We start from the raw sequence: 72,089 nt of genomic DNA, 5'->3' as shown, positions 1-72,089 counted from the left end.
TCAAAGCGTGGAAGTAGGCATAATTTTTATTTTTATTGAGACGAGTGCACGCAAAGGTGTTGTATGAGGGCATTTACTTTTATGTACATGATATTTGGGCGTCTTTCTCCATCCATTTGCGACCACATGGACACACACACAAGCACCGCACAACGTCACTTTCCTTTCACATTTACTTTCGCAGTTCGGCTCAAGTCAGCTCCATTCGGGCGCAGTTGCAAGTCACACTTCGTCGTCGTATCTGACCAAGAGCTCTGTTTTCCTCTTTCCCTTCGCGATGACCGCTTTATGATTGGTGAAGTGCACAGCCAGAGGTTGATCGATGGGGTCCTGTTTGAAGTTCGCAAAGACCAAGTCGACGCCGTTTCTTCGCATTATCTTTGGTTTATTCACGTCTCAGGACACGCGTCTTAAATGGTAATGCTTTAGCATGAACTCCATTATAGAGAGCTGTTGAACTATATCGATACTAAAATTGCCTACGGGAATGAATGGCTTGCTTTTATAGCACTCCGACTCATACCATTGTAGACGTAACTCGCTCGGTATGCAACAATGACGATGATGCCATCATATAAGTTCACAGCCGCGTGATCGCCATTTACGGAAATTGTACTGCGATGGCCGATTGATTATTCTTCATATTGCGAGATTCCCTGAAGCACATTATTGTCACATTAGAGAGAACTTTATTATGTGTGATGTCTTTTGCAAGTTTCTGAAGGGATTAGGTGTATGTGTTGGAAATACCCAGGTGAGTTCTGCATCTTCTTAATTAGCGTTATTCAGTTCTTGTAGACACTGTTGAGTGATGATTGGAAGCCGATGTTGCTGCAGTCTTTGGAATTCGTAATCCATGCCTCGAATAATGTTCTCGCCAGCAGTTTGACGGCATCTCTGAAAAAAAGTAAACCGTATGTGTAAGTTGTTTCAGTCACTAATGTTGGTTAGAGCGACAGCGCGATGCGGCACCACTTAGCGTCCTTCCTTTGTAGGTTTTTGTAGGCAGAATATACCAAGGTCCATATTGTGGAGCGCATTTCAATTTGTTCAATGAACTTATCATTGAATGTTGGCAGAACGTCCGCCATTGCGGAGCAACTAATCAATCTAAGGCTCGCCGCAGCAGGCAACAAAAATTCGAGCCGGTAGCAGACCGGTAGTGACGTTACACAACTTTTGCTGCTATGTCGCTCCTACCACTTTACTTTCGGGCGACAAGCGTTTTATTTGTCAAACCAGAACCGAGCAATGCGCAGAAAGTTTGCGACAGGTGGCTGCTGCGACTGCCAGACCTTGTCGCTGCCGCCCGTCGCGTCACTCGAAAACAATGCTTCATGTCGTTACGCTGGCGACAGGCGAAGTTTTTCCATGTTAGAATCGCGAGTTTGCGACAAAGGTTAGCCACAGAAAGTCGCGGCGAAAACCCGATCTTGTCACTGTCGTCCGTCGCGTCGCTATCAGAAATCGCTCTACAGGAGTCTGCGCTTGCGCTGCAAAGCTCCTTCTCGGTATCGTCCAGACAGAAGAGTTGCTGGTGCCTTGGTCGATCACTTCGTATTGGTAGATCGGGGAACCTATAGAATATAAGGTCGGTTCACTGACTGACACGCCGGCATCAGTGCCATTTGCTTTGTGGAAGCTGCAAGAGTCTTCAAAATTTTCTTGAACACCTCGTGGGTCAGGAACGTTTAGGTGCACTGTCTCGAACATCACCTTGCACAAAATTCGTTATCTCCGCAGACACAGTTCGCTCAGACTTCCATTCTCTCGCCACATGTCTACGCGTAACAATACATCAATCATAGCGGTCAGAAATTAACAGAAATCGTTGCAAGTGCAAAGCCACTTTTCCATCGTCGCACCAGACTGTGGTTCAGTGCTAGTACATGCACTGTAATAAAAAAGAGGTGATCTAAATAAAATAAGCGAAATCCAAAATAGGTTTCCTGAACTACGATTTCCCACATAAGAAGTGGGGAATGGCGAAATAGTGTATGTGAGGCTCATTTAAACGCTTTCAGGAAACAGCGCGAAGAGGAACAAATTAATTATCTTCTGGAGCACAGTTCGCTCAAAGGTTTTGTTTCTCTCTCCCCATGTCTACGTTTAAGAATACATAAATCATAAAGGCCAGAAATTAGCATAAATCGTTGCAATTGCAAAGTCACCTTTCCATCGTCGCATCCTGCGCTTCGTATGCTGGTACATGGACTATAATAATAAAGGGGTGATGTTAAATAAAATAAACAAAATTTAAAATAAGTTTCCTGAGCTACGATTTCTGACTTCATAAATGAAGAATGGCGAAATAGCGTATGTCAGGCTCATTTAAACGCTTTCAGGAAACAACACGAAGAGGAACAAATTCATTGTCTCCTCGAACACAGTTCGCTCAAAGGCTTTTTTCCTCTCGCCACATCTCTACGTGTAACAATACATCAATCATAAAGGTAAGAAATTAACATAACTCGTTGGAAGTGCAAATCCACTTTTCCATCGTCGCACTATTCTGCGCTTCATATGCTGGTACATGCACTGTAATAATAAAGAGGTAACGTTAAATAAAATAAACAAAATTCAAAATAACTTCCCTGAGCTACGATTTCCGACCTCATAAATGAAGAATGGCGAAATAGCGTATGTCAGGCTCATATAAACGCTTTCAGAAAACAGCACTAAGAGGAACATAATTATTATCTTCTCGAACACAGTTCGCTCAAAGGCTTTTTTTCTCTCGCCACATGTCCACGTGTAACAAAACATCAGTCATAAAGGTCAGAAATTAACATCACTCGTTGCAAGTGCAAATCCACCTTTCCGTCATCGCACTATCCCGCGCTTGATATGCTGGTGCATGTACAATAATAATAAAGAGGTGATGTTAAATAAAATAAACAAAATTCAAAATACGTTCCCTGAACTACGATTTCTGACATCAGAAATGGAAAATGCCGAAATAGGGTTTTTCAGGCTGATCTAAACGCTTTCAGGAAAGCACGAAGAGAAAAGGGGGTAATCGCAAAAATGGGCGTCAGACAAGCTTTTGTTAGCGGGTGCTGTTAAACATGCAAAAAACTTTCGAATGTTCAATTTTTTTCTAACACGCTCTTTCACTACCGCGTGTAGTAAAGCTGAAGTTTCAATTTTCATCAAATGGTTTAGGTACTGTAAGAGTACCGGTTTCTGCATGTGGACCTATTAGGTATCTTCTGTTCATATTGCCACAGTATATACTTGCAGGTAGCTAGAGGCTCTTAAAAATGGAGGGATGGGGTAATAACCAAACCGATGGAACGACCAATCGTCCGTCGGTGTTCAAACGTTTTGCGTTTACGACTGGGCGGCTGCACCTAAGGGAACAAAAAAGTATGACAGCCAGCTGAAAAAATAAAACAGACAAACGAATAAAGTGAGGGAAATGTTACACCGAAAATGTCCTTGAGGACGTGCAGCGTTGAGAAGTGTGATATGATAAAGAAATATCATTAAGATAATGTTAACGGTAGGGCTTTTCGCTTTGAAGCTGTAGTAGGTTGTGTGAAAAAGAAATTCTTTTTAAGGCAGCACATCCAGCACTTTGGGGCTTGTGTAGTGTGTAAAAAGATAACAGAAACGATTCTACGCGCCTTAGTGGAATGTGGTGATGTCTAGTGATAACAACTGTTAAGGGTATGTTCACCTCGGAGAGCGCAAGAGTAAATTGCAGAAACTAGCAGCCATGAATGTAAAAGCGACTGCAATGGTGTTGGAGGAAAATGAGACGGTACATTATTGGAAGGAAAGAACAGCTAGCTCCTTTTATGAAGAAAACTGAATTTGGACCTGTTGGCTATAGCAGAGCTCAAATTAAAAGAGGGGAACAGCACAGGTACGTTAGGGTAGTATAAAACAGATACGAGAGCGCGGAGTGAGCGCCTATACAATTCCACAGGAAGGCAAAACACAGGTAATGCTCAGTGGAGCAGGCATTATGCGCACGCCGAGTAAGCTTGGATGATTCCAGCGTCTCTCCTTTGATTTTGTGATGCAACGCGTGCTTACTATTTTTTCCTATCAGCCTCTCTGCACTCCCATTGAAACAACAACAACAAAAAACGAACGTCGCGACGTGACTTTACATGCGCTGCCCGGGGTGTGCATTTTTCAATATTATTTACCGATGCAGTTTGGCACATTCCAACGTTGAAGAAAACGTCCTGCAACAGATTTCCATTCACATTCTGTGCGGGGGAATTTGACGTATTCATCTTCCAGGCTGTTCCAAATTTACAGTGATGTCTCGGGTATTATTTGTCTAACAGTCGATCGCCCAACATAAAAAGCATACGACAGGCTGCGCTAGCCGTCACCGCTAGCAGGGAATCTGCAAAAAAACGTATCTGTATCTGTGAAATGCAGCAAATGAAGTAGGCGCAAACAATATTAACTCAAGTATAAGTCAAGCATATTATGCTTCCTTTGATTGCTTCACATGACTTCAGGTTGACGGCAGAACGGCTCTGAATCCTAATAAATATATTTTGGCGAGTTTTTACGTCATTCAACACTGTGATTTAAGAAATTGGCTGACGTAGATAATTTTATAAATTTTGTTGTTGTTGGTCATTTCCTTTTAAATAAGGCTAGAAGTGTTGTGAAATAGGGCCACTGTAAAATGACGTTTTTAAAAATCTTCTTTCTCAACTTCATATTTTGGCATAAGGTGCCGCGAACATCGAATACAACCTTTGCTGATACCGTGACAACTTTTGCTATGAAGCAACCACAATGTCGCGCGTACTGACCGTCATTTCCAGATAAGCGAAATGGGACGAAACACGCATGGGCTAATACAAGCATCCATCCTCCAGAAAACGACCCGGGCCGACTCGCATGGCAGCAGCAAAAGGGCAGTCTCGAACGCGCGTTTTTTATATCGACGTAGGTTTCCGTTCTCGCGGCTGGGCCGCACCGCCACTATCCGTCGTCTGCCGTTATTTTGTTTCAGTTTCGGTTCGTGTCCACGTGCGCACACGAACATTTCAGGTTACCTGAGCGTGATTTCCAGCCGCGTAGCCGCCGAGATGCTCTCCCCCCAGTTTGTGTTTCGTTTCTGTACTGCGCGCCCGACCAACGACAACATCCTCATGTAGCTGCAACAGGTATCAATTTCAGTATTCCATATCTAGGTTCTCCTTGCAAACCCGAAGCACAATACTTACTCAAAAAAGTATTCCGGGTAAGATCGTCTTAGCACTGGGATTAGAGTTACCCAGTGGCCGTACTTTCGATGGCGGCACATCTTTCGCATCCACACGCTCCTCGACCGAGCCTTCCTTTTACGCAGATACTCGCGCTTTCCCAACAGGAACAGCAACAGAAGCGTTCTCAGAAAAACAAAAGACGTAGCATGGTTGTTATGGCTTGCCATCGCACCTCGAGCCTGTAGCAGACAACCCGCGATCAGACGCGCAATTTGCATTGGTTTGCAGCCACCAGAGCTGAGTACGCCTGAAGGCGGCATGTCGTAACGAATGAAAAATTAAGAAGATAATTCAGCATTCAACAAAATAAGTATTTTTTATTTTAGCAATCAATTCACCTTGAATCATACATATCAAGGCGTTTTTATTACTTTGCACGTTCACCACGCGCATTTCTAGGCACAACTGATCACTACGCAAACGGTCGACCCTGTACTCTGACGGAAAGCTCCCGTGTAGATTGGTTGGTTGGCTGGTTCCTTAAGTCATTGCGCGTACCCACGCGGGGAATTGGCCAGCCAAGAATTTGAAGGATACGTACCAACAAGTGGAGCTGGACGAAGAATCGCAGAAGCTTTGCACGATCAACACGCCGCAAGGTCTTTTTGCAAGCTTGCACTGACGCACACGACTTGAATGGTGAAGCTATTGTACGAGAGCATTGCCAGACGCCTAGTTAAGGTTCCGTATCACGGTTTATTTGCATACTTGCGGTGCTAGGAATCGCGTTCTATGCCTCGAAGAGGGCGTCGTCTTCGCGGCGAGTGGTGGGTGGAATGTCATCCTCAGCAATGTAGACTTCCACTAGCTTTGCGTCATTGATTCGAGGCAGCGGTGGCGGGATCTGCAAGTCCTCTCAGGGACGATTGGCCCACTCGTAGCCATGTCTCCAATTATCCATGATGGCTTTTAGAAAACGCGGTGACAGCGGTCACCTCTCCCAAGCAGGGTGTGTTTTAGACGCTGCCGCGTTCGAAGGCTATTCTGCGATGCCGAGCGCATGCGCACGACGGCACGAAAACGAACGAACGGTGAGCGTACGCTATGACGTTGTGGCTACGGGAAACTACCTCGCAGGTTCTTTTTTCAGGTATTCTGTGGTGGCTGGGGCCGGTCAGAGTGCCAATAATTAGACAAGGGCGCTTGACAACGGCACAAAAGCATATATTCTTGAACCAAATACACGCACAGGACAGGCAATGAAAATTCAAAGGTAAACAACCTGTACATAACATAACATACAGAAATACCAACTCATAATAAGCTCTATAATAATAATAATAATAATTGTTCCTTAAAAATTATTTTTTCAATCGGGTGCAATGTGTAAAAGTAGGTGATTCTTTAAGTAAAAACAGGGCAGTGAATTTTAGTATTCCACAGGGTTCTGTGCTAGGGCTTTTTTTGTTTCATATTTATGTTAACGACCTTGCCAATATACTACTAAAATCCAAACTTTACATGTACGCTGACGATACGGTCTTAGCCTTTCCGAGTAACTCGTATGATGAAGCTGCAAGAACTTTTTAGACTGATATATGCCATTTGTTCGATTGGTTTGTTTCTAATCGTATTTTCATTATTAAATCAAAAGTCCCCTACTTTCCTTTCATAACCCACATAAGCGGCTCACACTATCTAGGTCTATTTATCTACACGATAGCGGCTGCCGTCAGTGCTTCTGCCCAACTGTGCCACGATCAATTACTGTTAAGTACTTAGGTTTAACATTCGATGAGACACTAGCTTGGGACACGCACATTCAAGAAGTGGCGAAACGCTTGCGGGTAGTGTGCAGTTACCTTTATTCCCTACAATTTACATCAGATAGTTTAATAATAAAAATGGCGTACAAATCATTGGGAGAATCAATAGTACGATTCAATTCCTAAGTCCGTCAATAAGAATCAATTCCTAAGTCCGTCATCTTCACAGACTCTTTGAGCATTGTACGTGCATTGTCTTCACACAGACCCAAGAAAAACCACATTGTCAATCTTGTCTTTCATAATGTCTATATATTTCATAATGTCTATATATGCAAATAATTTTCAAGTAATCCTGTGCTGGGTTCCAGGCCATGCTGGAATCGCGGGGAATGAGACCGCTGATGAAATGGCCGCCACTGCTGCACTTGCAAGCACAGTGGACATAACAACAATACCCTACACTGACCTCAAGCCACACATCCGACAACACCTTCGCAAAACATGGCAAGCCGACTGGAATACACAGACAGACAACAAGTTACACATAGTAAAGCCACACTTAGGACAATACACTAGTGACTCACACAACAGATTCATCGAAGTTGCCCTAGTTAGATTACGGATAGGCCACACACACGCGACACACTCCCATCTGCTCACCGGATCTCCAAGACCCCTGTGTAGCAGGTGTGGGGAGGGCCTATCCGTACTTCACATCCTCATTACATGCAAAGCACTCCAGACAACAAGACGCAAGCACTTCCCTCAACTCTACAGACAACACATTCCACTACACCCAGCACTCTTTCTAGCGGATGATCCCGTGATTCCTGTGCAACGCACTTTTAAGTTCCTCAGTGACATCAAGTTTTTACATCTCATTTCCTATCACGCGTAGTTTTTTAAAGCTTTATTTCATGCCACGCACCATCACAACCTGGCCCTTTACACCAGCCATCCTCACTGTCTTTTATTGATTTTACTTTTGTTCTTGCTTACTGATTTCAGTGTCTAAGTTCTCACCTCTCATATTTAACCACTGTTTTGGCGCTCTTTGCCCTAGTTGGCCTTGCGCCATTAACATCCAACCATCATCATCATCTATGGTCATGCCTCACAATACCGGCTAAACATATTAAACCGTACATTAAAACGAATATCTCGCAGCATTTCATATGGAACACTCCTTCAAGGAGCGGACAAAGATTTAACAATGCATCAACTAGAAATGCTGTCTGCTGACAAACAGTTTGCCTTCGATGCACTTTGCAAACATTATTTTTTAAATACCTTTAAAGTGGACAACAAAAAACAAAGACCTTCGCGCCGTATTGAACCGTATGTAATTCCTCGCTTTATACCAATTACGGGAAAAGAACACCATCCTACTATGTACCTTTTATTTTTGATAAACTTGAAGTAGATGCTGCCCTTCATAGTTTTAAAAAAATCAAATTGTTCCTGCGCTTATGGCTAACCAAAATTCCTTGATTATGTAGCTATACACCCGCACTCTTGGCATGCTCTAGCTCGTATTGTATAAGTTTCATAATAAGTTGTGTATTTAAGTTTGCATTGTATATGTTCTTCCGTTACAGTGTGTTAGTTGAAATTTCTTTTGTTTTGTCTGTGTTGTCGAGCAGTAATTGTTGTCCGGCCAGAGGAAATTCCCTCCTTTTATTTACCTTTGTATATTTTGTAGGGCATAGGCATGTGTCCCGTGCATGAAGTTGGGCTTCCCAGCCCGCTCACAAGCATCATTGCTTAAGTGGGCTGGCAAGGCCGGATAAGGGCAATCCTTCATGGTCATGTTCCCGCGCTTGCGTCACCGTAGTCATCGTTACCTGCGCGTCACCTCACAGACGTGTCTTTCTCGTTCCGAGCAAGTGTTGCCATGATTACGGTGAACGCTGGAGCTTTTTTTGTTGTTGCTGAAGGCACTGCGCAGCATGCGCTCGGGAGCGCTCGGCATTTTCTCGCTCCTCAAGTTTTTTGCCAGTTCTTTTTTTTTGCGACTGCACACACACCGTCGCTCTTGCATTGGGCGTGTCCGATGATTGTGTCCAACACCATGAAAACATGAATAATTGCTGTATTTTACATTAGAAGGAATTTAAATATTGGCTGCTACAATGGCGTTCGCGGATCCTTGTTGTCTTCTTTCAAGCCGACCAGGGTTCTCCAGGCGACCTTTTGTTGTCTTCGTCTAAATGCTTTTTTCGATGCAGCAAATGTAACAGGGCGCATGCTGGCCCTGTACGAGGAGGTGGTGGCCACCGTGTAAGCAGGCCCTCCGCCAGCTGCCCCCCCCCCCCTGTCTTGGAGGCCGAGGTGCACATGGAGATCCCGGGCTTGCGCAGCAAATTCGGACGTCGCACTGCGGGCACACCCTAGTCCACACAGACTAGGAGGGCCACACCCTAGTCTACACAGACGGCTCCGCGCGGCAGCGGCAGGGTTCGGTCGCAGCGGGAGCAGGGTTGGGGAGGCCACCATGAAAACCCGGCTGCACTACGCCGAGTCATCCGCCACGGCCGAAACGGTGGGCGCCTGCTACTGGAGCTTGAGCCGCCCCCGAGCGCTGCGCCCTGCTCTGCGCATCCCGAGTGGCCCTACTGCGGATCCGAAAGGGCGACCCGCGCTCACTCATGGTGCGGGCCGTGCGGGACAAGGTGGCATGGCTGGCTGAACGGGGAGCTCACATGCGGCTGCAGTGGCTACCACACCGCATTGGGCTTGAGGGCCACGAGTGGGCAGACGAGCTGGCCGCCGACGCCCACGAGCTGCCCCCTTGCGCCAACGGCGGCCCATGAAGATGCGGATGACGCCCGCCTGCTTATCCAGCGGCATGTCTGGGCCCACCAGCCCAAGGTTGGCCGCTGGAGATGCCTCACCACCCGTGCGGGCCACACTGATGCCCCGATAGGAACGCTCGGCTGTCCTGCGCCTCCGCGTTGGGTGCATGGGAACGGCCGAGCGAAAACACTTGCTGGAGCTTGTCGACGACCCGTCATGCCCACACTGCCGGACGGCTGTCCAGACCCCGCCTCCTCTTGTCCTCCAATGCCCCAGTTTGTAGCAGGGAGGGCTGAACTGTTTTCCGCCTTCGGGGGAGGGGCTCGACCCCTCGAAGAGCTTTCGTAGCCGCGGGGCAGTGCCAAAGAGCGCGACGGGGTCCATGAGGCCCTGGGGTCCTGCCTGGACGCCTTGAGACTCCTCCGAGCCTTCTGCTTTCTCCCCAGTCAGAGTGAACTGTCGCCGTGTTTTTTCTCTGTATGTGTGTGTTGTCTTTCTGTTTCTTTTTTCCCTTAGTGTTTTGAGCGTTTAGTCTTGTATATGTTTCCATGTATTATTCTGTACTCATGTAAATATGTATCCTCCCCTTCTTTCTCTCCCTTTCCTGTATACCTGTGTTCCCCATTTCCTACAACCCCAGACCAGCAGGCGCTCCGGTGTGCACCCTTAGGTGAGACAAACTGCGCCTGCTGGTGTCTTTCCTTTCCATTTTGACAATAAATTCATTGTTTCATACGTAACAGAACATAACCCCTACAGATATATGTGCGAATACCTTCGGCGCGAACGCTAAGCTCCGAACTCACTGGGGCCATTTGAAGTTCGGAGGAAACAATGGCATGTATACTCAAATTTCGTTGCTGCTCTACGGTTATACGCAGCATTTACACTTTCCGCGCGGATTGGCGTGCTACAGGGATTCCCGTATAATGTACACAACGTGTCACAATATTTGCAACGACCACCTCTTAAAGAATTCAATCTGCTTTATGGACCTATGCAACCGTTCTGTGTCAATTAGGTGTAAAAAAACATGGTGTAATGTAAAACATTTCTTTTGCTCCCCTGATCCTCCTTGTTGTGAATACAACTGCAACCTGTGGGCCTGCTCTCTACGGTTGCCCAGGAAGGAGGCACACTGCAGTTGTATGCAAGAACTCTTCACTCACATGGAGGCAGCCAAGGTATACAGCGTCCAAAAGCACGAACCAAACCCTACAGAGTCCCGGGCCCAGTATCCCGCCAAACGCCCGCTTCTCCCACACCAGCGCCATCTTTCGGGCGCCGACATTTCCAGGTCCCGCGGCCGGTGGGCGTTCGGCGGGGAGCGGAGAGGGTAAGGGGAGAGAGCTCGCGGCGAGGGGCACCGATGCGCTCCCCACAAACCCCGGGCACTATTTGCCACCATTAAATTTGTTTTCTCGATTTGCTCATTTCTTATGCAACAGCACGGAAAAAACTGTTTAAGTGTACATGCGCGGGTGTTTTTTGCGACGCCCACCGATTATGTACTGCGTCAACCTCTAAGGGCTCGCGCACCACTTGTTTCACGTTATTTCTGATTTTTTTAATTGTGATAGTATGCCCTTTGGCATAAAGTCCTAAAGGTAAAGGTTGGCACCGGTTTCTCGGAGGAATTCCAGAGTTATTTCTAAATGTGAAATGCGTTCAAGCAAAGCCGAAATTGGAAGGCATATCTGCTCTGGCGAGAAAACCATGCAGTGCCGCTCGGCGGTGGCCATAACTATCTTTTAGAGTGTTTAAGGCACGAAGAGAAGCTGGAAGGGTTCTTCGGTAGTGCTGCAGGGTGTCTATAAAAACCTCGTTAAATGTTACATACATGACACGCTGGCATCTCACAGTTTGCTCAGAAAATCTACATACACAATAAGCATATCTTAAGAGCGCAGGAACCTTTGGCCTAACAAAGGTTAACAAGGCCCCAAGAAAGTCAGTATATCGTCGAGTACAATAAAAAGGTGTATTCTTCGTGAGGTCTGCCTCTTCAACCGCTGGAGCCTGGGAAACTTCATTCTTGTGAGGTGTGGATAGATTTTGGGAGCAGGCCTGCTCCTGGGAAAACGACAATGGCCAGGAAATGATTTGCACAATTTTTTGTGTCTGATCTGACAAAGGGTTTGAAACCTGTCACAGACAAAACTATTTATGCAGAAGCCTCAGGCAACACTTATTTCAAAGCAAGCCCTATAGCCTTGGTAAAAGAAGCCTCATTGGTTGGAGTGTGGTGGGCAGTAGCACCTGCATACCGGTGAGTCCTTTCTTTGACTATACTTACCGCTTCAGAGCGGGAACGGCGCTTTTCAAGCATATCCAAGACACTGACGTCCGTTGCGCGGGCTGGCCAGTTCGAGTAGTCCGCTGGATGAGGAGCTCAGCAGAGGCAGCAAGTAATGTCATCCGCAGTACACTGGCTAGCGGGGTGATCGGCCCCGGAATTGCAACACCGAGTGAAGGATTTGCAAGTTGCTGCACTGTGTCCAAAGCGCCAGTAGTTCTGGCATTGGCGAGGACGGCGGGACAATGGTTCAACTGTAAAACAGGGGCCAGACCTTAAGTTTTGAAGGGCAAGAGGAACCCGCAAATATGGCGATCCCTGATTCAGTTGGAGAACGGACGTTGTCCACCAGACGAAACCAGCGGTACACAGTGATCACACCTGCATCCAGAAACTGCTCAAGGCGCTAAGCTGGGTAAATGTCTATGTCAACTCCGCGCACAATTCCTTTGGTACACGCAAGATGAGAAGAGACCAAAGGCCTTACCTGGAATGAAGCAAATGACGAAAGCTTCAGCAGATCCACCAAGTAGGCCTTACGACTTGCAGATAATTCCGCCCTCCTCGTACCGCCTCACCTCCTTAACACTCCTGAAGCGCTGACTTGCAGCTTCTAGGTTTTTTTAATGGTCTTGAAAATTTTCAGCCTGATGGCCCCGCCGTTGGTAGGAACTATTGCCACCGGGACGGCCGTCATGCCATTCCGCAGAAAGGAATCCAGAGGCAAGTCCTATGCCAAGAGACTAGCCGACCAGGGAGAGGACCCCTGGCCGAGAGATGAAGTAGACATTGGAAGTACCTAATCGCTAACGCAAGCAGGAAACAAAAACGAAAACTGAAAAGCAACGACCCAATGCTTGGCCAAACCCAACGCGAACTGCAGCAGAGCCTTTGAATCGCGCGCTCCTCGTGCACACGTGCTCTTGCGACCTCGTGTGTTTTGCATGCGTCTTATGCCTATATTTGCTTCTTTTTCTTCAAAAAGGGCGGCCCGACCAGCTCTACACAGTACTACGCAGAATTGTTTGATAAAAAAAACCTTGTGAACAATTACCTCGTTGTCCGGGTAGCACCATCACAGAACCGCGGATTGATTTGTGTGGAAGGTATGGGATGCGTTGGCTCTTTAATAGCACTTCCTCAAAAAGACTATCATTCTACTTTGTGCCCCCGCAGGGGGCACCTTGTGTACTCAAGGTGTTTTGGTGAGTAGTGCCACCACGGTCCCGAGCTCCGCAGGGGTGCCTACTGCCGTAAGCATTTGGTGACTTGCAACACCACGGACCCGAGCACATGTGGGTTGGACCCACCCACGCCCCGGCTGTGCGTGGCTGAGCCGTGTCCGGGGAAAAGGGAATCCTGGTGGCTGAGCCAAAGCCAGGGTTGTTTTGTACCTCATGGCCCCCCGGTAGAGGCAACACGCCACTTTGGCCCCTGCTTCTCGCAGACGGTGCCCCCGGTCTGACCCGCCCGGGGGGAACCAGCCAGTCGCCTTTTCCTGCCTCCCTCTCAGCTCTTTCACTTTCCTGTCTTCTTTTCTACCCCTATCCTGTCATCTCTTCTTTTCCTCATTTCCACACATTTCCAGGCGGCGAGGGTTAACCCTGGGTAAGGAATCAACCTTGAGGACTTAAACAGGGTTATAGCAGCTATGTATGGCTAACGCGCATCTGGCGCGTTCCCAGGTTGGGCTCGGTGGTGGGCGGCCAGCATAGCTGCTGAATTGATTTCACTTGTTATGGCAACACAATTTTCTGCATCCCATGATCGTCCTCCAAAACGGGGACGCAACGAAGCAGTCCAGCAGTTTTTCACTCCTAAAAAGTCCGAAAATTTCCTAAAGTTCCACGTCATGCACTGTGAAAAAGAAGGCTTGTCAATGAGACGTCTGTCACCATTCTTGGTAGCCAAAGTTCTAACGAATGAGCTAGGCGGCGGTTATAAAGTAAGCAAGTTGGGAAGCGGTGACCTTCTCCTAGAAGTACAAGATGCAGCTCAGTGTGCCAAGTTGACGAAAATAACCACTGTTGGCGACAATCCTGTAAGCATCAGTCCCCACCGATCCATGAACACTACCAGAGGTGTTATCTCTGATGAAGACTTTCTGAACTTGTCTGAGCAAGAACTCCTGGAAGGGTTCGAGGGCCAGAATGTTGTGAATGTTCAACGAATCAAAATACGTAGAGATGGGAAGGAAATTTCGACCAAGCATGTAATCCTCACATTCTAGTAGGGTTGCTAAGCCAAAACCTTGGTGGAATGATGATTGCAGGCAGGCCCGTAAGGAACAGAATAAGGCATGGGGTGTCTTGCGTAGGTGCCCAACGACTGAAAACTTGGTACTTTTCAAGCGGGCAAAGGCCAATGGCAGACGGATTCGGCGCATTGCGAAAAGAGAAAGCTGGAATCGTTTTGTGTCATCAATCACATCATATACTGACACGCGGAAAGTATGGAGGAGAATTAAAGCACTCCAAGGAAGTAACACTCTTACGCACCCTTTGGTCAGCGCAAGTGGAGACACTTTACAAGACCAAGCGAATGCCCTAGGCAAGCATTTTGAGTATGTATCAAGCTCAGCTCACTATTCAAATAACTTCCTGAGACAAAAGAATGCAGAGGAACGGAAGATCGTACGGGACAAACGGCATTCTGAGGTAGGGTATAATTGCCCCTTCACTATGCAGGAGCTTAAAGTTGCGCTCACTACTTGTGGTAAATCATCACCAGGGCGAGACCGAATAACATATACCATGATTAAGCACCTGCACCACAACACGCTAGAAGCACTCTTACTGTTGTTTAACAAGATCTGGCGTGCAGGGCGGTTTCCAAAAGTGTGGAAAGAAGCTATTGTGGTGCCGATTCTAAAGGAGGGGAAAGATCCATCACTTGCAACTAGTTTTAGACCGGTCGCTTTGACCAGTTGCTTATGCAAGGTCTTCGAAAAAATGATTAACCGTCGCCTTATCTACTTTCTTGAGTACCATGGTATTATAGACAATCGCCAGGCGGGTTTTCGCTCTGGTAGATCTGCAGCAGACCACCTAGTGGCTATTGAATCCTACATCAGGGATGCATTTGTTCATAAGCAGCATTGTTTATCAGTTTTCTTTGACCTCCAGAAAGCTTATGACACAGCCTGGCGTTATGGTATTCTTTGTGATCTGCGCCGCCTTGGAGTTTGTGGAAACATGCTGAACAGTTTGAAGGATTACCTTTCGGAGCGCACCTTTCAGGTTAGGGTTGGAAACGTCCTCTCGAAGATGTTCGTCCAAGAAAATGGAGTGCCGCAGGGTGGTGTGCTTAACTGCACCCTTTTTATTGTTAAAATGAATTCCTTAGGAACTGCACTGCCTCGCTCCATATCCTACTCACTATATGTTGATGATGTGCACATTGCCTTTAAATCATGTAATATGTCCATTTGTGAGAGGCAAATCCAACTAGCTACAAACAAACTTACAAAATGGGCAGATGAGAATGGCTTCTGTTTTAACCCAGAAAAAAGCACGTGTGTGGTCTTCTCTAGGCAGCGTGGTATCCGCCCAGATCCCGTTATTACACTCAATGAAACACCCATAGCGGTAAAAAAGGAGCACAAGTTCCTTGGTGTTGTGCTTGATGACAAACCTTCATTCATTGCACACCTCAAACGCCTTAGAGTTAAATGTTTGGATACAGTCAGGATCCCGAAAGTCCTCTCACACCAGTCTTGGGGTACTGACAAAAAGTGCCTATTCGCCTTATTCAATAGCCTTGTGAGGTCCCGCATCGACTACGGGTGTCTTGTTTATCAATCCGCCGCGAGAACAGCACTAAAGATGCTAGACCCTGTCTACCATCTTGGCCTTCGTCTGGCTACAGGCGCTTTCCGAACAAGCCCTGTTTTAAGCCTGTATGTGGAAGCCAATCAGTGGTCTCTTGAAACACAGCGGAAGTACACTGGGTTGAATTATGCTCTCAAAGTGACATCCTTGACCGGACACCCTAACAGCACTCTAGGTAACCAGGCAATCAAGCTTTTTGAAAAGCGACCTGCCACGGCTGAGCCATTTCTTCTGTCGGTGAGGGCACTGGCCAAAGGCCTGGGAATATCCTTCACTGACGCTCAGAAAACCAGCTTTGCTGACCTTGTCCCTCCTCGGGATCTGTGCCCTATCTCTTGTGATCTCTCTTTTATGAAGATTGACAAAAGAACCGCTCCAAAGCAATTAATTATGCAGCATTTTCTGCTTTTGCAGAACAAGTACAGAGCATCTGAGTTCTACACAGATGCTTCCAAGTCAGCTGGTGCAGTATCATGTGCTGCACATGGTCCAAACTTTTCCACGTCAAAGACTATGCCTAAAGCCACATCTATATTCACTGCTGAAACACACGGCCTTGTATTGGCTGTAGAATATATTATTCAGAACAATGTCCAAAAGTCAGTGATATTCACTGATTCTCAAAGTGCTGTGCAGGCTTTAACGTCAGGAAAGTTGCAAAAAAATCCAGTCTTAAATCAATTGCTAAAACTGCTGTGCTCAGCCCACCAACAAAAACTTGAAATCACAGTCTGTTGGGTCCCAGGTCACTGCGGCATAGCCGGAAATGAGCAAGCAGACAGGAATGCTGTAACTGCAGCTCTTCGGAGTGACCTAGATATTCAAAGCGTCCCGTACGAGGATCTTAAAGCGTACGTACGTAAGAGGCTGCGCGACCAATGGCAGGAAGATTGGAATGGGCAAACAGCAAACAAATTGCACATGATAAAACCCAACTTAGGTAGATCGATCCGTGAGAAACGAGACAGGATCACAGAGGTTACTCTCTGTAGACTGTGCATAGGCCATACCCATGCTACACATGCGTACCTATTGAAAGGAACAGAACAGCCACGCTGGTGAGGTGTGGAGGGTCGCTATTAGTTATTCACGTACTAGTAGAATGCAAACTACTTGAACCGCAAAGAAAGCTTCATTTTCCAGAATTGTACACACGCATGATCTCTCAACACCCATTGCTGTTTTTATCAGACGAGGCACTTTTCTCTGTGAGCCGTGTTTTTAAGTACCTCTCTGACGTAGATTTTTTAAGGTATGTGTCGTATCGCCCGTGAGCCGAGCCACCATCGCACGCTAGAACCCGGTAGGGCCACTCATTGCTACCGCAAAGACGGTGGTAAGGGGTGCACATAGAAAATGCCTGTCATAGTGACAAATGTTTTTACTTGGCCCTCTACACCAATTCTTTTTTTAAGAGAACTTTGAGATACCTTTTATTATATATTCTGTACTTTATATTCTCACTTGAATAATCCTCACCATAGTACTGGCGCTCTTTGGCCTTGATGCCCTTGCGCCAAGAAAACCTAACATCACCATCATTCTACTTTGTGCGCAACCAACGCAAAATTTGCCCTTGTATGTGTGTTCGTAATTGCTGAAGGTTACAATGAAGATCTCCCCGGGTCCTTGTTATGTACAGAAGTTCAGTGCAATCCAATATGAGTTTAGTGCATGGGTACTTCTTTAAGTAGAACGGCAGGTGTTCAACAACGGAATAAACCCCAGGAAAGAAAATGGAGCCAACGAGTATATGCGCCAAAATGTACACATGTTTTAGAAATTTTAGACATAATGGTGCGGTGAAGTTTCAAAACAAATGGAAGTAGCTTACGGACAGGTTGTGATAAATTTTGGGAAGGTGGAGGAGCACATTCTCTTTGGCAGCAAGGGCGCAGGCTCGTCTCCACGTCTTGCTCCGGATTGCCTCGAACACTTTTGAAATGTTTTGTTTTCGGCAAATGCATCCAACCTCCTTTAGGGCAGCCATCTGCTCGTCTGTCTCAATTATAGCCTGCTCGTGGGAGATGGGGTCTGCTTGGACGCCGGCGCAATTTCTCTTGTGTAGGGGTACGGGTGAACATGTTCGCAGATCTTGTTGCTGAAGGACAGCCATCCCAGTATGCACTCTCAGAATATATAAAGAATACCATTTATTGTAAGCACTGTTATTTCTAATCGCTTTCATTGCAGTGGTAATGTGTCACAAACGTCCGGCCAGGCGCTCAATTTTTTCTTTCGGGGGGCCCATATCGCAGCTTTGTGGGCAAGTGAAGGCCATTTTTGGTCGCGCTTCCGCATCTGAGTCACCGCGTCTGCTTTGTGCGCTGGCTTCTTTGTATTTCGTCGTCGCTGCTCGGAAGGGGGCACGTGGCGGGGCCGCGGCAGTTCGGCTCACGCGCGGCTGTCTCGATTTCTCTGGACGCGATGTCAGTGGACCAAGGGGAACCGGTAAGATCCAGCGTGAGCTGCCTGCGCGATTCCGGGAACGCGGCGTCACAATCGGCAGAGCAACCCCGCACTCCAGATGCGACGTGGTGGCAGGGGCCCAAGAAAAAGATAAAAAAGAACCAATGGAGACGGCGGAGGTGCAAATCTGCAGGACAGTCCGGCGACGGGGCAACCTTAAAGGAGCCATGAAGAGAAAATACAACTTCGTGTAATTTGAAAGAACTAGGATTCATTATCTCACTCAGCTCCATTACAGCCACAAAAGATGCTTTTTTAACGAAAAAAAAGCAAGGAGTATTTAAAAGCTTTCAAATTTGGCGCCACAGTGACGTGTTATGAGCAAAAATGACGTCATACGGACCAACAATAAAACATAATTTTCAGTGCGTTAACTGCACGTTAGCATTCAAGTGGTGCGGTCAAATGGAACTAGAGGACCCATTACAGACTCCCAGTCATGTGTCGTCGCGACAGGTCAGTTAGGCAGCCGCCAAACGCACAAACAAGGTTCTGTGACGTCATTGAAAAGTTGCGGGAAATTGGCCAGGGGGTCGCGACTGCTACACATGTTTTCTTCAATATCTCCGTTATTAATGCACTTTATAAGCGACCCCAAACCATCCACCGCCGGCGGCGGCGGCGGCGGCGTCCGCAGTGCTCCTCTATATTTAAAAAAGAAACAGCATCCGGCGCCAGGTTTCGATCCGAGGACTTTGCGGCCGCAGCGCGACGCTCTACCGACCAAGCCACGGACGCGACGCTGATATCAGTGTTAGTGACGCGCCTTATATCTTTAACGCATTCAAACTACGTCGTCAGCGGCGTGCGTTGGCGACTCAGCGGCGTTATAGCGGCTTGATAACTGCGTGGTGTACACGTGATACTGCAAACCCGATGGAAGAGATGGAAGAGAAGGCGGCGAGGCGGTGGGCTGCGGGGGCCGAGCGCAAGCGCCGCAAGCGAGCCGACAACCGTGCATTCGCACTTTCACATTCTCCCCCTCGGGGAAATGCGGGGGAATTTTTTTAGAAGATTGCGATGATATTGGTATCATTGTTATCGGGACTAAGCAGTCTTTCTAACTAACCCAATTTGTATTTTGTCTTCATGGCTCCTTTAAGTCTACTTAAGGGGGTGCGAGCGGGAGCTTGTCGGCAGCGGATTGAACATTTATCAACGTGTAAGACGCTGGGGAAGGTCCGGGGGTGACGCTGCTTTACCGGAAGTCCGCTGGTAGGCTTGCGGTGGGACGACCAGCGCCTCGTCTACGGGATGGAGTTCGGCTCGTCGTCGCGGGTCACAAGGCCGATCAGACTCCGCACCCCGGGCCCCGGAAACCTTACGCGACTGCCCCAGGGAGACTGGCTTTTCTCCGCCAGTCCCTTTTCACTCTAATCTTACCAATGACGCTAACCACGCCTAGTGTTAACCAAGCCTAGGGTTAAGACTACTGAGTGTTTCTTGTGTAGTTAACAGCTTACGTACTTGCTTTGTTTTTGTGTCGCCAGGTTATTTGGCACTTTGTGAATGTGTGTTTTTTTTTCTTGTCGCGTGCGTAATGAAAGAAGTGCGTTATCCGCCCAGCGCGCACGTGGTTTTCATTATACAGCGTCTCGGGCTTAATGCCTGCGCACACAACACCTATGCCCACGTAAAGTTTTTTTCTTCTTGTCCTTTTTGTCAAGCGTTGTCTGTCCCCATGTAATCACGCCGTGTCCACGCAGTAAAAGACTTCTGTTTAAAACGTAATTGTGCACCCCTCCCCGCACGGGGCACCTTGAGTATTCATGGTGACGGTACTGGCGATACCGCGGACCCCGAGCCCCCAAACATAAGCTGGATCCAACCGTGGCGATGTGTTTATAGGTGGAGGGTTAGAAACCACGAACGGTGGCCGTCGGAGCCCAGGTCAAGCTCCGGCGGATGGGCTCTCTGTCTGTTCACCAGGCAGGGAGCTCCGGGACCTCTCAAGCTATTAGGGTAAGGTTTGAGACGAAAGTACCCCCGTCCCCTACTTTTTTCCAATGCCACATGGATAAATCAAAACCCCCCCGCAAACCCGATCGGTCCCTGAAAAGGGGCCGCACCGATGTTACGTACCCACCCCTTCCAACTCTCACTCTCCCGAAACCTGATAACTATCCCCGATTCTTGATTATCGAATCCCTTGAAAAAGACAAGCCAGTTGCCTCAATGTCCGTTTTTCTGACTACAAAATTCATAGAAGGAATAATCGGTAAACACTACAAAGCCAAAAAGCAAAGAACTGGAGAGTTGCTGGTAGAAGTCACCACCCAGCAACAGGCCACAAGCCTCCTGAGCCAGACCCGTATTGCCGATCTTGGCATCAAGGTCACACCCCACCGCAGCCTCAACAGCTCGCAGGGCGTGATCTCAGAGTCAGATCTGGCAAACGAGACAGAAGCCGATCTTCTAGAAGGCCTGAGAAATCAGGGTGTGACGGCAGTCAGGCGGATATCCATAAGACGAGATAATAAGGAAATACCTACCAGGCACATAATTCTCACTTTCGACCGTGCAACTCTTCCAGACCATATCAATGCAGGATTCATCCGGTGCTCTGTCCGAGCGTACATCCCGAATCCACGGCGCTGTTACAAGTGCCAGCGGTTCGGGCATGGTACCAACTCGTGTCGGGGCCAACTAACTTGCGCCAAGTGCGCGCAACAAGGTCATCACTCTGATAATTGTCCCTCTAACCAATTGCTTTGTGTGAATTGCAAAGGACCTCATGGCGCGTATTCGCGAGCCTGCGAGACATTCAAAATTGAAAAGAAAATCATCAACGTCAAAGTCACGGAAAACATCACCTTCCCGGAGGCGCGAAAGAGGTTCGCCTCTTTCCCCCTGGGGAGGTACGCCGACGCAGCTCGCCGGGGGGCGGAGCGGCGTCTAGTTTCGGCGGGGACCCAGTACCGCGAGTCGGACTTGGTCCCGCCTCCGCCCCCCCAGGGTTGCCCCAGGCAGCCCAACCAGCCTCTGCACCGCTAGCTCACCCAGCAGCGGCTGTGGTGGCAACAACGTCTGTTGGGGATCCCGCCGCATCCACTGCTTCCTCTCCACCGGCCCAAAGCACATGCAAGGGCACGGAGATGGAGACGGAGGCAGTCGCAGCGACCCCCTCCTCCGCCTCACTGCCGGTGCCACCTGTCGTGCTCCCCACGCCTTCGGCACTGGCAGCGCAGGCAAAGAACGCCCGAAAGGGTACCACGTCAAGGGGGCCCAGTCCGCTGGGCACCCCCTTGCCTTCAGATGACGACATGGACGTCGAGCGCTTCCGGCTTCCATCGCAGCGGAAGGAACGGGCTGCGACGTCCAGGTCAGTAGAGAAGGCCAGAAAACCCCTCCCAAGAGTGCAAGCCCCGAAAGACCCTACATAAATAATCACACTCCAGTAGCTCTGAACACATAATAATGGGAAGAGAAAATATTGTTCAATGGAACTGCAGAGGCCTTCTGAATAATCTTGACGACGTGTATGAGATTCTGCATGCCAATCAGCCAAGTGTAATGTGTGTTCAGGAAACACACCTGAATTCCAAACACACAAATTTCTTGAATAGTTACCTTGTATACAGGAAAGACAGGGATGGCTGCACACACTCTTCTGGCGGTGTTGCCGTAATCGCCCGCAAATCCTTAGCATGCCACCCTGTCACCTTGAACACCGTCCTTGAGGCTGTAGCCGTTCGCTCAATAATATTTAATAGGTTGATAACGGTATGCTCCATATACATTCCTCCTGATGTTGCACTTACGAGCTCCGACTTCGAGGCGCTGGTTGGCCAGCTGCCCGAACCGTACATCCTTACAGGCGACCTTAATGCTCACAACTCTCTTTGGGGCTCTTCCAGAACGGATGCCCGAGGTCGCCTGATAGAGAAATTCCTGACATCTTCTGGAGCATGCCTTTTCAACAATAAACAGCCTACATATCATAACATAGGACACAACACATACTCATGTCTTGACTTGGCTATTGGCTCCGCAGTTCTCTTTCCTCTTCTCGAGTGGGGTGTGGGAACTGACCCATATGGTAGTGACCACTTCCCCACCTCACTTAGATATATAGGTAAAGGCCCAAGCAGTTCATCTTCCCATTATAGGTTCAATGAAGCACGAGCTAACTGGAACACATTTACAGAGACATCGAAACTACACCACACATCCATAGCACACCTACACGTAGATGAAGCCGCACAACTCCTCACGGCGCACATCCTCGACGCCGCCGAAAAGTCCATTCCCCACGCCTCTGGTGCCCCGCGCAACCAGCGGAGGCCGTGGTGGAATGAGGACTGTAGGCGGGCGCGAGAGGCCCAGAACAAGGCGTGGGGTGTCCTTCGTCGGTACCCCACGTCGGGTAACCTCATTTTGTTCAAACGGGCCAAGGCGTTAGGAAAACGTGTGCGCCGTGAGGCAAAACGAGAGAGTTGGCGCTCATTCATAACATCTATAAACTCGTACACGGACACACGCAAGGTATGGACACGTATACGCAAACTCAAAGGACAACATACACACAGCCTGCCCCTGGTCAGTACAGCAGGGGACACACTAGAAGACCAGGCTGACACACTCGCACAACACTTCCAACACGTGTCCAGTTCAGCACACTACACGAACACTTTCTTGAAGTATAAAGCCTCTTGTGAAAAGAAGTCCCTACACGATAACATCAAATCACAGACTTCTTACAACTCCCTGTTTTCACTACATCAGCTGAGGGCTGCTCTGAGCACGTGTAAGCCCTCAGCTCCAGGCCCAGACAACATTACATACACAATGATACAACACCTACACGCAGACACACTTGAAGCACTTCTACATCTATATAATAAAATATGGCTTTCGGGGCACATTCCACACTCTTGGAGGGAGGCCATTGTAGTGGCTTTCTTGAAGGAGGGAAAGGACCCGTCGTCCCCCTCAAGTTACCGTCCAATAGCCCTGACGAGCTGCCTGTGCAAGCTCTTCGAGAAGATGATCAATCGCAGGCTCGTGTACTTCCTCGAGTACAATGGTCTTCTCGAGAGCTGCCAGGCAGGCTTTAGGGTGGGGCGATCGACGAACGATCAACTGGTTGCACTTGACTCATACATCAAGGATGCCTTCGTGCATAAGCAGTACTGCTTAACTGTCTTTTTCGACCTCGAGAAGGCCTACGACACCGCTTGGCGTAATGGGATCCTTAGTGACCTCAGGTCATTCGGTGTTTCGGGTAATATGTTGAACACCCTTGTTAGTTATTTGTCGGAGAGAGCGTTCACAGTAAGAGTTGGTTGTGCACTTTCAAAGGTTCACGTCCAAGAAAATGGCGTGCCGCAAGGTGGCGTGTTGAGTTGCACTCTCTTTATCGTAAAGATGAACTCTCTGGGAAAGGCACTTCCACCAACAATCTCTTATTCTATGTATGTAGACGACGTGCAAATATCTTTTAAATCATGTAATATGTCAATATGCGAACGTCAAGTCCAGCTTGGTGTCAAGAAGCTTGCCGGCTGGGCAGACAAGAATGGGTTTAAATTGAATCCTGCAAAAAGCTCCTGCGTTGTGTTCTCCAGGAAGCGCGGGGTCCATCCGGACCCAGACATTACTCTGAATGGTGTGTCGCTTCCTGTGAACAAGGAGCACAAGTTCTTAGGTGTTGTGTTTGACCACAAACTCACATTCATTCCACACATCAAGAAACTTAAACATAAATGTCTGAAAACAATGAATATACTTAAGGTTCTCTCCCATCAATCGTATGGTTCCGACAAAGAACTCCTACTACGGCTCTATACTGCGTTGGTTGGGTCTCGTTTAGACTATGGCAGTGTGGTATATGGGTCGGCGACTAAAACAGCGTTGCGAATGCTTGACCCAGTGCTACACTTGGGGCTGCGGCTTGCGTCGGGTGCTTTTCGCACTAACCCTGCTGAGAGTCTTTATGTCGAGTGTAATAAGTGGAGCCTTGAGAACCAACGAACATACATGGACTTGCTTTATGCTTTTAAGATTTCATCGCTGAATAATCATCCTTTCTATTCTGTCTTTAACGATGCATCAACATCTCTGCTCTTTGTAAATCGCCCATCCGTTCCTCTGCCCTTTTCACTTAGAGTGAGAGAGCGAGCCTCGGATCTCAGTGCTTTGTTTTTAGATGTGTACAGGTCATCCTTTTCAAACAGTTTACCGCCTTGGCAAGCTCGCCCTGTGTCGTGCGACCTTTCTTTTATGAGACTTGACAAAAATCGTGTACCACGAGCTGCAATACTGCAGCACTTTCTGGCTTTGCAGTTTAAATACACATGTGCAGAATATTATAGTGACGCTTCTAAAACCTCCAGTATGGTGTCGTGCGCTGCTCATGGTCCTAATTTCAATGCAGCCAGAACCATGAACGTGCACACATCAATTTTTTCTGCAGAAACGTATGGAATTTTACTGATTGTACGACACATACTTGAAAATCATATTCCAAAGTCTATCATCTACACAGATTCCTTGAGTGTCGTTCGCGCACTGTCATCGCATACACCCGCCAAAAACCACATAATTAATCTTGTATTTAACACTATCATGTCTGTGTATGCAAAGAAGCATGAGCTGGTCCTCTGCTGGGTCCCAGGACATGCAGGGATCGCTGGGAACGAGTTGGCAGACGAGAGGGCCGGTGCTGCTGCACTCAGGAACACTGTGGACATTACAACGGTACCCTACACAGACCTCAAGCCACACATAAGACAACACCTGCGCAGAACATGGCAAACACACTGGGACGAACAGACAGACAACAAACTACATGTAATAAAGCCACACTTGGGACGGTACACATCTGACTCACACAACAGACACACGGAAGTCGCCTTGGGTAGGCTGCGGATAGGGCACACCCATGCGACGCACTCGTATCTGCTGACGGGATCTTCTAGACCCCAGTGCGGCCGGTGCGGAGAGGTCCTATCCGTAGTGCACATACTAATCACATGCAAGGCACTTCACACAACACGACACAAACACTTCAGAGAACTCTACAGACAACATATTCCCCTACATCCATCGTTCTTCCTAGGTGATGATGCCATTGTTTCCGTGAAACGTGTGTTTGAGTATTTGTCCGACGTCAAGTTTTTAAACCTCATTTCCTACCACGCATCATGAAATCTGGCCCTATACACCAGCCATGCTCATTGTCGTTTTGTGATTTTACTTTTGCTTTTGCTGATTTTACTTAGTGTTTAAGGTTTCACCCCTATCATCGACTATTGTTTTGGCGCTCTTTGCCCCAGTTGGCCTTGCGCCATAAACATCCAACCATCATCAATTGTGCTCCCCTGGGAACTCTCAGTCACTCCAGCAACTTCGTCACAGGGACGGGCCGGCCACCCTGCAAAAATAAATAGCTGTTGCCGCGCCTCATTGTTTGCGCGAGGGGGCGGGGGAGGTTATGACACAATGGTTAATGTTACACAAATTTTGTCTACTGTTTATTTTCTAAAATTTCCGCCACCTTGGATACAACCTTTTCCATCGAGAAAAAAGCGACCAGGGCTTATTCCTTTTCTCTAAAACAACTTTGTAAGCGACGATTTACTACTTGTAAACTAAAATTAGGTTGGCACATTTACAATTATTCTTAACTTTATTACTACATTATCATTATACTATTTACATCATGGCGCTATTTAGCTCCACTGAAGGACGGAGTGTCTCCCATTGACCTCCACTGGTTCCGTCGTGCTCCGCCCGAGTTAATTCTTTGTTGTTATTCTTAATTTCTTGTTTTGTCTCTTATGCTATCCCAGAGCTGCCGCCTGACTTTTAAAAATAATACCAGGAAGCGATGTCCTTAACCTTTGAAGACTGCGAGATATAAAAATATTCAAGCCGAATAATATCTTAGCAAAGTTTAATTTACCACAACAGTCGTCGTCGTCATCAATGAACCAATATTTGGCACACCACAGAGTCAATTCGCTGTAATGTCAACAAGAGCGGTGATAAAAAAAAAACAACTCTATATTCTGTTCCTCTAGTCAGCTTTTGCAAAGTTGAACGAGAATATTGTAATAATTTGAAAGGGAGCATACAGATACACTGAGGCTGCGTTCTAATTCGCGGACAGCTTCGTACACAGCCTACGAAGCAGTCTAACTAGACGTCTAGAGGAAGCAGAATTGGAACAGCGCTGCGGTCACCAACGCAGACGATAACTTTGTAGAATACATGTTCAGTAACGCGAGCCGCAGGCTCCGTAAATAATACTTAAGTTATTTAAAAACTAAAAGCATTTTATGCGCCACCACACGTGGATAATCGAAAAGAATTCCCGTAAAAGTATTACCCTTTTTGTTACGCAAATTACGCTAATCGCACATTCACCCCAATTATGTTTATATGGGGTAAAATGCAAGTTATTTATTTGTCTTATTTAAAATTGTTATGTCCTATTTGTCTTGCCATATTGTCTTATTTGTCTTTTTATGGAAACGAGTGGAAGCAGACATCTGCAAGAGCGCAAATTCAACACGAACGAGTGAGCTTCTTGCGCGATGGATGAGCTTTCAGAAGAAGAAATGCTTCTTTTGTTCTTAACTCTGTTCAATTGGCTGAGCTCCTCGAATGGGCTACTGATGCTGCTGTCTCGACGCAACGTGAGTATTTTTTGTTACATGAATAAGAATCTCACTGCGCGCTGGGGTGTTGCCTTCACTAAAACAGCTTCGGTGGAAGGAACAGTGAATATATTGTCATAGTTTCGTGGAAAAATATAATATACCCGAAAATATAACCGTACCACACGGAAGGTGAAAATTGTGCGTTTGTTTTATTGGCACTCATGAGGAATTTGTACGTTTGAGGCATATAGGGGCGCAGAAGGCAGTCATTCCTATGCCACATGAGATTGCTGCACGAAATGTTGACTTGTAGGTACAAGTTTCGCGTGCTTAAACGTCATGCGATTCATTCTAGATTTAAAATTAAGCGCATATCCTGCAGTCGCAGAATTATTGTAGTGGTACAACATGCTTAGCCATACCAGCTGATGGTAGAACAAATTTTACCTCGTTGCTTTCTAATATATAAATGGCAGCAATTTGCGTTTGGCATCTTGGTTTCGATTTTTAACGTTGTTAACAAGGTATGCGCAGGAACGGGGGATTGGGTGGAGGGCGAGGTGGTCGTTTTCTTGAGGGCAGGAGTGGCAACGTCTCATTGGAGGCCACCAAGTGCGCATCATTACATGGCGGTTACCGATCATTGTTTCTGCCGCAAGCTACGCACCAACCTTACGCAGACTCTCATCGCCACCAGCCATCTTACAATTAATGTTGCAGAACAAAAACACTGAGCAAAACAACAGAAAGCTGTTGTGCGCCACACATTGCACAATTTTGAACTGATTCGTTTTTATCTTTTCCGCCCTCTCCGCTTTTTAGAGGCTAAAGGCTGTAGCCCCTCCCCCTAACCCTCCTTCCTGAAAGGACACAGATAAGGGAAGGTCTTGTCGGGAATCTTCTGGGAGGAAGAGGTGTCTTCTGGGCGTCGTTATAGGAAGAGGGGAGCAGACCCATCATCGTATACTGCTCGAGCAAGACCGCTTGGTAGTCCGAACAGTGGAATTGTTGGCGGGGGGATGTAAATTTATATGGTGTAATTTGGGGCAAAACCAAACAAAACGTTGCCTTGCAGATTCGGTCTGGGGGGGGGGGGGGCGTACCATTTTCGTAGGATTTCCAATGCATGGCTGGCATCGGCTATAGGTACTTGTTTAGGATATTTTGCGGACACCAGCTAGCTGGTGACGTCTCTTCTCTTATTCTTACAGCAGGAGAGGGGTCCTTACTGCTGCCTCAGCCAAAAGTGTGTTCTTTTGGAGTACCTCTACAACGGAGACTTGAACTTCAAGCACCACTTTAGAATTACACGGCAGACTTTTTGGACCCTGATGGAGCTTCTTTACAGCGATTTACATGTGAGGAAACATGGATGGTGTCGGGAGCTGCGTCTCTTAATATTTATTTTCTGGTTGGGTTGTGGTGCTGCTTTTCGGGTGGTGGCTGCCTGTTTTAATGTTCCCAAAACAACCACGTTTCGGATTGTCACCTCAGTGCTGAAGCTGTTTGTGCAAAAACTTGACAAGATAGTGTATTGGCCCAAGCCTGAAGACCTGCCACAGATTGAGCAAGGATTTCGCGCACTGGTCGCCAACAACCGGTTCAGTGGTTTCGTTGGTGCAATTGACGGCTGTCACATTAGAATAGTGGCTACTCTAAGTATGCATCAGGACTACGTTTGCAGGAAACAATTCTATTCTATACAGTTACGAGCGGTATGTGATCACCGTGGTGTCTTCTTAGATATTTTTGCCGGCTACCCAGGATCAGAGCACGACACAAGAGTGCTGCGCAACAGCCCCATCTACAAGCATGCCCTTTACCCCCCGCGGGGCTATGCGCTACTTGGAGTCTCCGGGTATCCCAACATGGACAACCCAATCATGCTAATTACACCCTACAGGGAGCCCCAACAACCCATAGAACTGCGGTTCGATGCAGCGCATGCGAGAGCACGCTGTGTAATCGAACGTGCCTTTGGCCTAATGAAGGGACGATGGAGGTCAGTGTTCACCAAAGCTCTTGAAGTGTCTGTTCACAAGGCACCTGATGTTGTTGCTGATTGTGCAGCCATGCACAATGTGTGTACGCGGATGAATGATGACGCACCAGAGGAACTGGAGGATGACGACAATGTAGACCCGTACAACGAAGATGATGACCAAGACCATGGAGGACCGGATGAGACGGCATCGGAGAGAAGAAACACCACAGCTGCCAGACTCTCCTGTCCAATCGCAACAGGCGATCATGACTATCACAAAGTATTGTAGATAGCTGATGGAACTCCCCTTCAAATGACGACCATCAATGGTGGGAACTTTTTTTACTGCAGCATTGCATTTCGTCATTTCAACAAGTGCACAAATACGTGTTTTACGGCTGATAGAGATCTTTTGCAAATGACAACCCACCTTTCTGGGAACTTTTTTCAACTTTTTATTGCAGCCTTGCTGCTGTTTATTCAACGAAAATTGGAAATACACAAGTTGCGAACACACGGGAATTAAAAAGAATGATTCACTTAGTACTTCGCGAAACAATAAAATCAAAAAGTTTTTCCATTAGGTTGGTTGCCTCTCCATGTTGCTGAGGACACGTTCGGTGACGTCATCTGACCGCTTTGTTTTTTTCACCTGTTTCCCTTGTGGCGATGTGTGTTCCTGCGGCTGCACAAAATAAAAATGCCCAAAACACATGTGAGAAGTTGGCATAGATGTACCGAGTATACAGTAAGAATGTTAGCTGGTAGCTTTCAGACGTGAACCCTCATCAGAATTGCTGAAGCTCAGGCGTTGTGCTTCTAAACAAGAGTCGAAGTTTGGATCACAGATCGTTTTCCAGATGAAGGTAAAAAACATGTAGCATTACCCCAGGGCATATAAAATCCCCAGGCACTCTAAATTCATCTGCATGCGTATAGTGCAACCACCCAGAGCTGCAGCGTATCTTTCAACAACATGAAAAAAAAATGTCAGTTTGAAAGCCTGTACATTCAAGCAGGGTGTACAGCTGTGTTCCGGTGCAGTAGGGGGCTTTGTGTGGTCTTCAGCATTTTTTGCCCTAACTGATATTATAGTGCATAAGTGCAAGTGTACACCATTGACTGTATAAAACCTTCTGCACATTTTGCAGGAACATTGTTGCATGTTCACAATAGCTGGAAAAGATGCTAGGCTACTATCTACATTAAGTGGGTGCCCAACGTTGCCAAGATAAAAAAGCGCCACATTTTTGAAACATTCTGCCCTGAAATACTCACCGCAGCTTCATCTGATGGTGGCTCCTCAGCATTACCTGCGGTAGAAGCGGAAGCCACAAGTCGTGGTGAGTTTATGATGGCTCGGCCGCTCATGATAGAGTCAAGAAGGTCAAAAAAACGGCCACTGTAGCTCGCCTTCCTCGTTTCCAGACCTTGTTGGCGGGTTCTTCAGATCCTGGCAGAGCAACAAGGTTCAGTTATATAATTTTTTTATAAATTTTTAAGTACTAGCCAAACGTGCACGTGCAGAACAGGTTAAAAAATTGCCTCTCATTGGTGAACCTGAATGGTAGTAGCCAATGTAATATGGCTTGTAATAGAACGTATTAACAACATGGTGAAAAAGATGGTTTGCGGATCAGCATTCCTTGTACTTTCTGAGTAAGTTCAGCCATTTTTTCTGACACTGCTCCACACTTATGCCCCTGAGGCCCAGTTCACCAATGATGCGCCTGCAAAAAAAGTTACGAGAGGTATAAAACACAAGACGTCGGCGTGGCTTCAAACCTGCTGAACACTTGCCCGGCCCGACGGCGTGGTTTAAGCAGGTGTTTGTGGCCCACCAATCGGGCGTGAAAAACCACAAACAGAACTGCTGGTCATCCATCCTCAGAGTGGAATGACACTGAATTTTTATTTCCCTTAATTTATACCAATGTCAATGGCGCATGCTTTCATGGGTAGCTTCCAGCACACATGCAGGCTAGACCTTGGGTGTTGCGTGCAGGAAAGCTCGAGTCGTTTCCTAGTTGGGTCTGGTTTGTACCGCTAGAGTAATGGTCCGAAAAGAGGGCTTGGCAATGGCGATATGCCCCACCTCAAGCGCCTTCTTAAGTAGCACTGGTAAGACTACAGCGTATGTTCCCCTGACGCTCTCGCTTACCCAAGAATTACTCTAGAGCTGTCTCTGAGCGGCACTGGTATGCATTTTGTCACATTGGGTATTCATTTTACGCGGAAGGTTCCGTCCTGGGCTTGGAATAAAGTTTATTGCATCTCCTGTTTGAGGCTGACAGGGCTGTAAAGTTAGAGTAGGAAAAAATGCGTTTATTCGGAGGGGCCCTGGCAATTAGAGGGTCAAAGCAACATGTGCAAGTTCGGTGTGGTTCACATGTCCTAGATTTATCACTGATTGGCACATTTGCAAAGTTGTTTTTTTGAGTAAGGTGGAGAAAACAATTCGTGCCTAGTAGCGGACAAAACAATGTTTCATATCTACCTACAGCTATCTGCACTCGCGTATTTACAGAGTAAACATTCTTTGTTTTGCATTCGTGCACACCTCGAGTGTTGTGCAAGCGCAGCATGGAGTTTTAAAACCCTAATAAAAAATGAAGTGCCATGTGTGTCCTATGTGGCGAAACCAGAATGGGCGGCACACATGCCATGCGTCAAAGCCAACTTTTTGTTCAGACAGGAAGATTGGGGGGGGGGGGGGAGAGGAAGGGGGGTGTTTAGCCAATTTCCTTAATCTTGTGAACCCCTTGTAAGCTGCAGATTCCTATTAGGGAATGAACCCCGCAAAGATGTGCGCCTAATAAACTCAAATAAACGTGAAACAGGCATGCAAAAGTTTATAATATAAAGAAGGGGAGGCTTAGAGAAAAAAAGACGAGGACGGTGGCAAACGTGACAAGCGCCTGTCACGTTTGCCACCGTCCCCGTCTTATTTGCGTTAAGCCTCCCATTCAGTATGTACCAACTAGCCCAACAGCACGTTCTTTTAAAATATAAGAACTCTGGAATAAATAAATAGGCCTCCTTAACTTACAGCCAGCCTTGCTTCGCAGCATTTCTGTTTCCTGTGAACAGGTAGTCGAGTTCGTGCCTTTTAATGATGAATGCCTTCGTCTGTTCCTCTGAAACTGAAAAAGGAGGGTGTTCCAGGTGTTTGTCTAACATTATGAGAGGTATCGGCAAAATGCGCACATGCATGAGGCGCAAGCGCAAAGTAAATGTAGACAAGTTTATACCAATCACACAAATTATAAGCAATTTACGTACCTTACATATCGCGCCACGAGACTTCGCACAAAAGTTTCGACCGTATGGCGAACAACAAGAATTCCAAGAAATTGTTACACAATCACCAGGGAATAGCATGGATGTGCCTTGCCAACATCACTTGTTCGCTCATGTCTGCTCTCCTCGCGCCCGTAAGGCCCAACCACACGGGCGCGTAATAGCGATGATTGGCGCAACTACGGCGTACAGCAAAACCATTTGTAGGCGCCTGTTACGCCGAAACCACTGCAAAACAGATATCCATTCACTGCACTTTGGAGTAACCGCTCGTTCGTATAGACGGCTGGGTATACGCCGAGTTTATAGACAAGGAGAGCGGGGCCCCGTGCATTCTGTGCGTTTCTTCCAAGGTTGAAAATAGGTTTTCGGGTACAAAAACAATGTTCCGGTATTATCGATCTCCCTTGGGATGTAATGTGAGGGTTAGAAATGGCAAAAACACGATTCGGTTGAAGCGGGCCGAGCGTTAGGCCAAAGTCTTACGGGGCTTGCTCGCCCTCGCCGGCGTAGTGCACGATACCCCGCACCTTACGCAAGCTTAGGCCTGTGCGCGAATACGTCGTTATTACGTGCCCTTGTGGTTGGGCGTGCCTGTTGTAAGCTTTTCCTTGCCCACGTTTCTTCTAAAAGCCTTGAAAGTCCGATTTTCGGGTGAGCAGACCGTGCGAACCTTCTGTCAGACCATAGAGCATCGCACGACACGGGTACTTTCATCATGAAAAATACGTACATTTAAACGTCAAATCGCAACTTCTTGCTTCGGCCAGCCTGGACATTTCAATATCCATAACTTGCCCGGAGGCTGCTGAAATACCACCTTCATCCACAACACGGTCCATGGCCTCAGACTCATTCGCACGGAAGACTCCCGTTGAGCGCTTCTGGGGTTCCAGCACCTAACAGACGGCGAGAAATATCACGCAAGCCAAGGCAAAGCTGGTGCTCTAAGCAGTCTAAGCTATCGCCATTCGTGTGAAAGTTTGTTTCCGGTATTAAAAAATGAGTTTCGAGTGGACCTCACTTCATTTAGCAATTTGCAATCTCACAACAGCGACAAAGAAACCCCTTGAGTGTCGTCCCACGCGTATAGGAGTCGTGACAACGCGCGGTCTGCAAGGCGTCGTCTCCTTGAAGAAAAAAAACGCGTGCTAAAAACCAGGTCATAAAAACGAAGAACGACGACAGAGCATCGCCTCTTCCTCGTCGTTCTTTGTTTTTTATGCCCTGGTTTTTAGTGCTCTTTAGCCGATATGAACCAAATAGCCCAACAGCATATTTTACTGTCGTCTGCTCGCGAAAAACCAGCCGGCGGCCGCGTGCCGGCATGTTTACAAGGAGCGACCGCCAGAGGCGCTCGCCGTCGTACCGGAGGGGTAGAGAAAAAAATCTGAGCGGCGTCCGCCATATTGTTTAGACAGCAAAGTAGCCTGCATCGTTGTTGACTTCGATGCTGTCTCCTCGAAGCAGTCTTCGGTGACTGCTTCGTTCGAATTGGAACGGGGCTTAACATGGCGTACTGTCCCCGAAGACGGCAACGAAGCAGTCTAAACGGTAAATTGGAACGCACCCTGAGTGATATTGCAGTTGTGTGTGTCCACTGGGGAAAGCATCGGCTGCCGAATTACACTCGTCCTATGAGGGCATTTCTGATGTCGCGGAGGGCCCAAGCCTTTGCATGTTGTAAGAATGATAATGTTGCGCTTTTGTGCAACGAATTTCTGTCTCGCAATAAGAACAGTGGCTTTTGACATCTTCAAAATAACCGTGGTCATTTTGAATTCAAGTTATCTGCATTCCTGCTTTAACCACGCCCTGGGAAAACGGAATTGGCATTTCGCAACCAGTTCTCATTGTTTGAACCTATTAAACAAATTTTTGCTCGTCCTCTTACCGCTAGTCGCGTTGTCCCGGGGGGTAAATGAGTTTTCGCAGGCACATATGAAACTTTTGCAGTTTTACAGACTAAGCGCAATGAAGCTTGCTAGTGTTACTTCTACGAATCTACTAAGAGGACTGCATCAAAATATTACGCCTGATTGCTTGCTAGATACCTTACACATGCTTAGTGCATGTACAATCGCAGTGTTCAGAACACAGAGTTAAACCAACCGTTATAAGTGAAATCTCAACATAAGGAAATTTTTTTGGCGCGAACACGTTCACACCAACACGCACCCACCGACACACACACGCGCGCGCTCGCACACTCGCACACACACACACACACACACACACACACACACACACACACACACACACACACACACACACACACACACACACACACGCAAACACACCCACCGACACACAAACACACGCACACAAACTCGCAAACACACACGCACGCACACACACGCAAACACACGAGCGCGCACACACACACACACGCAAACACACGCACGCACACACGCACACACATACGCAAACACGTACGCCGCTGCACGCACATGAACCGGCACAGGGACACACACACGTATATATATTTAGCACACTTCAGGATGTGTTTGTTTTCCTCCACGTCTGTGGATTCTGCGCTCGTGTTATACTCGTTCATCAATGTTACATTGTTAAAAGCAGTAATGATATTACACCGACTTATGTCCACTTCTAATTTATGCAAGTTTTTTGCAAGAAGTAAATGAGGTATTCAGGAATATGCACGAAGGTTGTCGCCGTAATAAGGAGGCGCCGTTATAGTTCTGCCAGATTTGGTGTTTTATACACACTTCTCCCCTTCTCAATCTTGTTTTTGCTGGCGATTTTACTAATAAAGCTTACTTAAAAGCAAACGCTGGTAACTTTTCCAAACTTCTGTGATCATTTTAAGTGAAAGGCTCACTGTTGGCTGTTCACGTTCTGTATTTCTTGCCAAATCCAAGCGCATATATAATCCGTAAATTGTCATGATATAACTTGCTGTCTCGTCCAACTATCCGTTCCGCTGAATCGATGCGGTTGACGAGGACGATCCATTCGTCAATCCGCGAGCTGCTTTAGCATACTAAAATTAGGGCGGCACTTATATGACAAAAAGTAGGATTTATTTTACAAAATATATTTGGCAGTAATCACGAGGTAGCCTGCTTTAAAAATAGGAAAGATCAGGATTTGACCGTCGTTAGTCCCTTGGTTTTCCAACAAGGCTAGAAACCTGGATGACATTGATGCAGTAGTCTATGAGGTGTCCGTTACGGGTTCCATGAAATACTAAGGTATACTTCAAACGATTCTCTCCGGAGTTCGATAAAGAACTTCGCGCCGAACTCGTATGTTGCATAACACAATAGAATATATTATGTAGCTCGGTAGCACGTTACAACCATAAGGAATACTGAGGCAGATCGTTTCACCGTATTTTTATTGAGGTTGCTGCTGACGCTGTGCAGATATGGCTTTTCACGGGCAAGCTAAGCCTTACCCCATGTGAACGTCACTGGCGAAGAACCGTCTGCTGGGGTAGTTACGGTGCCTTCTGCAAAAAACGCATTCCGCGTTTTCATCGGTCTGAAGTTATGTAATAGAACACTCCACCGCGTGTAAAATATTCAACAGGGCTAACAGACACATTTCGTGGCAGTGACGCTGTCTTATGAATGCGGGAAAGTCACTGCTGCTTGTGGGTACAAAGTCTTCTGAGGTAGGCCAAGAATCTTTGTGTGCAGCACAAAATGTTTCATCTGCCTACATAAACAAGACAGCTTAATATTTTCCTTACCTACATAATGTTGTCCGCACTTGCCTTCTAAGCACAAGTGCTTTTTCTCCTCTCCGTTCCGTGCCGTCTGTTGCGCTGCCTTTTGCCTACTCTGCGATGAAGCGTGTATTGCAGACAGAGTCATATTTGTTAACCTTCCTTAGAAATTTTAGCTCAGATATCTACAGCTTGGGTTTGTCCTGGGGAAACCGAAGCAGGCTTCGCGTGGGGTAAATACCGTGGATTTTCACTGCGCTACCGCGAAGCACTTCAGCCTACTTTAAAGAAAATTTGTTCGAGCGACGTGCGCCCTATTCAAACCAATGTATTTTGGTATAGAAATAATACCGTGGAAATAATAATACCCGTATAGAGGAAATAATGCCCGTAGGAAAGAATGGAAATAATGGAAACAATAACCGTATAGAAATAATACCTTGGCGCCATCTAGTTAAAGTTGTGGTACCTCACCAATACACCAATAGGGAAAGGCATTATACAAACTAATACGGGGTCTTATGACTACAGTTTACAGTGAGAGTAATTTGTAAGAATGGATGAGAAGTTGTCAGGCTCGATATAAAGGACTAATATAACGTGCATTTAATCGAACCTGGTTTGCGAACGGCATCCTATAACGAGAAACGCCGGGGTAGGAGGGTGTATCTAGACGGGTATATTCATTGAATTTCAGAAGTGAAACAGCGCACTGTAAGGGAGGGTGAAGCTGGATATGTTCTGTTATCAAAGCACTAAATCTGCATTTTGTAGTGGCACGCACAAATAGGATTTAGCGGAAGCGAATAGATAGCCGGCGAAAAAAGAGTACTCTGAGGGCAACTAGACACATCTTAGGAGTTGTGAAGGCGAAAGCATTAATGTCCAACTGAACGCAGCTGAGTGATCCTTCGAGTTTGCTCGGCGAGTAATCGTGGCTGTTGCAGCTGTGCGCGAAGACCTGGCAGCACTTGCGTGATTGTCCGCGAATACCTCAAGAACATATTCAAGTTCAATGTAGTTTGTACACAAAAACATAGATGCAGTCATGTCCACGCCGCAGTGCTATCGTCTCTCCGCGTGAGGTTGCCTTGCCGTGCGCTCCTTTACTTGTGTTTTATTATGAAGCAGTATACCTTACTATCCAAGTTAATTTTATGGTGATGTCAGTAGAAAACTGTCATCAGTAAGAAGGCAGGCGCATACCTACCCAGGGGGACTGGCCATACCGGTAGAGACTGCGGTTGCGTAACCTGCTCCGAGTAAAAAAGTACCCAACGGCGTAGAGATCACGTAGTGTCGTCACCACGCTTTCATATATAAAAGGGGAGACCGGAATAGCATACATCTAGGTATGCGTGGCGATTTCAGCAGAAAGCTATGATCATTCAGAAGGCGCCCATAAACTCACTGACGGCAAGTACCCAGGGAGACTGGCCATACCGGTTTGCGTAAGCTACTCCGACTAAAAAAGTGCCCAAAAGCATAGAGATCATCTGGTGACGTCATTACACTTTCGTATATATATATAAATGGACACTGGTATAGCACCTCCTTCATTTCATTCCAGGTGGACACGGAAAGTAGACTCCAGAAGAACAGCCAGATGAAGAAGAACATACAGCAGTCGTGAATATCGTTGTGTAGTAAGAGGAAGTGCGGCTAAGCGCATTTAAATTGTCGCTTTGAAGAGCCACGTGTGAAAATTCTAGTGACGTTGCATGGGTAATCGTTGTGTATGCCGTTAACAGCTTCGCAGTCCAACCATCTTTACAGCGTGCACTTGAGCCACATTTTTTTAATAATGCGAAAAATGCTTGTGATATCGAATGCTTCGCAGTCTTGTGGAAGCCGTCCTTCGGATACAGATGCCAAAGACGGACGCACTCGAAATTTTAACAGTGATGCTTTTTAAGCTGCTGGTTCGCCCATGGGACGTGCCCAGAAAAACCTCGCCGAGCAATGACGTCATCGTGCCCGCCGGCATCGCAGCATTACCGTAGCTGTGGCTCGCCACGCTTGGGGGGGGGACTCGTGCTTCCACCTTTCGGAGGCACGATACAGCTGGTACAATCACAGCTTCGGAAACGCGTCGCGGAGTGGCTCGCTCTGTCGGTTGTTGCGACGAGTGGCGCAGTTTTTATGGTGCAAAAAGAATTAATGCCGAGCTCAAATAAGCTTGAAGGTTCAGAAGCGATAACTTTAGTCAACTTCATTAGCGTCCCACTCGCCAGACCAAAGAAGCCGCACGGTGGCCGCCGAACGAGTTCAAAAAGTTTGAGAAAACGCTCGTCCCGCTGTGCCCTCCGCTACTTCTAGAGCTTCACCCCAAAGCCAGCGCCCCGCCTACATTGTACATACTTTAATGACCGAGTGTTTGTTCCTTGTTTTTTAGGGGCTAGATATGACACCGCGCAGAAAACGTGACCGAGTTTCGAAGCATAAAATCACGCAGAAAGCTTTGCCGTGTCTCCGAGCATAACCACGCATAGACTTAGCCGAACCGTGAATAAGCTACACGGAGCCGCCAGATTCGCTGTTTGCCCACTCTTCGTGCCACTAGTGCGAAGCTGCCCCACTTTTGTGGCTCAACGGGCCATTTAATGCTTTCTTCCGAAATATTTCTTTTGCAGTGCGCAGCCAGAAGTGGCGAAGACCAGAGATGCCGAGCGGAACGCGTTCCGCTCCGCGCTAGCACACGACGCTCGCTTTCCTAGCGCAACTCGCAAGCGCAGCGCCGCGGTGGCAAGAGTCGCGGCCGGCCGCCTTCTCTCCACGGCCGCGGCGGGGAGATACGGAACTGAAACTAAAACGTGGCAAACTGTTCGCATGGCGACGCAGTGAAACATCCCCCTCGCGAGGGGCACGATCAAATGCAGAGCATTTCCGGGGGCGCACGACGTTAAATAGTTTGCGTTACGTTAATGTTGTTGCACTTGTGGCAACTGCTGATGAGAGAGCGCTCGTCAGCAGTAAAATTGGCAGCCTCGGCGCACGTTGAGTCCGAGAGAGGGGAGAGAGTGTCTTTGAAACGTGCCTGGGCGCGCTATCGAATGTTGATCGCGCCGATAGCGAAACGTCTGAGCCGGGCATGTCGAGGCGAGCAATGCGGACTACTACGGACGCCTAGAGCGGGTGACATCGTGAGTTAAAGAAATGCTCTGCATTTAAAAATGCAGCTGCCTGAAATGCTGGTTCAGTGACCTCCTATAGCGGTCGGTTCTGTCGCCTTGCTGTTTTGTCTGCGCTATCTTATGTCGATGTGGTTGTGTCGAGTGCTGCTATGACGCTGCGTTATATTTTTGGTGCCCACATGTAGAAACATTGGCATATCACGGTGACCAAAACGCGTTCTTGCGTCAATGTTTTAGTATATAAAACCGAGAACACATAGCCACGTCATCCTTCAAAATAGCCTTTTCCTTTTATATGAAGTTGTAGTACCTACAACCACGTATATAGCCATACAGGAATTTTTTAGTTGGCCTGCAGCCATGTAACCACCATTTCAGGCGTGTGCTGAGGAGAGTGACGTACTGAGAACTTTTTTCCTGGCGAAGCACTTAATTGCTAAACACGGAGGTCATGGTTATATGCAGTTTTGCTCATGCTACAGTTAGATGCTGCACGGTAGCTGTGGGTTCAAGCGGCCAGATGCCAGCGTGTTCAAATGAGTTTTTAAATAATTATATAAGCAGAAATGTATTATACTTGTAATGTAAATGCATATTTGTGGAGCGATTGAACAGACACCTTCAAAGTAATGTTGAAACATTTTAAGAACTATGTATCTTAAGGTTCTGGATACGTTTCTGCCAGTAAATCGGTGACTGGAATTTTCTAATAATAAAAGTCGCTACTTAAAGAATGAGAATAACAGCACAAGCAGACAGAGGCTCTAGTAAATAAGAATTTAACTTTTATTATACTCGCTATACCAATTCTAGACCCTCGTGACCAAGGGGTAATTGGAGCCCTTGAACGTCTTCAGGGTAAGTGAGCCTAATTTAAGGGCCTGATGGTGGTGCCGGGAGATCCTTGTACTGGTTCTTATGCTTGTGACATCTCTCAACGGTACAAGCCGTGCGCGGGCAGGCCTTTACTTTCTTCGGAGCCACCGCAATTGAAGATTGTAATGTTCGTCTTCGGAGGCTTGTTTTATATACATAGGTTGTTTTCTAACACAACTGTACGATTCAAAAGTTTTGCCGAGCAAAACAAACGCACCTAATAGCTGGATTCCACTCCGCCATGTTTACAGCGGTCGCTGAGTTTTCGCTGATATAAATCATTGACAGACCACTGACGAATGGTCAAGCTTGCGAAGATGAGAAATGGAGTCCCAAGAGCACGTTTGTGGTTAATTTGTATATTCCCGGTGTGCCCCACAACCTGAAACGAATGGCACACTGATCTGACATGGATGTGTATTTCTCCTCCGCTGTCCCCTGGCATGCTTCCAAGGTTAGGAAGGACGGTAAACCTCACTGCTAAGATAGCGTCGACGAGGCAAAACATCGTGACCATTTTGTCGCATGCACTGAAGGGATCGTATTTCCCTCCCCATTCCTAGGTCTGTTGCGGCAAGCGTTATATTCGCGAAACAGGAAATGATCTGTTCTAAGAGCGCGCCTGCATCGTGTCTTGGGATATCTATGGTGCACTCGGCACTCACCGCCGTTAATGCGACTGCGAGCCCATTTCACGATCCGAGGTTGTTGAGTGCCAGCGAGGCCAGCTGGCAGGGTGACTTCTAAATGCCGGGGAGATCGGAAAGATGGGCGTTACGTGTGCTAACAACTCTCAAGAAGTCCTACGGACAATTTCCTTTAGTTACTTGGCTCTAAACGTTGCTTGGATAGCTGGAATGCTCCATGCAACCACAGAGAAACGGTGTTTTTGTGCTCTTCCTTTCGTTTTTTTCTTTTTGTCAGTTACTGCTGCAAAATATATGTTGCGCCTTTAAAATAAATAAAACCCTAATTGTGTATTGGCGCTTCATTTTTTCCCTCGTCGATTACGCTGTTTAAAGTTTTTCCTGGAAAATAAAATTGGACTGGCTAAGAGCTCGAACCTAGCCAGCTACGGGTAATGCTTACAGGGCGATGAATGTTACGGCATTTTGTTCGACCCTTTCAATGTTTTAGGGATGCCCGCGGCGTTAGCCATTGGGTTGTTTTGTGTCGTTCTTGTCATGTGCACCGTTGTGTTTCTGTATAGCCCGTGATCTGCCACTGTAAAATATTTGGCCAGTTGTACAATCAATCTCAATTTCAAATAATGACAGTCAGAAGAGGGTGGCTATCCTAATTCATGGATTCGAGTGCCTCGGACGCCTGTGTGGCTCTCTCTACCAGCAGTCGCTGGCAGGCAGGGTCATAAGGCGCAGAGTGACACCCCCTCCCACTGCTCCCTTGACGTATTTGTAATTGGTTGTATAATTGTGTACCGGCATTCCCATACCATGCGGTACACGTCCCCCTCTCCCGGCAATGCGCGAAATTGGGGAATATAGGGCGGGGTACCAAGAGTGTAGTTTAGCCAGTGTGGGTAGTTTGTCTCCTGAGAGTGTACTCTTATCTAATAAGGATTTTGTCCAGTGATGGACCACAATATTTTGTTGGACCTCAATATTCTGTATCATTCGGCGAATGTTACGGTCACCGTGCCGCGGTCTATTTACTAAGGGGCCTGGATAAGATCTGGAGCTGTGGCAATAATCGTCTACTTTCCCTTTGAGCCCTGTTCCATCTCTCGTTCTTTCGAGCCTACGCTCACCGTTCCGAATAATTTCGAGAAGGTTTACAAGTTATGTCCGATGATAGGGTGGGTGGGGAGTGACTTAGCAAAATATCCCACACTCGAACCCCCTTCAATAGCCCTGCTTTCGTTCAGGTAGGCGGTTCTGATTATTCTCCAAGGACATGTACTCTACGTCCTAAAGTTCTCGCTTTAACAATGTGAGGGGGAAATCAGCCGTGCCTGCGTATCAGTGTAACAGGATAGTTTGAAACAGAGTGGAGGGGCTTTGATAGAGCGAGATTGGTTGATTTGAATCAGTGGGAAAGGACCGGCAACGGGAAATGCAGTACCCATACTTTTACAGAAAATCACTGCTAAAGTGAAAACCACAGAACAGAACCTCCTGCAATACAAGCACTTTATTTGAGGTAGGTGATTCTGATTACTGTCTAAGGACCTTATTTTATACCGCGCGTTCTTATTGCTCAGCCAGTAACCTGGGTAGTGGAATCAGAAGCGCGTGCTCATGATGATATACAAGGTGATTTTCACGCAGAGCAGAGAGCCTTGGGATAGTCAAGATAGTTCCACTTGACTAAGAACGCCAGTGATATGCAAGAAACTGGTACTGCAGTAGACTTACTTCTTCAGCAGTTTGAAGGTAGAAATCATCACAAAAATCCTTCAAGATGACTCCTCCGACACAGAAATGGTTTTCAGCGCAACATTGTTCGCATAGTCATTCGTGCCGAGAGAGTTATTTTGCGAAGGAGGCAACGTATGGTATCTGGCGGCCAATTATTCGGTGGAAAAATGGCTCCATCCATATTTTTACCCGCCGCGGTGGCTCAGTGGCTAAGGCGTTGCGCGGCTGAGCACGAGGTCGCGGGTTCGATTCCCGGCCGCGGCGGCCGCTTTTCTGATGGAGGCGAAAAGCAAAAACGCCCGTGTGTACGAGATTTCGGCGCACGATAAAGATCCCCAGGTGGTCAAAATTAATCCGGAGCCCTCCACTACGGCGCGCCTCATCGCCTGCGTTGCGTCGGCGCGTTAAACCCCAGAATCAATCAATCCATCCATATTTTATGTACATTCATGGGGTATTTGCATGTTTTTACTGCTATGTTCGCAATCGGTTTAAATAAATTTTCACGATCGTGGAAGTAACATTTTACTATTTACTTATTTAAAAACGCAAACTCTGTGAATTGAACCAACTAGATTTGGATGACGTGATTTCGCGCATGCTCTTTCGGCTCTGTTCTAACGATATCGCTGTACATGCACTCAAGTGGAGTTTCTTGTTACCTCACACAAAAAAGTCGTGCTTGGGGGTGAAAAAAACGATTTGAGGGTTGATTCACGAAGCGAGCGCGTAATTTACATGAGTTTGCTTTCGTATTGTTTCATTTATTGTTTACTTGATACTTATCTTACGTATATGTAACTGGTGAACATCGGATGTCTATCAAGTTCTGTCTTGTTTTCTATCGACTTGAAGACTGTGAAATCACGTACAATATTAAACAGGTGCTTTATTGTACATCTCATTCTCAAGGACCCGCTGCTGATACAATGCGGTTAGCGACGACTTTAGCATCGGTCGACTCACGCCGTTCTTAAAGGCACTTCCGTTGCATCTCGCTCCTTCCAGCTCGCCATCGAGCTGCAAGACCATAACAAGCACCCACTCTTCCCCATTTTTGTTGTCGGAAGACGAAGAAGCAGAGGGTGGGGCAGAGCTTGGTTCTCAAACAGCCGGCATGATTCTTCAAAGTGGGTGTATACACGGTCACTCGAAAATAAAGAAATATTACTATGTAAGTTGACAGAGTGTGCCACATAAAAATTGTTAGTATTTTTGCAACTCTTCATAGGAGCGTACTTAGAATGTTGCTAAGTTCATTCCAAGGCATTTTCGTGCGGAGAACTTTGGCGCCTGGTACCGTGGTTTGGCGTCGGCGGCGTCGATAACCGCTTAACCGAGTGAGCGAGCGAGGCACGGAAGGCAGAAAGAAAATGGAGAAGAGGGTATTGCGAAAATGTGAGGAGGACGGCGGCACGCGCTGCAATGGCCTCATCTTTCTCACTGCCTCCCCCTCAGACTTTCGCCATGCGTCGCGATCGGGGAGAGCCCTCTTCATCACACTTTCGCCAAAGGCTCCTCTGTTCGCGGCTCATCTGAACCACGCGAAATTTGCGCGGGAAGTTGAAACACAATTTGCAACGACATACTCGGCGGTGGCGTCGCGCCGCGAGAAAACGGCGGATAACCCGCGCCGCAATTCGTTCGCGGATCACGTGATCCATTCCCGGGATGCAGCGCATATGCGCCGTCGCCGCGAAGACCTCAGTTCAAGCTGCGCACAAATTTTCCTTTAGGGAGGATGGTAATCGCCAGTCCTTTTTTTCTGAAAAAGGATAGAGGTTTTACAGAATCCACTGGACGATAATTTGATTACGGCGAGTACTATTTGTGTTTAATAATGGACTTTACTATTCGAGAGAAAAGAGACTTGTTTTTTTGTTGTAATTTAATGTCAGTTAACGGCATTCTAATGATGTGAGTAGTGCAGCTGTTTACGTAAGATCCAAGGGTTCGGAAGTTGGAACTGGGGAAGGACTGCGTTGCACCGACTACGTAACGATGAACCACTGCAGTAGTGCTAACTTGCAAAACGTCATTGTCATAAAAGTGAAATATATAGGGTCCTCTAATACTCGCACGAGACCCACATATACGGGTCCGTAATTTGATGGATGTTACTAAATTGAAACTACCTACGCTACTGGAGATAGACTGTTTAGGTATTGGCGTTGTGATTTGCGGTCAATCCTCCGGGCGAGTATGTGTCGTGCGTCGACACCAGTTTGGGGCTGCAAGGGCATGCATTTTGGTTGGCGTTTCCAGCTGCGCCAAAGCTTACAAGCCATGATGAAGTTTTGTTGTCCCTCATAAACCTTAAAACGGCCACAAAACTTGAATAAAAACACGGGAAATGCATCTTATCACCGACGTATAGCGGATAAGTTAAATACAACAAAAGAGACAAAACGCTAATGGCGCCTGTGTGGTAATTCATCCTGCTTTGGCAGAACGGGGGCGAGGGTTAAATGCTCTGAACTTTTGAATCGTGGTACAACTTTTGTATTTCAAATCTGTGCATGGGAACACAAGCACGGTGATATTAGTGATGAATGCGGCCCGATAGACACCCATCTACGCCCACGGTTTGATATGCACTCTACGACGCACACTTTATTCTACCCGTGTACGCAGTTTTTCCGTGAGGAGGAGGAGGAATAAACTTTTATTTAGGCCCAATCTGACTCCGTGTGTGGAGGCAGACCAGTGGGGAGACTCCTTAGTCCAGGAGTCCCTGGCTCTGGCTGGCAGTCCGGGCCCGTCTCACCAGGTTAAGCTGGGAGCCGGGTTCAGAGCTGGACAGCTGCGCCGCCCACTGTGAAGGGGAGCGACAGGGAAAACATAATAGCAGCACGAAATCAGTCTTCCGTAAAATTGTGCAGTGGGCTCAAAGGGACCCAACAAAATACGATGAAAAGAAGTCTTCGTTCTTTTTATTCTCAGGACCGAGAAAGTGCAACATCATTTGTAATTTCACCTTGATATATACCGAGTGCTGTATTTTTTACCGAAATGGTTGGAATGGACACGCAAACAGCGATCAGGATTCGAGAACAATGAGGGCGGTCGTTGGCAAGCTTTCTGTAACGGTCCACTGGCGATGACCTTGCAACCGACAAAGTAGTGTAAATGCGGTTGTGTCGGTCCACTTCCTTTCAAAGTGACACCGTCGGTAGAGATCGATATAGGCTAGCCTAGTCACAATAGCGTATTTCAGACGGGGCAAGCGGGGCCTGCAGAAAGGAATATTTTTGTTTTCTTTTTCTAATTCCTTTTCTGGCATTAGACGTGTTCGTGTATACTTCGCCATCAACCTCAGGTTTTGTTCTTGGGCGAATCGATAGTGGGTTTATTCCTTTTTTTTCTGTTTTCATAGTCACTCGCAGAGAATGCACATTACAAAACATAGAAACATACCAATGGTGGTGGAACTGATTCCGGTACGGGCCGGGTTCTTAAAAGCCTGGTTACCCTTGAATTTCGCGTTTGTCTGCAGCCAGCGAGGTCCTCGAACGAGTCTGTTGGAAAGGTGCTTGTGGGTGAGGGGAGAGGTCGACAACCACGCCAGAGCCACCGGGTATAAAAACTGGGTAACGTACAGACCCTATCATTCGTTCATTGCCAGCAGTGCAAACAACGGCATCGGATTACACACCATATCGACCCGAAGCCGACCAGAAACGAATATGAAGGCTCTGGTAAGAACTAGTCCCAGCTGGAGTTGCTAGCACAGCGCGAACATTTCTCGGCAGTATATTATTATGTTCTAATTCAGTACTGTACTAAATACGTATATTGCAGCCACACTAGCGATAAAGTACTTTGGCTTTATGGAAAATTGTAATTTTATAACTGTTAAGAAAAAAAGGCGCAGTATGCATTCTTGGGAGCCTATTAAGCGCTGGCCGTAACATACGGGATATATGTCTTAGAAGGACTGTAAATACACTAGTTGTTGCCACGGAGCGAACACACAGACCCCCCCCCCCCCCTCACACACGCACACCAGAAAAAGAAAACAGCATTAAGCGTGTTCGCTGGAAGGAAGTACCTGTAGTCCATCCGGCAAAGACGGCCGTAGACAAATCTTACTCTGACAATGTGGAGTTAACGGCGAGGTAGCCTGTTCTCTCCTTAACGTGATCAGTTACTGCCTTGCTGTTCCAAAAGCTAATTTTTAATTAAGCAGTATGGTAGTGAGTCATTTCAGGGGCAGGGACTTTCACGCAAGCAAGAAGCATGTGGGTTCACAATATTGTACAGAATATTATTTACTCCAAATTTCTGACTTAGTCCTTCATGATAACTTCCGTGTAAATGGTATAGGGAAGCAGGGTTCATGGATTGTATGTTTGCTCTGAACTCAAAAATGACAGCTGCTGCTTTAGGGCTCTGATAGATACCATAAAATCGCCATTGCCACAGTACGCATTGTTGCATCCCGAACTGACAGCCAACGGCTCTTGCAACAACAAGAACGAAAAACTTAAGGCCTTTTTGTATAAAAGATTGAACTTACACTCATTTCCTTTTATTCGAGGTACGTGTATTTTTTCAACCTGCTCCTTAGACTGTCGCAAGTATAGACGAGTAAGGAGCTAGCACTTAGCTAAAGCGGTGGTGACATCTGCTGGGGTAACGAAAATAAAACGAAAAGATGACGAAACCGGCACTGTGGGACTTTGTAGAAAAAAAAAGCTACAAGTGGAGGTACAAGAAGTTCGGGCGATTGGATGGGCAATTCAGAAAGGAACATAATCATCATAATCATGGTATGGCGGTGCTCTTCTTTTTGAAAATGTTAGTTGCTTGAAGCCGAAAAACACTGGGGCATTATAACGCACATTCACGTTCACGTCTTTTTCACCGTGACAGCACGCAAATTTTGATGTTATACTTTTATTACACCGCTTTACAGTCTACTCTGAACGGTATGTCACACTTTTGCACAGGTTGCTATAGCTGAATATTTCTCACGTTGCCTCGTTAGCCACCTAATCGCTATTTCCATCAAAAGAGATCGAATATCCCTACTGACCAGCCCAGCTGACCGCCAGGCTTAACCGGCTTAACAGACAACCGATTTTTGGCGAGTATATATTCTCTATCCCAAATGAAAGGGCATCACTTAAAGCACCTTGACGAGAAACGGTTTTGCTGATAACGCCCTAAAAGTTTTAAATCGAAATTTGTAGATTACAAGCCGTATGTGTCTTTCCCAAAACTAATGCTGGCAACCATGACATAGAGTAGCTCGGCAACATACTTTTGTCTGTATGCGAAATGAAAAACAATATATAAAAACTTGTCCCCAGCTAAAAAAGTTTGGATCGCAGGCTTTCCTGTTCCTTTATGTTTTTTGATGCAGCGGCCTATTTTGCACGATTGCGCCATCTATTGCGATAGACGATAGGTAGAATCTGGCTTCACGTTGTGGAGTTGGGAAGTTCAATTCTCCCGGGGCGCGACGTTTTTTTAAGCTGCCGTTGGCGTATTTGGAAACTGAAATCAAATATTTTGCCAGAACAAACGCCCCTGACTCAGGCAGAATCGTCAAAGCTCCTTCAGCTGGGTCAGTTTACTGAACGCTGCTGTTGATGGTGGGCATGGAGGCGCAGTGAGCCACACTGAGAGCAACCCAGCGGCGGTGGGCGGCGCGTCTTAAAAATTTCAAAAATAATGTTTAGAAATACATATACAATTTAACCTTGTTTAAATACTTGTGTTAAAAGGTTTTCAATACGGAAATAAACGTTTCAGCAGTTGCAGTAGCTGCAAGGTTTGCAGGTCACGTGACAGGGACACATATCGTAGTGTCAAGTTTCGACACTGCGAACCGGCCACCCTTCCTATTTCAGGAAGTGTGGTGCCAAATTAAAATTATTTCCGCCACTTTGCTTAGAAATTGCTTGTGGTGACCGGGCTATATAAAACGCTCGCTTTCATATGAACTAGAGAACATATGCGCGACAAAAATCGGTTGTCTGTCCCTTTAAGGAGTGTACAAAGCAATTTATTAGGACGACGGATAAATTATTTCAGCTATGGGTAACTTACGCACGCTTTACCGGGTTCCTACAAAAATGTAGGATCTGCTTCTTGCAACCGGCTGGTGCATGCCTGATTTGTCGCGATTCTTTGGTAACCTTGTGTTTGTGAAAAACGTCTCAACTGCATGCAAATATGCTCCGTATATCATGGCTTACAATTTTGGCCGCCAGTTTTTGTGCAAAGCTAAGTGTAGGGCCGGACCTTTCTTTCTATTGGGCAACAACGAAATTCTACGGCGTTGTAAGAAAACTGACAGATGCACCTTCGACACTTTTCAGGTGTACCTCCTTGTCTTGTGTCTCACCATTGTCGTTGTGTCCGCTGGCTACGGCTATGGACACGGCTACGGAGGCTATGGTGGATATGGTGGCTACGGCGGACATGGTGGCTATGGCGGATACGGTGGCTACGGAGGATACGGTGGTTACGGCGGCTATGGTCATGGCTATGGAGGCTATGGTCACGGCTATGGCGGCTACGGCGGCTATGGTCGCGGCTACGGTGGATATGGTGGTTATGGACATGGCGGTCACGGCCATGGATACGGATACAAAGTCATCAGCTATGGACATGGACATGGTTATCATGGTTAGGTTATGATATGCGGAGTCATAATAAATTGCGGTTACTCTTGAGAACATCGAGTACAATTTATTTGTCATCTCTCATGCTCAGAGAACGCAAAAAGTGTTCTCGGCGTAAAAGTTGGCCCAATATTTGAAACAGTGAAAAAGTGAGCCACACAAGTCCACTTTAATGACGCTCCTTTATTTGCAGTGGTTTAGTCAGATGTTCAGCGATGATTAAAAAGATGCACGGTTGAGCAGTGAGCAATTGCGTTGGTGTCGGGCTTAAAAAGGAAATAAAGGATTACAAAACGAACGTGTTAGTAAATAACGATTTTCCCAGAAAAAGGGGAAAGCGGCGATGGGCGTGGCACGTGATCTGACAGGACCACAAGGAGAAACAACATAGAGACAATTGAATGATAGGTGGGTTGCGGTATTTCATGGAGTACCTGGATGAATCAAGCGCCGATGCGGAGGTTGACTCGGTGTCATGGAACACACGTACATCGAAGTTCGTCAAAGGAAGTGTCGCCTTGCATGTGCAAAGCTAAATACTTATAAGTTTGGCAACACTCTGAAAGCACACAAAAATGTCGGTATGGTGATGTAGGGGTACTGCTTCTGGGTAGCACTCTAAACCCTTCGCATAAGCTTTACATCGCAAGACAAGCGGGGTTGCCGATGGTTGCAGGCTTACCAGCTACCGGTGCCCAAAAATCCATTAAAATATATCATGTTTTAGTGAAGGTAAAAGGGTTTGTAAAAGTTTCAAGCCACAGAAACCATAAATCTGCAGACGGTGCCGCAATCATGTAGTTGGGAAGAGAAGTGCTCAGTTAGAATCTCGGCTCGCGCGTAGTTAATTTCTTTTATTTTTCTGTATCTGTAGTAGCTCCGGAGCCTATTTGCAAACGCTTCTTTGCCCTCGTTGGCCTTGCGCCATTTAACTCCAACCATCATCATCATCATAATATTTGCAAACGCGTCGCTGCACAGCGCTCCCCACATGACATGGGTGATGTCACGTCGAGTGAGGGAGAATGTTAATTAAAATTTGTCATGGCTGCTCCCCGATCCTAAACCGACCTAAAGGATACCAAATCACCATTATTAAACGATACAACGCGTACAATGAATCTTAGAGAAGGTTTTCGCAATATTTTTTAAATGGTTAAACCCACCGGTACTTGAGCCGAGGCCGTCAGGGCCAGAATTCTTCCTCGAGACCACAGAGGAAAACAACGAGCGTTACGTACAAGTTGTTCAACAGCGTGCGAAGTGACATCTCAGAAGTCAAGTGAGGGTGCCGTGCGGCGAAACGCGCAGCCAAGTCGTAATTTGTTGGAAGCCGTCTTAAGTTCAGCGTGGTTCACAAAATTTCTACAAGTGAGAATAGCTAAATTTTTATTGCCGCACTAGCTGCGGCGTTTCATGCCCTGCATGACTTTTCGATCGTGTCTCATTGGAGAAGGCCAAATAAAGCTGCCATGTTTAAGCGCACCAACTGAGTGGGCACTGGTTACATTTAGGGAGGACTACAAATTCTGCCTTCCTTTACACAAGACAATACACGCAGAGATCGGCAAATTACTACAAGAAGGCAATGTATACATATAGGGACAAAGTGAGGTGAAACGCACGAGAAAAAATTGAGCAAAAGTAGAGAAGACCAAAACAGACTGACAATTTCGGAACAGCTTTGAGCTGCGCTCAGAGCGCTGACTCCGGTAGCGTGCCTCAGAGTACAGTTGTTGATTCATATAGTGTTGCTGCAGCCATGTGAACACTCCACTTGTTTAACATACTGAGCCTGACGACCTAATCTTCTTCTGCGGCGAGTGCATTTTACAGTTTATTTCGTTTGGAAATGAGACGAGCGCAGCATATAATACGTTATCTCGCCACCGAACCAAAATTGGTGGGCTTCATCTTGTTTTTGCAAAATATAGATAATGAAAGGCCATATTCCTGGAAAGATTGACTGCTATAGAGTGATCGTTTCGCAACAGGACAAAAAACGTTTCAGTGCGTTTACATTAATTGCAACATGCTGAATTTTGTCGACTTCAGTAACATGGTATTCCCGGAATCCTACTATAAGTTGTTGAAACACATTCAAGAACATTAAAGAGATCTGCTAGGAAAATGACGCTGTTGTATGTTCTCAATGCTGGCACAATAACTGCGTATTGTGGTTCATTTGTGGACCACAATGCGTTAGCGGACACCAGTGAACGAGAATTCCCTAGGTCATTTGTCTTTTTCTCGTGAACCGAAAGAAACACGTTTTTTTGAAGTAAGGAATATCGTTTTAGCACTTTTGAGAACACTGCACATTGGGAAAACATGTCAAATTCCGGTCCTTGTTTTAATGATGAAATATGTAATTGTACCGCATTGCGAAAGAACAAGTCGATATAATTTCGTATGAAAACATTACAAAATGCGATTTAGCCACAAAATGTGACACCTGATGGCCCCAATGTATGTAGTCTTCCAGAAAGGAACGTGACAATCTCTATACTGATGTATATTAGTGAGATCGTTAAACAGCGCTCGAAGACGAGAACGATAGACGAGGAGACTCAAGATCGCGGTTTGTGTGCAGTCTTGTCTGCCCCTTTCGATCGTCCTCGTTTGGCTAGGCTAGGAACCAGCTAGCCTAACTGTGGATTCTACTGAACTAGATTAGTGAGAAATTTATCGCTTGCTTTATAACAACTTTCTGCAAATTTTGGGCAATCGCTTATATTCGGATACACTAAAACAAATGGTCGCAGAGGGGTGTCGGGCCGTAAAAAGTTTGGGGAGGGTGCACAACTGCACCACCCCTGGCCGGACTTCACCTGTCCATGACACGTCGGGGTGCTAACAATCCCCCCAATGTCCTTTGTACCTTGGTGAAAGACGATGATTACCCTGTAAAAGTTGTTACAAGTCTCTTGACTGGCCTAGTGCGGTAAGTTTACCTCATGTAATTTTATTTTGAGAACAAAATAAACAATAAAAAACAGCGCCTAACGAAAGTCTGAATCTTCAACGTTTGGTGACGCCAATACTGCAGTTTCTTAACTCCGTTTCCCGGCTTTTTGTTGCTTGCTCTGACCGGGGACATTTTATTTGCTATATATGTTTTTTTTTCAGTTCACGGTAGCACAAGTGAAGCGGGCGAATTATTGTTCGCATTCCGCTGGAGTGGTGCTGGCCAACGCCTTATAGAGACTTTCGGGGGTCTCGTTAAAGGGGCAGTAAAATGGGTGGGCGAACCAGTTGCTCTTGTGCCCTGAACAAAGGGCGGGCACGGTCCGATGAACATGGCGCGCCTGCCGGCGCGAGAAAACAATCTCCTCGCCGTAGAAATTCCATGGTCGCTTAGCGGAGGAAGGCTCGTTTTTTAGTACTTATCTTGGCGTCGCCTGATCGAATCCGATTTCAGACAGCTGCGGTAGTTTTAAAACTTCAACGAATGCCGTGTGTATTTTGAGGTACTTTATTGGCTAGATCTGTGCGAGATTGCGTCGTCATGTTTATTTTTTCTCCTTCTTCTTGTTTGGCGTTCTGTGCTTCCTGGGCATCATTTGCTCAACTTTTTTTATTCAAATTTATTTAGTTTTGTTTCTGGCATTTTATGGCGTGTCACTTTGTATTTAACTTTGTTGTCATACTGTCTTTAATTGTTGGGTTCCCAATGTCTCACAGCCACCTCACTGCATTGTAATCATCCCCATCTGGCCTAGCAAACGCTGCCGCTAGCAGAGCTGACCTCTCCAGCCCACGCTAAAGAGTTCTTTCTCTCTCTCTCCCTATCTCGCCGAATGTGGCGAACGCAGATGGTTGTATAACGTGCCGCAGATCTAGCAAAGGCAGCGCAACCGGCGGCAGCGCCTAGAAGTAACCGTACATTACTAGTTGCTAGGGTCGGCCTAGTACGAAGTTGTGACGTTTAATCACTATGTCCGTTGCAATACAGGAGCTCTTAAAACCTCGCGTGGCGGCTTGACGCCTGAAATACTACGCTGTAAGGAACGAATTGATTCTGCATATTCACATCTGCGTTCATTCCAGATTAAGGTGCTTTACAAGAATTAGGCGTTACAGAACGAGGTTTTTATTCATGGTATTTTTGGGACAACCAATGATTCCTCTCACTCAGAAGGAAATAACCCTGTCTGGAAAGACAAATTGAATATGTGAGGTAAAGCGGGAACTAAAACATCTGCGCAGTTTTTTAAAATAAACTTAGGAACCCCATCACAACCAGTTGTAGTTTGAGAGTTTTAGAATAACGTACGCAGCCGTACGCAAACAGTTAGCGAACGCTATTTTTTGCGTCGTTCCCACGTGAGGGCGCTTGCGTTTCCAACATGACGGCAAGTAGCGCGACAACCATCCACGGCTCCGCTCTTCTGTTGACAGTAATTTGCTTCTGATGGACCATGTTCTTTGCTCCTGTGTTTTTATATACGTCGAGTGGTTAGCACGTCGCCCTCGCGCAGCTCTGTATCGTCGTAACATCGCGACTGTCCGAACGAAGCTTGCAGCCAAGCCAGCGACCGAAGCTGTGTGTGTGTGTGTGTGTGTGTGTGTGTGTGTGTGTGCGCGCGTGTGCGTGTGCGTGTGCGTGTGCGTGTGCGTGTGCGTGTGTGTGTGTGTGTGTGTGTGTGTGTTTGTGTGTGTGTGTGTGTGTGTGTGTGTGTGTGGTGGACGCGTTCGCTTCGCGATGAAGTGCGACGTTGTGCTTCTGCGGGTGGATATTGCTTCCCATGCTCTGGATTATCTTTCCTGAACGACGTACGACTCAACCTCGCATCGGGTATGTGCAGCGGGCGTGGTTAAAAGCGTTCTTGGCTTGCGCGCCAGAGTTAAGTGACTTGCTGTTCGTCCCCGCAAACCGCGCGCGAGGTCACTGCCGAATTTACGACGGGCAGGAGGAGCAACCGATCGTCTGGCAATCGCGGTTCAGACTTGAAACGTATGTTGTGACGTTGTGTTCGTTCTAGATGCATCTCTGGATTGTTTTGAAGTTGAATAAAATGTATGCGTAAAACCCGGGCATTCGGTTCAGGGCGTTCTCTGCGAATGCACGCAAGAATTGCCACGGGTCTTCAACGCTTTCTTTAGGGAACGTACTCAGGTAAGATAATATTCATGTCGTGTTATGGCCGTGTTGCATTCAATACTAACAGGGAAGCGTTTGTTTACACTTGTTGGGATACTCGTAAAATGTCCAAGCACGCCGGCACTCCGCTGGCAGATCAGCCGTCGATTCATTTCGCAACACAGTGGACAGATGGCAACGTAAGCATTAGCGTGTCGCTGCGCAAAACAGATGAGACGCTCTACTAAAACTCCTCTCGCCGTGTTTACGTAGCGTGACGCAAAAATTGAGCGTTTACCGTACGCAAAGGCAACAAAGGCTGTACTAAAACTCTCTACTTTTGGTTTCAGTTTGCGCAACGCATCGGCTCCGTCCTTTCCGTTACACGTTCGCAGGCTAAGCAATCATGGCTATTTTCAAAGTCGACGCCCGCGCATGTGCCATCGGATTGCGAAACCATGGTGCGCAAAGCCTTCGCATATTTTCTCGGGGGAGCAGCAGATGTTACTATCGCTTTTGAGCAGAGTAATTCTGACGTTATCTTTTATTTGAGCCCGTACGTAGCGCCAAAAATGACGTGGCTCCCTCTTGAAGTCTTCTTCAAGGCGCTCGTGATAAAGGCTTTCGTCGCGCGCAAAAGCAATGAAATGATATCCGAACAAATTATATTTCAGCAGATTAAAGCTCACAAAGCGAATTTGCGTTTTATGGAAGCTGTGAATGCTTAAAGATATATATAAAAGCGCAAATACTTAGGTACCAAACCTGTTTTACGTTTTGCGACATTAGAGCTTGCTGTGATAATCGCAAACATTATGAGGTTTCAGTCACTGATTGAAGCGCGCTCTTTTACGATTGATGACACTCAGCATTGAAAGTCCCCTTTGAAAGTTTGAATTAGAAACCGATGGGGCGGAAAGCCTCGGGGCGCAGTGAGAAAGCAGTAGCCACTGGGTCATGTGGAGTTTTCAAGACGACAGAAGTAGAACAGTGTTAGGGATTTTATAGCTATGATCGCAAAATCACTCATCAGCCGGCTGATGCCGTCAGCTTCAATAAACACTTGCAAAACGGGCGCAGAGTTTTGCAACGTCCGCTGCAGCTCAACATTCACAAAAGGATTCACAATTTAAACGCTGTACCAGAACGGGCGAGCTAAGAATTACTTTATTTTTGTCGGGTGTGTTAGAAAAATGCAAAGAGGACCCTCTTCTGGACCTCCGGCCCCATTAGAACTTATCGTCAATAACTGGGAACGGCCAGCGGTCCCCATAACTTGTCAGGCATTGTGAAGTTAAAATTTCAACAATATTTTTTGAAAAAAAAAACAATAGTTCTTCTTGGTCTACGCGTAAAGAAAGTTTTGTTCTGTCTGTATGTCTCTGTCTGTCTCTCGGTACAGCCACACGGCCAAAAGATGTTTTTATAGGCAAACCTTTCCAAACCGCTAAATTTGATACGATCCTTCATGATTGCCAACATAGTTTAGCAAAAATGGAACATTACGAGTATTCGAGCCAGAACATCACTGCATAACGGGTACTAGGGACGGTTCTTTTAATTGAAAATAGATGTGCGTTTGATATATACAAATGTAAATGCAATAAAAAAATGCGCGTTGAAGACATTAGCTTTACTCCAGAATACAAAAACTGCTCGTGCCCGAGCCTAGACCTCACCGCGACATTCCAAATCCAACCGTAACGAAAGGTTACAGGAGATGACGCCCCAGTAGTAGCACTTCAGAAAGTTGAATTTATTTGACTAGACCCCCCACCGTGTTTATCATCGGAGGAGCGAACCTGGAGGAAAAGAACGTGAGAGGCGGGAGCGGCAGAGAAGAGAGGCATTTAGGTCCTAGGCAAGGCAGAATGGCTATCTTTTTTTGACGACATTTGCATCGAAGTGGGCAGATACGCGGCTAGTATTTTCTCCTACCGTGCCCTTTAAAATCAGACTTTATAGGATAAATGCGACTTGCCAAAAAATTTACATGACAGTGGTTTACGGATTTTCCGTTTTTATACAAAACTACTGAGTCTGAAAGTGATGACAGTGGGAATGTAGTGCCCTGCCCACCGCAATGCGATTGCGAACGCGTAACAGCGCCGGAAGCAGTCCTGATCAGGCAGCACCGGTCCTAAAAAACACTGTTGACTTTCTCACGAACTTAGGGCTGGCTGAGGTCCTCTGAAGTCTCACCTTTACGGATATATGTTTACATATGTAAATTGCGGGTTACGTCATGATTCCTCTGATGATATTTTAGTTTGTTTGCTCGTCATGTTTATTGCTACATTGCGGTGTCTATGCCTTGCTTAAGTCTTTGTCGGCTGTATCCCACGCATATTTCTCTCTATATACCACACTTTTTTCATTGCCATCAAAAGTGGCCAGCAATGTCGTTAGGAGGGCTGGCCGCTTCAGTTTTCATAACAGCTTTCTCTCCCTCTCTTTCTCTGGGGACGTACCAAATGCTACCTCAAGCCAGGGCCATTATGCCGTAAGATGGTTTTTGTCCTGTCGACCAGCTCGCGTACCGACTTCCACGGACATTTATTCTGTGTCACACAGGTAAACGTGCTCAGCCTGAAAATGCTGCTCGTGTATATTTTGATCACATGTTTTGAATTTATTCGCTTTAAACAATGCTTTCTGCAACCCACATTGAAGCGCGTTTTTTGTTTATCCGTCCAGAATAGAGACAGGGAAACCGAGTGAACAATTGAAAATGAGTGGGGGGCACTGAAATGTCCATACTTGATTTGAAGGCGAAAGCAATAAGGGAACAGCAATCGGAAAGTCGGCCGCGAGCCTTTAAACACAGCTTTCATTTTCATTGGCGGATCTTAGATGAGTATGTGACCGGTTTGAAGACCATTCGGAAGCGAGATTCCGTTCTTATGTAGGTATAAGCCAGCACCCTCCTGTTCCCACCCAGCGTCATGCAATGGTTTGGTTGGAACACTCACTTGGTTCGTTTGAGCAATACCTAAATAGCGTCGCTGTTCGGCCTGAGTAGCTACGGGCAGAATCGTAAGTTTTTGATAGGAAAGGCAAGTTCCGAGTACCAGCAGAGTGATTTTTTTCCCAGAAGCTCAATCCTAAGCAATGTTTTGTATATATGGATGCTTTAGTACCTTTTGTCGGTTTATGGTTGGTCCGTGGTACATCCATAAGTTTAATAAACTTTCTGCATCGCAGCCGAATTGCCTGGCTCGTACCTCTGTAGGAACGAAATTTGGCGTCTGGCAACGCTCGCTTGGTCCTCGCAATCGCGGTTTCTTGGTGGCTCAGACTGCAAACTACGGGGATATAAACCTCGCTTCTAGATATATAATTATATAAATAAAGAAAATAAAATAACACAAGAACATTTAGCTATTCTTATACAGAAGAATTTGCGCGCAGAAAGCATAATTAAAAAAATCATTGATATTAATAACAGCTTAAGCATGGCACGCAGGCTTATAGATATCAAACTCCGCTTTGATTCGTTCAGTGTATAGACTGTCATCGGTACCCTGTAGAATAGCCAGATATATCAATGCCGGCAAATTTTTAAGGAGATGTAGCACTCGACTCACCGTTTATTTGGCGATTGTTTGCCTTAAGTATTGATATTGTTTCAATGAGTTGTGCTCACCAGCGGTAAAAATTATACCAAGCGTCGACAATCAAGTACAAAATGTTTACATTTGAGCTAATATATTCTTATTCAAACATCACCTTTCAGTGTCATGGATTCACGCCTTACATGGTATGTATACTATATAGAACACTATTTCAGACATGCAAGTGTTTTTCTAGCTTTCATGTTCTTACCCAAGAAGATCAGCAAGGATGTTTCAATGTTTCAGTGTATCAATAAAGTTTGATATAAAGCTCTTATTAAAGTTTGTGGGCGCATAAACGGAGTGCGTGCGCGCGTTGCCGGCATGCGCGTTGTCGGGGACGATGGCGGTCGCTATCAGCGACACCTCTCACCCCGTGCGTGGGGTATAAATGTCTGTAGCGCGGGGAAAGGGGGGATGTTCGGCGCGACCACGAACACGGACTGACCTTGCCGCCGCTCGAGGGAGAAGTATTAAATATTTTTTTGTTCCTTGCCCTTTCGGGTGTCGTTTTGTGCACTGCCGTGCATGCAGCAAAGCACGAATTCCCATAAGTTTCAAACTCGTACCACATTATACAGCTGCAATGTTTCAGAAACACAGACCAGTTTGTTAATGTAGTCATGGTGTATTAACTGTCTTTCTCGTAATGTAGTTCTCCCATGGGGCACGATGAGATTGTGTTTTAATGTGTGGATATAGTTCAAGAACAATCCATTCGATGTTACTGATTTCTGTGTGTTGCAGGGTGGCCTTTCCAAGATTTGGAGCTGCCTGAAGAAAAAGAAACCGTCTTGGGGCGCAGTAATGCCATGTGCATGACGAGGCTTGAATTACGATAAAGCTGCTCACAAAGTGTATAAAGCAGATTGACATGATTTCGCGTCCGGCTGTGCCCATCGGTTCCGTTATACTGATCGATCCAACCACCCCCACAGTGTGCGAGGCGCTGTAACTGACGAACTGCTCCTCCGACGTGGGACTGCCTCCACAAGTGAGACCCCCCTCGGCTACTTCAACGACGGGATAGGAGTCGCGCAGCCAAGGAGGCTGCATGAGAGCATGCTCTACCTGGTGCCCTATTCTCCAAAAACACGTTGTTTGGAACGGCGTGGTAGTTACATGCGACGGCTGGTGTTCTTGGTCTGGGGCGCCGCTTTGAGGTAGTGGGGTGAGGCGAGCTTGGCCCAGAGGACCACTAAAGCAAGGGCGCAAAGTGACGAAAAAACGACGGGTGGCAGTGCGTGTCGCTTTCCGTCCTTGCTTACAGTGCTTCCCTGGGCCACGCTGGCTCCACTTCACGACCTCACAGTGGCTCGCAGGGAATGGACAACACAATGGTTAAGTAGACATAAAAACATACCCATGGCGGTGGAAATGATTCCGAGATCGGCCATTTTCTAGAAGACTGGTTACCTTGAATTGGTCGTTGGTCTGCAGCTAGTGATATCCTCGATCGAGGCTCGTGGAAAGGTGCTTGTGGGTGAAGGGAGAGGCTGAGAAAAAAGAAGAAACGTACCGGCCAGATCACTCCTTCCCTGCCAGCAGTGCAAACATCGCTATCGGATTACACACCATATCGACCCGAAGCCGGCCCGAAACGAATATGAAGGCTCTGGTAAGCACAATTCCTAGGGGGAGTCTCTAGTACAGCGCGAACAGTTTTCTCCAGTATATTGTTATGTACTAATCGACTACTTTACTAACTCGTACTAATGCAGCCACAGTAGCGGTAAATTACTTCTGTCTGAAGAAAAAATATAATTTTATAAAATTTAAGAAACAAGGTGCAGTGAATTGACTGTCTTTGTCATAGTGTAATTTTGCCGTGGAGCACCAAGACATCGTGTTTTGATGTGGGCATATAGTGTAAAAACAATGCATTCAGAGTTATTCTTGTCTGTGCGTTGCAGAATGGCCTTTCCAAGATTTGGAGCTGCGAGCATTGCAGGAGAGACCGTCTTCGGGCGCCGTAATGCCATGTGCACGGCGAAGCTTGAAATATGATAAACCTGCTTTTAACGTGCATAAAACAGGACATGAATTCGCGACCAGCTTGGCCCGTCCTTTGCGTTATACGGATCAACGCAAGCACTCTCAGAGTAGGCGGTAGGTCTGGGCGAGTTGGTAATCCATGCTGTACTACAATTGCGCAAACAAGGAACGAAGACTAGAGAGAGACGACACGAGACAGAGTGCACTTTCAGCAAACTTTATTAGGAAGAAATCGCAAATTTATACCGGCCACGCTCTCTCATACACACTCATCCAAAAAACAAGGAACAACACCTCATCCCAACTTTACATTACTACACTCTTAGTGCACGTGCCACAACTATTGCGGTTTCACGATGTGTTTGTTCCTTGTTTTTTGGATGAGTGTATGAGAGAGAGTGGGCGGTATAAATCTGTGATTTCTTAGTAATAAAGTTTGTTGAATGTGCGCTCTGTCTCGTGTCGTCTCTCTGTAGCCTTCGTTCCTATTTTGCGCAATTGAAGTACAGCACACTCGCAGCGTGCGAGGCACTCCCACAGACACACTGCGCCTCCTTCGTGGAACTGCCTCCACAAGGGAGACCTCGCTCGGCTACTTGAACGACCGGATGAGACTCGCGAAGGCAAGGAGGTTGCATGAGAGCATGCTCTATTGGGACCTAAGTCTAAAAAACGTGCGTCGTTTTGAAACGACGAGGTAGTACATGCAAATGCATCTGTTCTTAGACTGAGGCGCCGCATTGATGTGGTGAGGTGCGGCGAGGGTGACCCACAGGAGCACTGAAGCGAGGACGCTAAGTCACACAAAACGACGGGGGGCAGTGCGTGTCGCTTTCTGTCCTTGCTTACAGTGTTCCTCTGGGCCACGTTCTCCACACGTCACCACCTCATAGTCGCTCACAGAGAATGAACACAATGCAACACAAAAGAAGGCGCAGTGATTGACTGTCTTTCGTGTGATATAGTTCCCATATGGACCACCAAGACATCACGTTTCGATGTGTTGATATAGTGCAAAATCAATCCCTTTAATGTTTTTCATTTTTGTGCATTGCAGAATGGCCCTTCCCAGAATTGGAGCTGGCAGCATTACAAAAGAAACCGTCTTGGGTCGCCGTAATGCCATGTGCAAGGCTAGGCTTGAATTACGATAAAGCTGTTCACAACGTGCCTAAAGCAGAAAGACATGAATTCCCGTCCAGCTGTGCCCGTCGGTTCCGTTATACGGATCGACGCAAGCACTCTCGCAGCGTGCAAAGCACTCCCACAGGCGCAACTCGCCTCCTTCGTGGAAATGCCTCGTCAAGGGAGACCGCCTTCGGCTACTTCAATGACTGGATCGGTGTCTCGATGGCAAGGAGGCTGCAAGAACGAGAACGAGCTCTACTTGGGGCCGAATTGTCAAAAAATATGGCGTCATTTTGAAACGGCGCGGTAGTGCATGCAAAAACGTGGGTTCTTGGGCTGACCTCTATTGTCTCAGCTTTACATTTCATAACGTCTATCACTTCATGAAGAATGCCTGCGAGGAACTTCAAATTTTCGATCCTCCAAGCGAGCATTGTTTTGGACTGGTGAGGATATCCCATTTTTCTGATAGTATCAATTAGCGGTTGTTCCACAAGCAGATGATATTTCTTGTCAGCACTCCATTAAAGAGCACTTTGCAGAGAAAAGACAACTAAAGCTCAGGACCACAAGCACAAACGCAATGTAAAAGTGGTTGTGTTGTCCTGTCATGGCAACACTGCACAAAAAAGTTTAACACGAAATGCACTGTGTGACCATGACGCAATGCTAATCACCTCTGCATGTTAGTTTTTCTTCAATTTACAAACCTCTCGATCCTGAGGCTGCCCTCTAATTTTCATTTTGTGTTCTCCTTTTATGGGCACCTGAGAAAGCATGCACACGAAATAAGTTGGAACCTAACCTTTATCTGTCTGGTGCCCACATTCGTTGGTGCAAACCATTGATGTAGCCGTGTACTTCTAGTGGTCATGTGTTTTTTGCTGATTTTTTCTAGACCACCTCTTCATACCCCAGCATGACCGAGACCTCTTTGTGAAAGGAGATCTGTGGTACAGTGCTGTCTGATGTTTGGACAAGGGTATGGTGTTCAGCTGAGTTGCCAAGTTGGCACATGTTCCCAACTATGCACACCAATGCAAGGGGAGGTTTTCAAATTACTAAGCTTCATCATGTGGGAAAAGTGGCTACTCATAAAAGAGTGATGCGTTCCCCCATAACATTTTAGCATTGTAGGGCAGCCCAAATAAATAACTACCACTCAGAAAAGCTGCAGGGTGCATGTTTTGGGGGAGTGTGGGTATGAAGAAAAGGTTTAAAGATGTTTGATGATATACAGATGACGTGGACAGAGCTCTTTGATGCGGCAGCTGGCAGACGACACTGTACCGCAGTATTCACAATTTATTTACAAGTATCAAAAACTGCAACGCATACCACATCACAGTTTTGGTAGAACCCATATGAAGCGGGGCTATCTCCTCTCCCGCTGTAAAACCAAAAGTATCAGTTTTAATACAAAAACATCGAATGTCAAGGGGCCTACGCAATGGAGTGATAATGACCTGTCAATTAGTTCACATTTAACCGCTCATTGGCCACAAAACAGTAACCATAAACATAGGCACACTCATGGCATCTAGCTCACTCTTATTGGTAAACCTAATGTTTTGTAAATCCAGGTTTAAACAAACACACACACACACACAAAAACAATATAGGACAGATGAGCTCCCAGCATAGTGCACCGAACCCTCACAATGCATCTTAAGTGCTGTACGTGAAGCGGACACCATTTAATTATATTCAACACCAAAAAAACCTCTTCATTTGTTGAGGCACTCCTCATGTTTGGAAACGCCATGATAAGCGTGAACCACGAAGAACAGATGCTTACTTATCGACATGTTCCGACAACGGAGCAACAGTGTCTGTTGCGTAGACAATTGACTTGTAGACAGCTACTGATGGCAAGCTGTGCTGTCAAGGCAAGGTGTGCCTTTGCTGTGTTCCATCATTGACAGCATGAACCTTCGTTCAGCCTAATCTGCCCTCCGTTTCTTTGAAATATAAGATGGAGTCATATCATCGCAACTTTCGCCCAGTTGGTTCTGACAACCTATTCGTCATTCCTAAACAACTCTGTCTGTGCTCGATTTGATTGATTGATTGTAGGTTTTAACGCGCCGACGCAACGCAGGCAATGAGGCGCGCCGTAGTGGAGGGCTCGGGATTAATTTTGACCACCTGGGGATATTTACGTGCGCCGAAATCTTGTACACACGGGCGTTATTGCTTTTCGCCTCCATCGAACCCGCGACCTCGTGCTCAGCAGCGCAACGCCTTAGCCACTCAGCCACCGCGTCGGGTAACTGTGTCTGTGCTCCATCTGCTCCATATGCACCCATGACCAGCCATCTTAGAGTGACCTGCACTTACACCGATGTGCGACATTTTTTCTGGCCAGGACTGTACCACTCAATGCAGCGTTACCTGTGCCAATGTTTTTAACCCTTGTCCAAGCTACCAGCGAGCCAGCTACAACGAGTTGACATTTCCGCTGAACCTTTCGAAGTCAGATGGGATTTACACGGCCTTTTTTTCTCGCCTACATCCGGAATCCAACGAATTACAGTAGCTACAAAATATGCTGCCTTCTTTGCCATCACCTGTGCCCTCCCAAAGAGCTGTGCAACCGACTAGGTGATTTTCGTCTTTACATAGTCCTGCTTAACCACGGTGCTCCTTGGCAGCTGGTCACAGAGCGCGGTCGATATTTCCTGTCCAAAGTCGTTGCTGAAATGCTTTGCTCATACTTGATTTGCCACAAGGTGGCTGCAGCTTATCACCCACAAACTAGTGGTCTCACTGAGCACTTTAAAGCATGCTCAGCATGCATGTGTCTAGTGGCCACTGAGAATGGGACCTTGCAATGCCTTTTGTCACCTTTCCATATAATTCCTCCCACCACAACACGCAGGCTTCTCACCCTTTTAACTTCTTTACGGAAGGAAACCACCGACCATGCCTTTCGATTCTTCTCTGCCTCCTGACAAACACCTGTGCACCGAATATGCCCACCAAGGCCACTACGTTTGGGCTGATGAAGAGTGTCAGCTTGCCTGTTCCGACCTTGGTGTCTCGTGAGTCAGCCACAGCCACCTCTATGATGAACGGAACTGCGTCATGCACTGTTCACGCGGGTCCCTCATCCTGCTGCGGGGTCCGACTCGGCGGATGGGACTCTCTGAGAAGCTGATTTCTCACAACGCTGGCCCTTACAAAGTACTCTATCAAGTAGCTGACGTTACCTATGACATCATCCCCATTGTCTCTTCCAGAACCCAACGAACACATTCAAGTGACATTGTCCGCCTCAAACCGTACTATCCCCCTGAGTCACGTTCCTCACCATAGCTACACATCACCGTGCTTTTCCTGCGGAGTAAGCTATGCCACCAGGTGGTTACAAGAACAAGATTATAGCTCGGTGTCGGGAGACCCCGATGCGAAGTGTGCAATCCCCCCAAAGTTGTATGTACCATGGTTGTGTGGGCAGCCTAACTAGGCGTCGAAGGAGAAGATGCTCTGGCGAACCAGTGTATTCACAAGCGGAATGCCCTAGCTGGCCTTGCCTGAAACTGCGTTGATAATTATTTGCAGATAGAACATTCTCAGTACGTAACTTGTAAATGGGTGTTTTTCATGCTTCACGAAAATATGTTAAGCATACCTTCTCTGCGCAACAACCATCAAGTTATTGTAGAGCCCCTGTCTCCCTACCAGCCTCAGTTAATTTGCGTTCGCATGCTATAAGGCAGCAATTATTTGCCCTGAATAGGCAAACGCCGCGCCACGTGCGCTTCGTAATGAAACGGGGCAGAAACATTAAAGTCTGACCCGGGGATCACTCCTGCCGTCATGGTCCCCATGACGAACCCTTCTCCAGTCTCTCGAAGCAGACTTTCCCAGAGAAGCACCAATCAACATCGAACACCGCTTCCCAGGCTGTGCTGCTGACACCTTTGTACACATATTCGCCCAGATAGCACAAGTGAGAAACACACAAGTTACAGCAGTTTTCCTAAATGAGACATCAAGATCAACTGGACCAAAACTTAACCTCAGCCAAATTTATCCTGCCAGTATTGCCCCCCCCCCTCTAGTACTCCCCCTCTATTTGCTGCCAGAAGCACATGCAGAGCTTTCATGCAGGCTTGCCCCTCTGAAATGCTAGCCATGTGGCTGCTCACAAGCTGGGTGTGATGTCACTTCAGTACGTCCATAAAAGCTGCACTCCACGCAATTTGGACAGCAAAATATCCTATTTTTACTGATTGCTTGTGGCATGCGGTTGCATATTTCAGCTGTTATATTGTGCACCCCGCACGGGGCACCTCGAGCAATCTTGGTGATGGTACTGGCGATACCGCGGACCCCGAGCCCCCAAACATAAGCTGGATCCAACCGTGGCGATGTGTTTATAGGTGGAGGGTTAGAAACCACGAACGGTGGCCGTCGGAGCCCAGGTCAAGCTCCGGCGGATGGGCTCCCTGTCTGTTCACCAGGCAGGGAGCTCCGGGACCTCTTTGGCTACCAGGGTAAGGTCAAAGAAGAAAGTACCCCCGTCTCCCTGCTTTCCAATGTATCATATGGCATTTTCCAAACCCCCCCCCAAACGTGATCGGCCCCCGAAAAGGGGCCGCACCGAAGCTTCGTTCCCACCACTTCCCAACTTGAGTATTTCGAAACCGAACAACTACCCTCGCTTCTTAGTAATAGAATCAGTTGACCAGTTGAACCCTCTTGCTTCAAAGTCAGTATTTCTCGTCTCCAAATTTCTTGAAGGTGTCATCGGCGAATCATATAAAGCCAAAAAACAAAGAACCGGTGAAATCCTTGTTGAAGTCAGTAGCCAGGATCAGGCTGATAAACTACTTGCACAAACCCGCATCGCCGATCTGGCCATCCGAGTCACGCCCCACCGCAGCCTAAACAGCTCCCAGGGCGTGATTTCCGAATATGACCTAATCAATGAATCTGAAGCTGACCTGCTGGAGGGCCTTCGTAGTCAGGGCGTAACAGCGGTCAGGCGCATAACCATCCGCAGAGACGATAAACAAATACCGACAAAGCACCTCATCCTAACCTTCGGCAAGGCGACCCTTCCTGAATTCAGCAACGCAGGTTACATTCGTTGTTCAGTCCGGCCTTACATCCCGAACCCACGGCGCTGCTTCAAGTGCCAACGGTTCGGGCACGGCACAAACACCTGTCGCGGCCGACTTACCTGCGCAAAATGCGCCCAGCACGATCACCCGGCCGAAAACTGCAACGTGCAACAACTTCTTTGTGTAAACTGCCAGGGTCCACATGCGGCCTACTCCAGAAAATGCGAAAAGTTTCAATTAGAAAAGAAAATCATTAACATCAAGGTCACTGAAAACATCACTTTCCCAGAGGCGCGGAAGAGGTTCGCCTCTTTCCCTCTGGGGAGGTACGCCGACGCAGCTCGCCGGGGGGCGGAGCGGCGTCTGGTTTCGGCGGGGACCCAGTACCGCGAGTCGGACTTGGTCCCGCCCCCGCCCCCCCCTGGGTTGCCTCTGGCAGCTCAACCCGCCTCCGCACCGCTCGCTGAGCCAGCAGCGGCTGTGGTGGCATCCACGTCCGGTGGGGATGCTGCTGCAGCCACCGTTTCCCCCTCTCTACCGGCCCGAAGCACACGCGAGGGCCCGGACGAGATGGAGATGGAGGCAGTCGCAGCGACCCCCTCCCCCGCCTCACTGCCTGTGCCATCTGTGGTGCTCCCCACGCCTTCGGCACTGGCAGCACAGGCAAAGAACACCCGAAAGGGTACCACGTCAAGGGGGCCCAGTCCGCTGGGCACCCCCTTGCCTTCAGATGACGACATGGACGTCGAGCCCTTCCGGCTTTCATCGCAGCGGAAGGAACGGGCTGCGACGTCCAGGTCAGTAGAGAAGGCCAGAAAACCCCTTCCAAGAGTCCAAGCCCCGAAAGACCCTACATAAATAGTCACACTTCAGTAGCTCTGAACACATAATAATGGGAAGAGAAAATATTGCTCAATGGAACTGCAGAGGCCTTCTGAATAATCTTGACGACGTTTATGAGATTCTGCATGCCAATCAGCCAAGTATAATGTGTGTCCAGGAAACACATCTGAATTCCAAACACACAAATTTCTTGAATAGTTAGTTACATGGTATACAGGAAAGACAGGGATGGCTGCACACACTCTTCTGGCGGTGTTGCCATAATCACCCGCAAATCCTTAGCGTGCCACCCTGTCACCTTGAACACCGTCCTTGAGGCTGTAGCAATACGCTTAATAATATTTAATAGGTTGATAACGGTATGCTCCATATACATTCCTCCTGATGTTGCACTTACGAGCTCCGACTTCGAGGCGCTGGTTGACCAGCTGCCCGAACCATACATCCTTACAGGCGACCTTAATGCTCACAACACTCTTTGGGGCTCTTCTCGCACGGATGCCCGAGGTCGCCTTATAGAGAAATTCCTTACATCTTCAGGAGCATGCCTTTTCAACAATAAACAGCCTACATACCATAACATAGGACACAACACATACTCATGTCTTGACTTGGCGATTGGCTCCGCAGTTCTCTTTCCTCTTCTCGAGTGGGGTGTGGGCACTGACCCATATGGCAGTGACCACTTCCCCACCTCACTCACATACATAGGTAAAGGCCCATGCAGTCTATCTTCCCATAATAGGTTCAATGAAGCACGAGCTAACTGGAATACATTTACAGAGACATCCAAACTACACCACACATCCATAGGACACCTACACGTCGAAGAAGCTACCCAACTCCTCACGGCGCACATCCTCGACGCCGCCGAAAAGTCCATTCCCCACGCCTCTGGTGCCCCGCGCAACCAGCGGAGGCCGTGGTGGAATGAGGACTGTAGGCGGGCGCGAGAGGCCCAGAACAAGGCGTGGGGTATCCTGCGCAGGTACCCCACGTCGGGAAACCTTTTATTGTTCAAAAGGGCTAAGGCGATGGGAAAACGTGTGCGCCGTGAGGCAAAACGAGAGAGTTGGCGCTCATTCGTAACATCCATAAACTCTTACACTGACTCTCGCAAAGTCTGGACACGAATACGCAAACTAAAAGGACAACAGACACACAGCCTGCCCCTGGTCAGTACAACAGGGGACAAACTGGAAGACCAGGCTAACACACTCGCACAACACTTCCAACACGTGTCCAGTTCAGCACACTACACTAGCACTTTCATGAAACACAAACAATTGGCCGAAAAGAAGTCTTTACGTGATAATGATAAGTCAACCTCCTCTTATAACTCGGAGTTTTCACTTCATGAGCTGAGGACCGCTCTGAGCACTTGTAAACCCTCAGCTCCAGGCCCAGACAACATCACATATACAATGATACAGCACCTACACTCAGACACTCTTCTAACACTCCTCCACCTATATAACAAGATTTGGCTTTCGGGGCGCATTCCTCGCTCTTGGAGGGAGGCCATAGTAGTGGCTTTCCTAAAAGAAGGGAAGGACTCTTCCTCTCCTTCTAGTTACCGGCCCATTGCTTTGACAAGCTGCCTGTGCAAGCTCCTCGAGAAGATGATAAACCGTAGGCTCGTGTACTTCCTTGAGTACAACGGTCTTCTCGAGAGCTGCCAGGCAGGCTTCCGGGCAGGGCGATCCACAAATGATCAATTAGTTGCACTGGAATCTTACATTAAGGATGCCTTTATACACAGACAGTACTGCATGACCGTATTTTTTGATATCGAGAAAGCTTATGATACGGCATGGCGTTATGGCATTCTTGCAGACCTAAAATCCTATGGTGTGACAGGTAACATGCTTAATACTCTTTCAAGTTACCTGTCCGAACGAACATTTCGTGTCAGGGTCGGTTCGGCACTTTCAAACGTTCACGTGCAGGAGAATGGCGTGCCTCAAGGTGGCGTATTGAGCTGCACCTTGTTTATAGTTAAGATGAACTCTCTCCGAAAGGCACTGCCGCCAACCATATCCTGCTTGATGTATGTAGATGACGTTCAAATATCTTTCAAATCATGTAACATATCCATTTGTGAACGTCAGGTCCAGCTTGGGGTAAATAAACTTTCTCGCTGGGCAGATGAAAATGGGTTTAAACTTAATCCTTCTAAAAGTACCTGCGTTGTATTCTCAAAAAGGCGGGGCATCCTGCCCGATCCCGACTTAAAACTCTTTGGTGACTCGATTCCAGTAAAAAGAGTGCACAAGTTTTTGGGTGTGGTGTTTGACGAGAAACTCTCATTCATACCCCACATAAAACGACTCAAACAAAAATGCCTAAAAACAATGAATATTCTAAAATTCCTGTCTCACCAATCGTACGGTGCAGACAAACAACTCCTGCTTCGACTTTATGCCGCGTTGGTGGGGTCACGGTTGGACTACGGAAGCGTTGTGTATGGGTCAGCCACAAAAACAGCACTTAAAATGCTCGACCCAGTGCTTCACTTGGGGCTTCGCCTGTCTTGTGGGGCATGCCGTACCAGTCCTGTCCACAGTCTTTATGCAGAGTGTGACAAATGGTGCTTAGCGTACCAGCGAACCTATGTTGACCTCCTATATGCCTCCAAAATCTCATCAATGAATAACCATCCCTTTAAACCGGTTTTTAATGATACATCCACAACTAAACTCTTTTTAAACCGCCCATCAATTTCCGTTCCCTTCTCGCAGAGAGTGAGGGACGAGGTGACTATTCATGAGGTCTCCCTCTTAGACACATTCAAATCATCTCACACTGATCTTGTAGCACCATGGCATCTTCGTCCTGTAGCATGTGACTTGTCTTTCGTACAATACAATAAGAACAGGACACCAAGAAGTGGGATTTTGCAGCATTTCATGCATCTGCAGAATAAATACAGGGCTGCAGAGTTTTTCAGCGATGCATCTAAAACGTCCACTGCGGTGTCTTGTGCTGCGCATGGGCCCAATTTTGAAGCATGTAGAACAATGAATGTTAATACAAGTATTTTTACGGCAGAGGCATATGGCATATTTCTAGTTGTAAGTCACATAGTTGAACATCATATTCCTACATCCGTCATTTATACAGATTCGTTGAGCGTCGTCCGTGCATTATCATCCGGAAAGTCATCAAAAAACCATGTCATTAATCTTGTCTTCAGAACGATTATGGTAGCTTATTCTTCAAACCTTGGGGTGACTGTGTGTTGGGTGCCAGGCCACTCTGGCATTGGCGGTAATGAAGTGGCGGATGAAATGGCCGCCAATGCTGCACTCCGAAACACAGTCGACATGTCAACACTACCTTACACAGACCTCAAGCCACACATTAGACAACAACTCCGTAAAACTTGGCAAGCAGACTGGAGCGAACAGACAGACAACAAACTACATGTAATAAAACCACACCTGGGACAATACACTACTGACTCACACAACAGGCACATTGAAGTTACCCTAGCTAGGTTACGGATAGGCCATACGCATGTAACGCACTCCCACCTGCTCACGGGATCTCCAAGACCCCTGTGTAGCAGGTGTGGGGAGGGCCTATCCGTAGTCCACATACTCATACAATGCAAGGCACTTGACACAACACGACACAAACACTTCAGAGAACTCTACAGACAACATATTCCCCTACACCCATCTCTGTTTCTAGGTGACGATGCCATGGTTTCTGTGAAACGCGTTTTTAAATATTTGTCAGATGTTAAGTTTTTAAACCTCATTTCCTATCATGCGTAATCACATCTGGCCCTATACACCAGCCATCACCATTATCTTTATTGATCTTACTATGTCCAGTTTGGACATTTTATACCTACCTTTTGTGGTAATCACTTGTTTTCATTAAATAACTTCTCTGGCGCTCTTTGCCCTCGTTGGCCTTGCGCCATTAAACACCAACCATCATCATCATCATCATATTGTGCATCGTGCAGTTATTTAAGGCAGACTATACGGAACAGTGTTTTAAGAAGGCCACATTTTAAGTGCTGTTGCCTTTTTAACATGGGGAAAAAGGAAAGAGAGTTCTGACGGTTTTGCAAACAAGGCGCAAACTAAGTAAATGCAGCTCACAGCAACATATACGTGGTCATAGTAACACTTGTTAACACTCCTACATTGCTAACTCTGCGAGAATATTGTGCCATCACAGGCCATAAGAAGGCATGCACAAATTAACTGCTGAATGGAGCAGCCAATACCTATGATTCACCTTCCATGGTATCTCAGTGGCTAAGGCATTGTGCTGCTTCGCACACACACACGTTGAATACCGTCTGCTGTCATCATTTTTCTGACGGAGATTAAGGAATAAAGCAGCCATTTGAAGAAATTTTAGCCCACTTCCAGCGCCCCGAGTGGTGAGAAATAATCCCGAGCCCTGTACGTCTGCCTTATAACGCAAATGTACCTTTGATGTGCACACCCCACTTTTCACATGAAATAATGTGTCATAAAAGAACTACTTATCATTGGGGCGTAACTAGGTATAACCATTCTGTTCGCTACAAAAACCATAGGGCATTTGCAAATAAGCACACTGCACGGCAGGACATGCCTTGTCGTAGTATGAAATGCCATCACTCCAGTGTCACAGTGTATGGAAAAACTTCTGCACTCCGAGTCCACAATCAGCACCGACAAATGTACCCTAGTGCAGTGCAGCAAATGCCTTGTCATAGTAACACTTTTCAACATTGTGGTACAACTGACCATAAAAACGTTTGCAAACTTAGGTCACACACATCCAAAGGCATTTGTAATAGCTGTGATCTTTGGACAGTAGCAGCAGTACATCAACACGATACAATGTAAACTAACATTTGTGTAAACATATTAACAACTACACAGAAGCCCTGCTGTTATGCGGTTGTCATGCCTACGTCGCAATGTGCTGGCTCAATATAAGGAATTCCAAAAATCTTAGCCGTACCGTAGCATTGTAAGCAACACTCAGTCACAGTTTTGAAGATGCCCTGCTGTTAGGCAGTTGTAGGGAATACTTGGCAATGTGCGGGGTCAATACAAGGAATTCAAGAAATGTAAGCTCTATCATAGCATTGCATGCGACACTTGATCAGAGGATTGAAATGATTGTAACAATACCGGGGAAGCGGTGTACCGTGCAGTATGACAGGCTTGCAGAGAAATCATTGTCAAGAAAAATGAATCAATACAAGATTGAAAGGTAAAAAAAAACATTACGCGCCGGAAAGAAATTTGTGTATTTATTCTATGAGCTAGTTCTGAGCGTTCCGTATTGGTGAGCGAAGAAGACACGCTTTGTTAGCATTTGGCGAAGGTATTCACCTCTGCTTTGCGGTTTTATGTGTTTAGCAAATGATCGAAGGCGAAGC

At 46.9% G+C, this 72,089-nt stretch overlaps 1 protein-coding gene and 1 pseudogene across 1 annotated transcript; one reads left to right on the top strand and one right to left on the bottom strand.

Moving 5' to 3' along the window:
• Positions 1–29,472: 29,472 nt before the first annotated feature.
• LOC144168252 (uncharacterized) lies at positions 29,473–32,116 on the bottom strand (annotated as a pseudogene).
• Positions 32,117–45,917: 13,801 nt separating this feature from the next.
• Positions 45,918–48,962, top strand: LOC144167347 (uncharacterized). The gene is made up of 2 exons (XM_077696639.1): positions 45,918–46,016; positions 48,648–48,962. The coding sequence occupies exons 1-2, from the start codon at positions 46,005–46,007 to the stop codon at positions 48,960–48,962; spliced, it is 327 nt and encodes a 108-aa protein (XP_077552765.1). The 5' UTR covers positions 45,918–46,004.
• The last annotated feature ends 23,127 nt before the right edge of the window (positions 48,963–72,089 follow it).

The sequence above is a fragment of the Haemaphysalis longicornis genome, unplaced genomic scaffold, assembly GCF_048455015.1.
Source record: "Haemaphysalis longicornis isolate Haplotype H1 unplaced genomic scaffold, Haemaphysalis longicornis Haplotype H1 scaffold_2, whole genome shotgun sequence".
NCBI classification, from domain to species: domain Eukaryota; kingdom Metazoa; phylum Arthropoda; class Arachnida; order Ixodida; family Ixodidae; genus Haemaphysalis; species Haemaphysalis longicornis.
Note: the sequence above shows the minus strand (reverse complement) of the source record. Positions and strands in the feature narration are given on the sequence as shown.